The following is a 72089-nucleotide window of genomic DNA, read 5'->3' as shown; positions in this document are numbered from 1 at the left end:
ACTCAATTTTTTCTCTTCAATAATTGTATTGTTTTGTCTGTCATTTATATTGTATCTAAGAGGACTGCCTAGCATGCCAAGGCCCTAGGTTTGATTCCCAGCACCACAAATTTTAAAAATAAATAAAATTAATAATAAATAAGTAAATAAAATTAGCTTCAGTATTGGGGACTTGGCTCAAGTGGTAGAGTACTTGCCTATCAAGTATGAGGCCTTGAGTTCAAACTCCAGTACAAAGAGAAGTTAAGTAGCTTCAAAGTCATGTATCCTTATCTACAAAAGCAGCATCCTAACTAACTATGGTTACTAAGGAAACTGTTTACTTAATTTTGGTGTAAATAGCTATTGAGTATGTATCACTGCACTTTAAATACTTGCACAGTTGCCAACCACTAAAGCTCCAAAATACCAAGTACATTTACTCTTACTGCAGACTGCAGCCAAAACCATAGCTGATATTTAAAAAGTGTTTTCCAAATCAATTATTCTAACACAAACTGAAAAGGCTTTAGAGGTAGGTAAATGAATGAAGCAAGGTAGGTACACAAAACATCTTTTTTGCCAGGGGTGGTGGCACACACCTGTAATCCCAGCTATTCGGGAGTCAGAGAAAGGAGGGCAGTGGTTTGAGAACAGCCTTGGGAAGAAGTGAGAACTTATCTCAAAAACAAGCCAAGTGTGGTGGTACATTCCTGTGGACCCAGCTACCAGGAGGCATACGTAGGAGGATTTACAGTCCAATGCTAGCCTGGGCAAGTCTTTCCTCTGAAAAAGTGGAAGAGCACCTGCCTAGCAAGTGCAAGGCTATGAGTTCAATCTCATACCACAAAAAGAAAAAAGAAAAATGGAAGAGAAGGAAAGAAAAAGAACATTTTTCTTGAAATCTACCTGTTCTGACCTTTCATTTCTAAACTTTCTGGGGGCTGGGGGTGCTGCTAAGGAATAAACCTGGGGCCTTACTCATGCTAAATTAAGTACATACTTGATCATCAAAGAACACCATCTCTAAACTTTTATTTTTTGAAGACAGTGTCTTGTTACATTGCCTAGTCTCATCTCAAACTCCAGTTTTGGTATGAAACAAGATCTCACTGTGTAGCTTAGTCTGGTCTTAAACTCTTTATTCTCCTGCCTCAGCCTACCCAAAAAACTGTAGAACCAAAATGAACAAAAGCAGCTGGCACTTCATCCCACTGCTGACAGTGGTTCACACTGAGGGGAAAGGAAACTAACAACTTAATGCCTATTTAACCTTCTGGATTTTTACTAACATATGAAATGATTACATTTAATTTTTTTTTCTGGTACTCAAGGCCACCTTGAGCCACTCTGCCAGCCCTTTTTGTGATGGGTATTTTCAAGACAGGGTCTAGAGAACTATGTGCCCAGGACAGTTTTGAACCATGATCCTCCTGATCTTTGCTTCCTAAGTAGCTAGGATTACAGGTGTGAGCCACCAGTTCCTGGCCAATTAAACTTAAGTTTAACAAACTTTCAAGAGATATACTATCTTCCCTTCTTACTACAAAGACAAAATATTTTTGGCTTTAGGGGCTTTAATGTCCCTGTCCCAAAGACTTAACTAGTTGTTGCAGCTGAAAGCAACCAAAAGCAGTATGTAAGTCAATGAGAGGGGCTACTTCAATATAACTTTATTTAAAAAAAAAAAAAACAGGTCACATGTACCAATCTCTGCTTTGGACTGCCTTTTGTTGAGACAGGATTTTGCTATATGCCCAAGCAGCCTCAAACTCAAGATCCTCCCCCCTCACCCTTCCAAATGCTGGAATTACTGGCGTGGGCCATAGGCTCTTGAGACTATTTCTTTTCTGAATGAAATGCTGTCAGTGAGTTAACATACATACTTACTGTATTTGCTAGGAAAATGTTTTCCCTTCAGATCACAAAAACAAGGAAAACCACAAGCTTGAAATTCTTGAAAGTTAAACTAAACTTACTCTTAGTTAACCTTATCTATGCATATTCTACTTTTCTTCTTGACTTAACTATTCTAACATCTCTTACCTAATCAAACAACTGCTTTCCCAAATTCCTGATGGTTCAGTTGACTTAGAAACAGTTTTTCCTTGTGAGAGTAACCATCAAGGTTCCAAAACACAAACACAACAGGAAAAAGACATCTCTCCATCAGATAATCTGTTAAATAAAATCTATAATAAAAAAGGTTACTGCAGATTCAAAAATAATTAGCTGGATGCATGCAAGCACCTGTTATTCTAGCTGACTGGGGCAGGAGGAAAGCTGGAGCTCAGGAATTCTAGACCACCCTGGGTAACATACCAAGACCCCCAACTCAAAAAAAAAAAATTTAAAACTACTACTGGCTGAGCATGTAAAACTCACCTGTAAAACTCAGCACTCAGGAGGTTGAGGTAGAATCACAAGTTTGAGGCCAACCTGGGAAACACAGTGAGACCTTGTCTCAAAAACAAAAACAAATTAATACTACTACTTGTAATGAGATAATGAGACTAAAAAACAGTATCTATATACATCTGAAAAACAGAAGATGGAGTTGAGGATATAGCTCAGTGGTAGAGTGCTTACTTAGCATGGGCAAGGTCCTGGTTTTGATCCACAGCATCACAAAAAAAAAAAAAAAAAGTAATTTCAGAAACACTGAAAAACACAGGATGTGTGCAAGACAATGTTTGTATAAAGATATTTACTGAGTATGTGTATTCATTAGAGAAGTCAAGGACTAGAGAGACTGGGAAATCACTGCTACATATCCCAAATTCCTAGTATCAGGTGCTTCAAATTAATAGGAAAATCCTGTATTTTAAAGTTGACCATGAAAACATACTTCACAGTGGAAAAAGCCAACTATTATTATGAATTAAGTGGGAGCTATGCAACCATGATAAATGAAATTCAGGTTCTAATAAAATGCAATACACTGACATAAAAACTATGGATATTCTTGCTCCTTTTTCTGTCTTGAGCTGTAGTCAGTGTTTTTAATTGATTTCCACGCATGATGACAGAGAATGCCAACAAAAGAAAAAGGTTAGGATGATGTACCCAGGGTGAGATCCTTTCTTCCACTGTTTACCCACTATTGGGAGACAAAGTGCTATTTATTTTTACATGTGAAGACTTCCTATAAAAGTCATGAATTTATAAACTGAGATGATCTGACAAAAAAATTCTGCTTTTAATATATATTGTCTAGGAAACCTAAGTTTTTAAGGTTCTACTTAGTTCACCACAAAAAGTTTTAAAGCCAACATTTTGTTATTATGTGAGCATCAGGATGAAATCAATCTGTAACCTATAAAGACCTACACAACTCAAAAATCTGAAACAACTGTAGAAAATTATTTAAATAGGTTTTCCTTTTTTAAATAAAGTGACTACAAAATCTTTGTAGCGCTAACCTTATTTTTCATTTCACCTGGGTTCTATCCCATCACTGCATTAAAACATATTTAAAAAAAGAAGTTTAAGCCCTCAGGCTGCTGAAGATTCAAAATATGCCTGAAAGTTTATCTACAAAGGAAATTTACATGACGCAAGTACTTCTGTGACGTTCAGTGATAATAGCATCAATGAATGTTTTTACAGATTCTAAATAATTGATATTAAAGAGTAAAGAACCAAGAGTAGTCTTGAGAAGACTGATGTCAATGCAGAAAAATTAAATTGAGAGCCATGATGGTAGCAGCCATTAAACCAGCCTTTCTTCATTTCAATGAGATAGGCTTCTCCTTTGGGAGGACAAAATATGGGTGCCAGACACAGTTTACTTTCAAGTTATCAAAACAACCCTGACAGTTGAAAATGTTTAGAATAGACTATTTGGTCTTTAGATTGTCAAATGCTATACAAACAATTTTCTGGAGTTATGACAAACACCTTGCCTATTGAAGAATTTGTCAAGTTTGATGAATTTCAGCATAGCTTTCCCTACTCTAACCAAATTCAGTGCTTAGATTTATTCCCCTGCACTCTTTCCAAAACTAAAAGGATCATATGGCTAAATCAGCTCATCCTAAATAAATTCACTGAAAGCTTCTGTAATAGGTTATGATTAATAAGTTACCTCACTTTTAAGAAATTAAATAAGAACCTGAGATAACAGCCATGTAGAATAATTATGAGAGTGTAGTATGCCCTTCAGCTCTGCAGTATCTAAGAAAGCTAGGGAAAGGTAGGCCCCAACCTTTTCACTGGGATTTCATTTTCCCAAGTCACCGATTTCTTCAATCACAACAGTAGAAAACACTTCTTAGCTATTTAAACACTCACGTAACGAGGTTATGAGGGGCACAGCCACTTAATAATTACAACTAATGAACTTTTCTTAAAAAAATAAATAAATAAATACATAGCCCTGGGCTATAATCTTAGCACTCCAGAGGGAGAGGCAGGACAGTGCGTTCAGGCTAGCTTGGGCTACATAGTGAGACTCCTCCTCAAAAAACCAAGGGCTGGAAATACAGCTCATTGTTAACAGTGTTTGCCTAGCATGTGCAAGGACCTGGGTTTGATCCCCAGTACTGCAAAAAATAAAAATTGTATGATAGTAAACTCTTAGAAGCCCCTGTTTAACATAAAATTTGCTTCAAGTCACAATTTTTTAGAAGTATGTGACTCGAGTAAAGGAAGAAGTTATCATTAAATGATATTTTCTCCAAATCTCCTACAAAGACTCTAAAGCACTGAAAATTTCTGACAAAGAACCAGAGCACTCTTCATATACCTAAAACATCAAATGAACTCAACTTGCCATTCTGAGTACCCAAAATTATTTAAACATCAGTTGGTCTATTCAAACTCTGGAAGACTGGAAAGACTGAGATAAAATAAAGGTCTCTGGAATTTTCATTCACATATTTTATGACAGCAAGACCAATCCCTTTTCCAGGCCCCAACTGTCTCAAGAATGTGAGCAAAGAGAAAAAAAACCAACTATTATCTAAAGAAATGTGCAAAATCTGGAAAAACCAAGATATCTTTTCACTTTAAAACCTTCAGTCACCCAAGCATGTTGATACACTCCTGTAATCCCAACTCTCACGGAGTCAGGCAGGATTTCCAGGCCAGCCTAGGCTACACAATGACATAACAACAACCACTGCGTACCAGCTTCTAGAAATTTACCAAACACCTTGAAACACATTCAAAATTCAAGGTTTAGATATTATAGCACAGTCACTATTTCCATTAGCTCAGGAGAAAGAAAAAACTATGGAGTGCGTACTTAACTAGTAAAATACCTCTACTCCCTCCCATGTCCTTACGATCCCTGTGGAAAAAAGTAAACAGATCTCAGGGTGATGCTTTTTATGGGAACAAACAGGGAAAAAGCGTTACAGCACTTATCAATTCCTACAAAGCTGTGTGCAGAAGAAACGCTGCGAAAACGTGTGGACTACACAGCGTGCTGAGCGGAAACGGCGTTCCACAGGATCGCCTCCTGAGGATTTCACGCCCTAATCTAAAGAGCCTCAAAAAAAGCACTCCACCAACCAAAGATCAGAACACAAACGTAAACTTAACATTCATTACCAGGAGATGAAAGAACAGCAAAATCCCAAATCACCGAGACTGCAAAACTGACTTTTCAATTTACTTTAGATCAGGGTGAAAAAAAAAGTCCTCCACCAATCGTGAAACTGATGTGTTCATTTACAACTGATTTGAAGTCCCTAGTACGCAAATTAGGGCAAAAATCCACATCTCAGAGGGAAGCAGCAGCAAACCTGCTAGCTGGTTGCCTCGCTTCAACCACGAACTACAATTTCATCCAGAGCCCAGCGCTGATAGGGTGTTTCTCAACGTCTTCCCGAGCGAGCCAGACGTACAGCTTCGCCTATAAACAACACGTGACCAGTGCTACCCTTCGCTTCTTTAAGACCGACAGGCGGTCACAAAAACACACCCTTTTAAAGTTCACTGTAGGTTTCGAATTCTTTTCATTTTCTGTTCAAGAGGCCATCGTGGAAGCAGGCAATTCTAGAGACCTGCAGTCCCCGGAATGGCGATTCCTCTCCCTCCCTTTAAGATAGCTATAACAAGATCACAGATTGCTAAACCAGAAAATGAGATTCAACACACGGCCCCGCAGTCAGCTGAGCCACTCTCCTAACTCACGGCCTTGCACTGAGCTGACGACTTCGACAGGAAGCAAAACACGTCCATGCACTGGTCCCGCTTCCCTTTCTCGAGTGCCGAGGAACCACCGCAGGCCTTTGCTGACCTGCACCTCTCCCGGCCACTACCGATGCACAGGGAAGAACGCCGGGCCCGCCGGGCCGCCCTGCGAGTCGCGCAGAGGGACAGTTTTATCTCGGCGAGGACGGGCGCCAGCAGAAGCCCGGGCTCCCGGCGGCCGGAAACGCCCCCACGAGCCCGCCGGAGCCGCGCATCCCCGCTCCCCGCCGGCCCCGCCGCACCAGGGCCGCGCCCCTCCCCCGCTCGCAGCGGAAGCGCCTCGAGTTTGAAAGATGCCGCAGCCGCCGCCCGCCCGACAAGCCACAAAAAGGCCGAGCCCCCGCCCGCCGGTCCTCCTTCCCCAATCCCTCCACGGATCGCCGCGGGCTCCCCGTTCCCAACCCGCGCGGGCGACGCCGGCTCACCCGCGTCCCTCGGTCCCGGGGTGGGATCCGGTCCGGCCGGCAGTCCCGATCACACTGGGCCGCTCGGGCGCGGCGCGGGGGGCGTGGCCCTCCCGTGGCGGCCGGGGCCGAGGTCTCGCCTCCACCGCCTGCGGAGGAAAGCTGGCGCCACCGCCTCTTCCTTCCGGTTTCCGCTGCACCCTCCTTCGGTGGGTCAGTCCGGCGCAACGCGGGATGCACGTCCTCCGCGGCCGCCGCACGCTCTTCAAGGCCCGACCTGAGGAACCGCCAAACTCCTCCCCCGGGAGCCGCGCCGCAAGACGCCCACGCCCCGCCCCCGCGGCCTGGACGCGAGCCGTCAGCCGACCGTTGGCTGCCCGCCGGCGCGCCCGCCCCTCGCCGAGCTCCCTTTCCCTCCACTCATGCTCCGCTCCACACGAGCGGTAGTTTTGCAGTTTCCCGGGTTCTCCAGACGGCCCCTACCCCGCCCTCATCTAGTTTACCCCGCCCTCTTCCTTTGCTGGGTCCCACCGGAAAGCCAAAACAATTGGGGCCGCGCACGCGCGAAAGGGGAAACGGAAAGAGCAGGAAGGGCGGGGGCGACGCGAGGTGACGGCAGCGTAAGTGCCGGGGGTTCCCGGGGAAGCTGGGGAGAGCCCGCGACGGGTGCGTGCGCCGCGTGCGGAGGAGCGCGCGGCCGGGGCGTCTGTGCTGGGAAATCTAGGCAGCGAAACACCGAGCTTTAGTCGATATCGTAGTGGGGTTCCCCCTGCCCCTGAAGTATAGATACCTGCAGGTTGGGTCGGGGCGTGGGAAGGGGGTAAACAGGTCCGGAACCCGAGGAGGAGAAAGTATGGGGGCAGTGTACGGACAGCCAAGTGGCCTTTGTGTCCTCAGCGCCTGCTCTCCCAAACTCTCCCGCCCTTCCCTCTGTGCCTTCCGTGTCCCCAGGCCAAGGGAGAAGGCGAAGCAACGCCGCAGCCACCGTGTCTGGGCGGGGAAGGAGTGTCTGTGCGGTGTAGACGAAGTCTCCCTTGGCTTTTGCTGCAATGCGGCGCCCACCCCACCCCAAGCAGGGCCCAGGCAGCAAATGGCTGTGGCTGGCCAGTGGTTGGGTTTACTTGCCAAAGCCTGTTAGTAAGCAGAAAGTGATACCGCATGAGGCATGAGGGGCTTCCCTGAACACCCCAGGTTCCACGCAAACATCGCTGGAAACAGAACCACATGGAAAGAGGCATTTCGACAAGGAGTCTCACAAGGTGGAAGTTTTAGCAAGAGTTTATTTTAGTGTAAGAGGATAAAATGGGGACAAGTGGGAGAGGAAGAAATTTTCTCTGTACCCTACGCAGCAGTCTAGTCTTTGTGTTTTGTGAGTTGGAGGGATACACGTGCCCATGTTGTCTAGCAACCCCTAATCATTAGACAGTGGTTCTGGGTGGCCAAGATGGGTGCTGTTTGTTTTTAAACACGGAGATAAGATGTAAACTTCCCAAGCCCCAGGGACAATGTTTTAGGATTTCCTTTTGCCATACAAGCCTTTATGGAGGGGAGAAGGGGATGGAGCGGGGAACCTCTACCAGTTCAAGGAGCTTTGCAGTTACTTTAACATTTTAAAGAGAAAGGCAGAAGCAGATAGCCCCTTTGTCTCCCTGTTTTTGTAACTTAATATCTAAAACGAGATTGGGAGGGGGCTAGCTGCTCTAGCTTTTCAGTTTTCCTCATTCTAATGTCTGAGTCTGGCCCTTCTAATATTTGTTAATAATGTAATTACCCTGTGACTTTATCCTGCCTCAAAAGTTTGTAGGTACACTGTCTCATTGCCAGGAGTTATTCATGGATGAAACGGTCACAAATGCCTACACAGACTGCCTACCTTCCTAACTTCCACTCTTGACACAAGCCCTATCTGGAGAGTAAAGATGTAAGATTAAAAGCACATGCATTATGGAAAGGAGCCTCATCTCCATGGCTAGGCTAGATCAACTGAATGCACACCAATATGTGTTATCTGGGAATACTGATAAAGGACTTGTTTTGTAGTACAATTAAGAAACTAGATTCATCCAAGAAACCCTTATTGAGTTGCCAGTATGCTCTCGTTTTGTGTAGTCTGATTAAATGTTTAAGTAGTTTGAATACAGTAAGAAGCCATACAAAAGATTTAGTCATTTAGACAGGGGAGAGCATGTGCTCAGAATGTGCAAGGCCCTCCTTTGATCTCCAGCTCTTAAGAAAAAAGTCACTTAACACTTGAATTCCTACTATACTGATGATGGCAACAACAGTAAACAACATGTAATTAGAAAGCACAGTAGATGCTGAGCTGGAAGTGTGGATACAAGTTAGGAAGCTGTTAAAATAGTCCAGACAGGACTTGGAGATAGTGTCAGTGAGAATGGTAAGGAGAAATGGGTTTTAAAACTGATAAACAAAGTTACCAAGAATATCAGGAAATTAGTCAAGGATAGCTGGGTTTTTCTCTTTGGGGCAATAAGATAGTGATATCAATGACTAGGAGAAATGAAGAATTGTGAGCATAGCAGGTACTTCTGAAAGTTTCCAGGCGTGGTCCTAATACTGCAGTCACCTTGGAGCCCAGGAACAGCGGAGTCTTGTAGACAAATCACTCCAAGCAGGAACAATCATCTATTGGGAACTGAATTGTCCCCTCAAGCAATAAGGACTTCTTCAAACCACGTGGCAGAATCAAAACTGCAATAATGATCAACCAGACCACATTGCCTAGAGCTGCTGAATTATGCAACACCTCTTGCCCTGGCACGAATTCTTCCTCTGTTTAAACCTAAAGCTAATGTCAGTACCCCAGAGATGAGCTGGGATGCTTATTCTCATTTGTCTCTCCAGCATAGCTATGTTGATTAAAATCCATTCCTGCCTTTTCACTATTAGTTTTGACTACTTTTTCTGGTGCAAGTGCCTGGACCTGGTGTGTTGGACATGGACTTGGAACTCTGGGTGCATGAGGATAAAAGAAAGAACTAAAGAGGTGTTATTTTAATGGCTGTACAGTTAGGAATGCATTTGAGTGCAAGTAAAATAAAAGGTTCCATGCACTGGCTTAAACAGGGGTCTATTTGGTTATGTGATGTCTGCTGGTAGGCAGACATTGTTAGCAAATCCTGAACCACAGGGCCATTGTGTCTGATTCTCTTGACATTTAAGACAGGGAGATGGTGTAACTGTATCGTCCAGGAAAGTAAAAACTTTTCTTAAGATAGGATCTCATCCCCTGGATTCAGCAGACTTCCCCATATTTCTCATTGTCTAGAACTATGACTACCTGTAGCTACAAAGAGTGTTTCTAAGCTGTAGCACCAGGCTACAAGGGAGAAAAGCAATATTGAAAATAAATATTGGGTCAGACCAATAGTAGTCTATTGGTTAATATTTAAGGCATCTCTTAATGCTTAAAACACTGAGGGCTTGCAGGAGGGGTTAATGTTTCTACAGTTTCAAAGAAGTCAGTCTCTTTGGTATGTCATCTTAACTAGGAAAAGAACAGGTTGAACATTATCCTCAAATATTTCTACTTGCTTGCCATCCCTTATCTCAAGGTTCCCATCCCCTAAAAAAAAAAAGTCTCAAGAGGGGAAAGGAGCAATGAGGAAGAAAGGACCAGTGTAGAGAAGTTGACTTTGTGGTCATCATTCTTTTTGCAATTGCCGTCACAGAACAGTGATGAGATGTCTGATGTGAGCTTGAGGGTCTACCTAAAACACCTTGATTACCTTATACATCTCGCCTCTCAACTTTAAAAGTTTGAACAGTCACAGCTAGTTAGACTGTCGGCCTTAGGAAGATCATAAATCCGTGTTATCTAACAGTTACACTTTTTTTTAATCTACAGCACCTCCCTTATGATCCATGTCCCAAATAAGGCACATGACATTATTTCAAGCCTTTTCAGCTAACAAGGCATCTTTTAATTAAGTGCAGTGACCATGAGGCAATATCATCCTAAGACTAATTTTTAAACATTGTCACAATTCTAGAACAGAAAGAAGACAAGTGATTCCTGAAAAAAAATTGTAAAATCAAGTGTTTTAAAACATTTCTGAGTGTTATACATCATAATCATTTAAGATATTAAAAATGATCTCAGAGCCAGGTGCCTGTGTTTATGCCTGTAATCCTAGCTACTTGGGAGGCTGAGACTGGGAGATTGTGGTTCAAGGCCATCTCAGGCAAAAAGTTTGTGAGATGCCATCTCAACCAATAGCTGAGTGTGGTGGTGCCCATCTGTCATCCCAGCTACAGCAGAAAGCTTAAAATAGGAAGATCAAGGTCCAGGCTGACCTAGCTTAAAAGCAAGACACTATCTGAAAAATGACCAGAGCAAAAAGGGCTGGAGGAGTGGAACAAGTTGGTAGAGCACCTGCCTAGGAAGCATGAAGCCCTGAACATAAACCCAAGTACCACCAAAAAATAAATGATATAAGATAACTATATCTAGTGGCACATACCTGTAATACCAGCACTCAGGAGGCAGAGGCAGGAGAATTGTGGGTTCAAGGCTAATTTGGGCTGCATAATGAGATCCTGTCTCAAAAAAAAACAAGGACAAAAAGGGGGGCAGGGTGTAGATTAGTGGTAAAGTACTTACCTTAGCTTGAGCAAGGCCCTGGGTTTGATTTTCAGCACCACATATACACACAAATCTAAGACAACCTTAATATTATTAAAATAAATGTGGCCTTAGCATGTCTCCTACTTGGAGTCCCTATGTAAATAACTTCAACCTAACTTAATACACTGAAACTGAAAGCCTAACTGGAAGGCTAAGGAGTTCTCTGAACCTCATCTGATTCTGATTCTGATTGCTGCCCACTCCTGAACTGTCAATTAAACTTGGCAAATTTGGAGCTGAAGATATAGCTCAGTGGTGCAGTGTGTTCTTAGCAAGTGTGAGGCTCTGGGTTCAGTCTCCAACATCCAAAAATAAATACTGAAGATTAAACTCTAGTAAATTTAATTTGTCAGCAGTTTTTATTTTAATCTATTTAAAAATCTTGGGTTTGAGGAATGAAGTTAACAGGGCCATCTGTTAGGGGCTACACCTTCCGGAGCTCCTGCACAATATATTCTCTCCACCTTGCTGCTTCCCTATGGTGATACAGAGAAAAGTCTGGTTAAAATGTCTTGCGTCCCGCACAAACTTGTCCTATAAACCTAACTGAGGGCAATGGGAGGTGCAGAAAAAGACAACAGACAGAAGATCAAACATACGCAAAGCTGGGGCCAGGTAGGCTGGGCGCTCAGATGGAGACACACCAGCCCTCTACCTCCAGCAAGTTTATTACATACAGTGGCAACATGAGGTGGAGAGGCAGTTCTCAGGAGAGGGGGCGTGATATTGTAATCCTCAGGAACAGGAGAAACCTGTGACAGCTTCTCTCTGAACGTAAACATCTTAGGAAAAAACTGCTGTACTGCATCTTGTCCACTTCTGCAGCTGAGGCTGTGCCAACTCGAGCATGCAATTTATTGGGCATAACTATGCTTGCTCCCTTCTGTGGTTTGGGGCTGTGCCAAACTCAAACCTGCAGCTTATTTGATCCACTCTCCACAAAAATGGACATCATTCTGAATGGGGCAAATGGGGAGCACAAGGAAGTTCTTTGTGGTAAGAAAACAGTTCTATGTCTTGATTGTGTGTATGTATAATCATAAATCACAAATTATTCATATAATTAGATGTAATAGAACATAGAAAAAAGACTTTTCAGAAGAAAGTGGAATAAGGTGAATTAGAAGAGTATCAACACTCATATCAGGATGCATGGAAATGCTTTGGGTTTGGTTTGATTTGGGGTTGTGTGTTTTGCTTTTATTTTTTTTGTATGTTTTGAGATGGTCTGACTATGTAGTCCATGCTGGCCTGTAACTCAATCCTACCTCTTCCCCCACAGGCTGGGAATAAAGCTATTTGCCACCACACCTGTCTAATAGCAGTTTAAAGTGCTCTGGTAGATTTCATTACCATACAGTACTTTTATTTCATTGCCTGTACGATGGGCATCATTAAATATTTATAATGAAAGCTGTCTGAAGGCAGAAATGAGTTTCTTGTGGTTGACTCTCCAGTTTTGCACAGTTCCTGTCTAGGTACTGTTTATTGAGTGAATAAGGTCATTGGCTATGACTGGAATGACAGGATAGTTGGAGAGAATGACTACAGAGTGATACAGATCATGAAAGACCTCATCTGTTAAATTTGCACTCTGTCCCAAAGGTATTAGAGAACCATCAGAGGACCATAATCAGTTTTGTATTTGGGGATAAAAAATATGAAGAATAACATTGAAGAAGCAAAATGCAGCAATGTGCCAAAAAGTTAAAATGCAATCTGAGTATGTGTGTCAGGGAAAAGCAAGCTAGTCTATCAGTAGTCACAGGTCCCACTCCAGGGATTGTATGTCTACCAGCAAGTTGAGTTCCTAGGACTTTGTTTTGCACTAATAATAATAATATTGGCGAGTGCGTTGGCTCAGATCTGTAATCCTAACTTCTCAGAAGGCAGAGATGTGGAAGATCACAGTTTGAAATCCCATCTCAACCAATGGCCAGACATAGTTGTGTACACCTGTTATCCCAGTTATGTTGGGAAGCACAGATAGGAAGATCACAATCCAGGATGGCTCAGGCATCAAGCAAAACCCTATCTCAAAAATAACCAACACAAAAAGGGCTGGCAGAGTGGGTCAAATGATAGAGTGCCTGCCTAGCAAGCAAAAGGTTTTGTATTCAACACCTCATACTGCCAAAATAATAGCTTATTCTATTATCCCCCACTTCACAGTTGAGGTGACTCAGGTACCAAGAAGTTAAGTAACTCACTGCTAGTAAGTCATCAGACTCAATGTTAGAATCTAGGCTGTCTGGCTTGAGTTGATGATCTTAACCACTGCTTTATAGCCTTCTTTTCTCTTAGCTGATTGCCTCCCAGCATCACTCTTGGGAACTATTGTGTTATCTCCACAATGTGCTTGATGTACTATGGGTGGGAGAAAAATGTAATGATTTTTTTTCTTCTCCTTTCTCATTGTTCATCAGATTGAAAAACTATCTGCCAAGTTTTCTTAGCCAGGGAACTGAGATTGTTGGAATTGGTCTCTAATCGTTAGTCAGGGGAGAGAAGAAAGAGACCATCTTTTCTGAGTTCATTGAGTTGCTTTATCTGAACAAAATCTTGGTTCTTTCAGTAAGGAAGAAATGGATGACACCACCAACCACTGCCACAAAGACAATCAAACCATGAGACCAGCATAGCAGAGTACACAAGCACTGAATGGAGTTCCATCTGCAATCTACCATTTAGTAGCTGTTACTTGACCTCTTTCTGTTATTCAACCTTTCTGAGCCTAGGGAGATTGGAAGGAAGGAAAGAAAGAAGAAAGGAAGGAAGACAAGAGAAGGAATGGTGGTCTACTCATGTGCAGAATAGATAGGTGGATGAGCCAAACTTTATTTAAATCTCAAGGCATAATATGACCCCAGCTGGGTGTTTTTATATTTAGTGCTAAATGCCTTGTGGTGTGACAACCCAGGGATCATTAATCAGTATACAGGAGAGAACATTGGAACAAGACTTGGGAAATGTGAGAGCTGAAACTATAGCTCCGTGGTTAATGCTAGCCTAGCATACACAAGGCACTGGGTTCAGTCCCCAGATCCACAAAATAATGACCACCACAAAAGAGTTAGGAGATGTGGATCAACTATTAACTAGAGTGCAAAATACTCTGTGGTCTCATGTTCCCAATTTGTAAAGTGAGATGACCACTGAGAAACAAATTATAGTCTATGCTATTTCTAGATAATAATTCCTTCCAAAGTTCTAAGGCTAGTTATGGTACCTAGCTTTAAAAATGGTCCCATGGGTAAATACTTGCTGCTTTGGGGATATTAAAAAGAAATAAGAAAATAAAACTGGTCCCAAGTGAATCTCACCTCCTGGTACTTACACTCTTGTTTAGTCCCTTCCATTATTGTCTAATTTGGTAATGTGTGACCAACAGAATAGAGCAGAAGTGATGGTACATTAGGTAATTAAAAACTATGGCTTCCATTTTGAGAGCATTCTCTGTCTGTCTCTCTCCTCCCCATATACTACCTCACACCTCTCATCACTAGTGCTTGGCAAAGATAGCAACTATGACATGAGGACACTCCTACAGTTTTTTGAGAGGTTGTGGCAAGAAACAAAAACCTCTGTTCAATAGCTGATGATGACATAAGGCCTTGCCAACAACACTAGTATGCACAGAAGCAGATTACCTAGCCCAGTCAAGCCTCAGAAGATTACAGTTGTGACGGACCCTGAGCTAGGAGTGCCCTGGTGATCCGGTCTTCCATTCCTACCTCTTAGAAAATATTAAACAGTAAATGCTGATTTAAACTGCTAAATTTGGGAACTTCAAAGATACTTCAAACTTGGTTAAATGTATTAGTGATTGGCACTATTCTACAAATTCGCAATAACCTTTGGTTGAACTCAATGAATATTTACTGAGTTTCTGTCTCTTCCTACCACAGACTTATTATATTTAAGTTACAGCTCTGATATTTTTCTGGCCTTGAATTATGGAGATCTACTTAAAATCTTGGTATTCACACTTGTAGCTGGGAGAATTTGACTAAGTTTCTTAATATCTGTGTGTCTATTATTGCAGGTATAAAACAGAGGTAGTACAGTATACATTAAGCATATCTAACCTGGAAACTAAATCTAAAATGTTTCAAAATACAAAACTTTTTCAGCAAAGACATGATACCACAAGTGGAAAAATTCCACACCTGACATGAAAAGTGGCAGTGAAAATGAAAGCACTAAAAATATTGTATAAAATTACCTTCAGGGTTCATGTATAAGGTGTGCTTGTATGTGTACATATTAATTGTACAAAGGGTTTCATTGTGATATTTCCATACATGCATATAATATAGTTTGATCAAATTTACCCCCACTATTACTTTATTTCCCCCTCCCCACTTAAAACAATTTCAATGAGTTTCATCATGCTATTTTAGACGTGCATATGAAATACTTTGATTGTATTCACCTTCTTCCTTTACCCTCTCCTTTTGCCCTCTCTCCTCATACTGGTTCCCACCCCCAAGCAAACAGTCCACCCCACATCTGTTTTACAGTCATGTGTTTCTTTTTTTCTTTCTTTTTTTTTTTTTTTAGGTCTAGATTCTGCATATGAAAGAGAACGTGCTATTTGCCTTTCTCAGTCTGGCTTATTTGGGGTAACATGATTTCCAGTTCAATTCATTTTCCTGCAAACTATATAATTTCAATTTCCTTTAAGGCTGAATAATACCCTGTTAGGTAAATATAACATACTTCTTTTTTCTTTTTTGTTCTTTCCTTTTGGCAATATTGGGGGTTGAAGTCAGGGACTTGCACTTGCTAAGCAGGTGCTCTTCCCCTTGAGAGCCATGCCAGAAGCCCCATACCACATCTTCTTTATCCATTCCTCAGATGAAGGACACCTAGGCTGATTCTACAGCTTGGCTGTTGTGAATATTTCCAGATTTTCTATTCTATTCCATTAGTACATACATCTGTTTTTATGCCAGTACCAAGCTGTTTTTGTTACTATGATGCTGTAATATAAATTAAAGTCAGGTATTGCTCTTTTTGCCTAGTATTGCTTTGGCTATTAAGGGTCTCTTATGTTTCCATAAGAATTTTAGGATTGATTTTTTTATTTCTAAACAATGACATTGGAAATTTATGGATATTGCATTGAATCTGTACTTTACTTTTGGCAATGTAATCATTTTCACAATATTAACTCTGCTGATCCATGAACATGGAAGGTCTTTCCATCTTCTAGTGCCTTCTTCAATTTCTTATTTTCTTCTTTTTCAATTTCTTTCTTCAAGGTTTTATAATTTTCATTGCAGAGTTCTTTTACCTCCATCATTAGGTCTATTCCTACATATTTAATTTTTTGAGGCTATTGTGAATAGAATTGTTTTCCTGATTTCTTTCTCAGCCTGTTTGTTATTGATATATAGAAAATCTACTGAATTGATATGTTGATTTTGTATCCTGCTATTATGCTGAAAGTGTTTATCAGATATGAGGTTTTTTGGTGGGCTCTTAATAGGGTCTTTTAATTATAGGAACATGTCATCTGCAAATAGGGAGAATTTGAGTTCTTCATTTCCTATTCATATCCCTTTTATTTCTATCTCTTGCCTTATTAATAAGAATTCAAGCATTATATTGAGTGGAGAGAGTATTAACAGGTATTAAACTTCACATTTCTCAGCCAGGCACCATAGCACATACCCGTAGTCTCAGCTGTGTGGAGGCTGAGGCAGGGAGATCACTTGAGCCCACAAGTTTGAGACCTGCCTTAGTCAACATAGTAAGATTCTGTCTCAACAAAACAAAACATGTTGGGTCAAGGTGGCTTACACCTGTAATCTTTGCTGCTTGGGAGGCAGAGATCAAGGGGATCACACTTCAAGGTTAGTCCGGCAAATAGTTAGACACTATCTGGTAAATACCCAACACAAAAAATAGGTCTAGCAGAATGGCTGAAGTGGTAGAACACCTGCCTAGCAAGTATGAGGCCCTGAGTTCAAACCCCATTACTGCCAAAAACAAAATCAAAACAAACAAAACAAAAAAAACAAACTTTAAGTGTGTTTCTCAGACTATAAACAGAACCAAAACAAACAAAAAACAACAACAACAAACCTTAAAGTGTGTTGCTCAGACTATAAACAGAACCATTCCTAGAAGGTTCTGATCTTTAGCTAAATAAACGTAGCAATTAAACAGGGTTAGCTAGGTTGTTGGTTTGTTTGTTTTGGGTGAGCTGGAATCATGAACTCAGGGCTTTGCACTGCAAAGCAGGCACTTTGCACTTGAGCCACTGCTCTGGTCCGTCTTCCTCTGCTTATTTTGGAAATGAAGTTTCACAAACTATTTGCCCTGCTGGCCTCAAATCACAATCCTCCTGATCTCAGCTAACCAAGTAGCTAGGATAACAAGGGTGAGCCAGCAGTGCCCGGCTTTGCTAGGTTTTTAATAAATCCAGTTCCTCTTCTATTGATATTAAATTTGCTGTTTATTGTCAATCTTTAGTTTCTGCATGAAACTGCAAATATTTGCTTTTAAAATTTTTTTAGGGAGTTGGGGGGAGAGGGAGGAGGCAGGGGGGAGAAATGGCCCAAACAATGTGCACATATGAATAAATAAACATAAATTAATCAATTAATTAATTAAATTTTTTTTATCATGCTGGGGATTGAACCTAGGGTCTTGAACACACTATGTACATACCCCATTACTGAACTCATCCTGGCATATTTTTGCTTTTGTTTCCTATGTTTCGAGGGATTGTTATGATTTGAATATGAAATGTCTCTCACAAGCTCATGTAGACTTGATCCCTAGCTGGTGGTGTTACTTTGGTAGGCACTAGAAACTTTAGGAGGTGGAGCCCAGGTAGAGGAAGTAGGTCACTTGGGGTGTTTCCTTTGGACCTATGTCTTGCCCTGGTCCTTTTCTGTATCTCCCTTTCTCTCTCTCATATCTGGCTAATATGACGTGAGTAACTTCTCCGCCAGATACTCCTGCCACCACAGTGTTCAGCCTCACCTGAGCCCTAACCCGAGAGCGCCAAGGAACCAGACTGAAATGGTTGAAAATGTGACCCAAAATAAATCCTCCTCCTTTGTTTTTATCACGTATTTCATCACAGCAATGAAAAACTGGCTAACACAAAGATCTTGTGCAAAGAAAGCTCACGAGAAAAATCTCACATCCAAGACCAAGGTTTAATGATAGGCACGAGCCACCAGGCTGATCGGGGAAATATGGCGCAGCACAGACTCTGGGCTAGGCATGGCTTGTATAGAAAAGAGAGGTTAAGGAAGTTAGTGCATGCACCAGAGTCTCTGGTAGGGGTGGAGCTTGTCTTAGAGCACGGGAATTTCTGTTTAAGGGTGAGCTCCCTGGCGGAGGGCTCCTTTCTCAAGTGGGGCCTGAGGATAAAATGGCCACCAATTTACAAAATAGTAACATTATTGTTCTATCATTTCCCCATTTTTTTCTTTAATAATGATGAGGGTAGGGACTGAGGTTTGGGAGTTGGGGTGAAGCATTGGTCTCTTAGCTGATTCCTGCTGGCAGGGGGCATTGTGTGGGGCAGGATCCTCAGGCTCCTGTGGCGTCCTGGATGGGGCCCTCACAGTGGTTCTCCATGCGGTTTTGGAGAGGTTGGTATCCCTGGAGGTACAACTGGTTAAACTTTTGATTAGCAATAGCAGACATACGGTCTAAAAGAAATCTTTGTACTGTTTTTATGATGCAAGAGAGGAAGCTTAAGAATAGGAGAGCAAGAACATAGGCATTAGGATGGGCATTGGCCAGGAGAACCACTGTGAGATGTTGTTCCCTAGAGGACTCCAAGAGTCCTCCAACCCCCTTCTCCATTTTTCTAATTGCCCCTGGAGTTGTCTAATTTTATTTTTTACTACCCCCGACTGGTTAACATAGAAGCAGCATTCTTCTTGTAAAAACAGGCAGAGACCACCCTTCTCAGGTGGTCAAGGCTTCATTGGTTTTGGAGTACAACTGAGGCTAGGGAGTCAAGTTGTTTCTGTAGGGTTAGGATAGACTCACCCGCCATTTGAAGGTCACTTACCAATTGATTAGAGAGTTTTGTGTAGTAGTGGACAGAGGTTCCTACTCCTACAGCTCTGGTTCCCATGGCAGCCGTTATTCCCAGGGTAGCTAATGAGATTGCCCTTTTAGATCAAAGGCATGTGGTGAGGGGAATGGGGAGGTCCTGATCTTCTGTAATTATATCCATGTCAGGAACCAAAACTACCAGAGTACAGATGCCCTTCCAGGCTTGGGGAAAGCAGGAGTATACACTCTGACTGCATAGAAAGAGAGTCCCGGGAATGGGGGGGAAACAGATATTGTTTCCGGTTTTGTTGGCCATCCTAGTGGTGTGGCATTTTTTGACCACTAGGGAGCTTACCTCAATTGTCCCCAAGGAACTCTGCAGGCAAAGAGGGGCTGGCTGGAAGAGGGGAACTGGGGAAAGAGTGGAGGCAGTGATCATTTTGGTGAAGGAACAGTTTAAGGTAAGGGGTGTGAACACACACAGGAAATTAATGTGAGTCAACTCCCTGTATAGCTATCCTTATCTCAACCAGCAAAAACCCTTGTTCCTTCCTATTATTGCTTATATTCTCTCTACAACAAAATTAGAGATAAGGGCAAAATAGTTTCTGCCAGGTAGTGAGGGGGTGGGGGGGAGAGGGAGGGGGTGGAGTGGGTGGTAAGGGAGGGGGTGGGGGCAGGGGGAGAAATGACCCAAGCCTTGTATGCACATATGAATAATAAAACAATAAAAAAAAGGGGTGTGGAAACACTTATGGGGCTGGCAATGACCTGAGAAGGGCCAGTCTGCTGACACATCCAACAACCACGGGCTAGAGTAGGATTGGTGTGGTTGAGTAGTTGATGGGTGGTATTTATGACCTGGAGGAGAAGGGTTTCAGAAAGGGACAGTGTTTGTAAAGGAATTTTGAGAGGCTTTCTGGTGGGAAAGAATAGGTTGTCAAGAACCTAAGGTACCTGGGTGCGGAGGACCTTCTTGTATGCCTGATCCTGGACTCCTCCTCCATCAGACATACCGTAATGTGTAAGCTCAGGCCAGCACTCTGTTGCCTGTGATTCCCAAAGCAAGTATAACCCGCATTGCTGCCTTTACTCCTTGCAGTCCAGTGCGGTTTGCCCCACATTGTACATGGGGTAGCTATATCATAGCAAGCCCTATGCTGGTAGGAATAGGATGAGATGCACGGACGGGGGCAAGTTTGGGGCTCACAAGGGTACAGGTCATAAGAAAGAAGAGAGCACAATGAATAAAGCACACTGGGTGAGGTACCCAAAACAGAGAGCTGCACAATGGGGCCATCTCCACTCAGAGGGAGAAGTTGCCCACAGGCTGATACTCAGGAGAGAGGGGACGAGGACAAGAATTACCCACAGAAAGGGATGGAGTGAAAGCATAGGTGGTGTGGTTTACAATAAGGCAAAGAGAATGTTGGAAAATGAATAAATTTCTTCAGGAGTAAAGTCTGAGAGAGTACCATGGAGGTGAAGGTCAGCTATCCAATCTATGAAGCAGGGGTAAAGAAGGTGTGAGAAAGGAGGGAGGCTGATTGTGTCGGGAGGTGAGAAGAGTAAAATCTCAGAATAGAGGGTATATAGGAAAGAGTAAAAACGTGGGCAGGCACTGACAGGAAAGAATGGGAGGGGGAAGTATAAAGAGTGAGTAGGCGAGATGCCAGGTCCCTAGGCATAGAGCTCCTGCCTATATCCTGGGAGTCTCCATGGGTGTGTCTCTGTCTTCTAGGATCTTGGGGAGGCAGGAGATCTTTATTTTTGTTGGTCCTGTAAGAAGAGATTGGTAGAAAGACCAAAAATCATATGTTCTCCCTCATATGCCGACATTAGATCAAAGGTAAACACAAGGGGATTGGACTTTGATCACATGATAAAGTGAGAGCACACAAGGGAGATATGAGGATAGGTAAGACACCCAAAAAACTAGATAGCACTTGTTGCCCACAACACAGAGAAACTAAAGCAGATACTTTAAAGTGACAGAGGCCAATAGGAGAAGGGGACCAGGAATTAGAGAAAAGGTTAGTTCAAGAAGAATTAACTCAGAAGGTAACACACATGTACAGAAAAGCAATGTGAGTCAACTCCCTGTATAGCTATCCTTATCTCAACTAGCAAAAACCCTTGGTCCTTCCTATTATTGTTTATACTCTCTCTTCAACAAAATTAAAGATAAGGGCAAAATAGGTTCTGCCTGGTAGCAGGGGTTATGGGGGAAGGGGGGGCTGGGGGGTAAGGGAAGGGGCAGGGGTAAGGGGGGAGAAATTACCCAAACATTGTATGCACATATGAATAAAATAAAATAAGAGATTGGTAGGTCTTTTGTGGGGCTGCTAGTTTTAGGTTTTTGTACCCAGGAGGGAAATCCTGCTAGTTTAGCAGCCATGGGGGTGGTGAGGATGACCTTAAATGGGCCGCTCCACTTTTCCTGCAGGTGGCTGGGTGTGGCTGCATTTTTTTAGATAAACCAGATCTCCCATTTGGAGGGAGGGAGTTATTTCGGTGGTGCCAGAGGGCTGTGGCAATTGACCATGAGCATGACACCAAAGGAGAGAGTGAAGAAAAGTGAGGAGAGGATTGAGGAGAGCAGGGGGAATGTTAGGAGGTTTTGGCTGAACTGTGATAAGGAGGAGCAGATGGCCATAGAGGAGTTCAAAGGGGCTGAGCATGAGTAGTCTTTTTGGAAGGGCCCAGAGCCAGAGAAGGACTAGGGGTAGGAGCTTTGTCCAGTCTAGGTGAGCTCAAGGGAGAGTTTGGTGAGAGTATTTTTTAGTGTGTGATTGACACATTCAACTTTACCTGAAGATTAGGGGTGATAGGGAATGTGAAACCTCCAGGGAATATTTAAGGCTTGTGCCAATTTTTGGGAAATAGAGGAAACAAAGTCAGGCCCATTGTCTGACTGGATGGAGGCTGGGAGATCAAACCATGGGATGATTTCTGTGACCAAAATTGATGTCACTGTGGAGGCCTTCTTATTGGTTGCAGGGAAGGCTTCCACCCATCCTGTGAAGGTGTCTACCAATACCAGGAGGTACTTAATCCTCTTCACCAGAGGCATATGTGTGAAGTCCACCTGCCAATCCATGGCAGGGAAGCATCCCCTGGCTTGGTGGGTAGGAAAGGGAGGGGGTCTGATATTGGAGTTGGGGTTTGTGCACTGGCAAATTGAGCAGGATTGGGTAATCTGTTTAAGGTATGTATGTCTCCTGGAGATAGGGAAAGGGATTGGCGGAGAAAGGTGTAAAGAGCATGAAGATTAGGAAGAAAAAGCATATGTAAATAGGAGAGAAGAGTTTTAACTTCAGAAGGGGGGAGAGAAAATTTAGTGAGAGGAGGGGAGGAAGCTGGGGTCAGGGGGTACATGGCCAATTGGGGTGCAGTTTGGAGGGCTGCTTGCTTGGCCTCTGTATCTGCTCAGTTATTTCCTCTGGTAATTATGGAGGAGTCAGTCTGGTGGGCTTTGCAATGAGTAATGCCCACCCGGGAAGGGAGGCGCGAAGCCTCTAAGACCTGGGCTATTAAGGCAGCATTGATAATGGGAGTTCCTCTTGTAGTTAGGAATCCCCTTTCCTTCCAGATAGCGGAGTGGGACAGTAAAGTGTGAAATGCATACTTAGAGTCAGTGTAAATGTTGACAGTTTTGCCTTTTGCCAGGGTCAGAGCTCTGGCCAGGGCAGTCAATTCTGCCTTTTGGGAAGTAGTGCCCAAAGGGAAAGGGCATGCCTCAATGATGGCAGAATCAGATACAATGGCATATCCAGCTCTTCGCTGTCCATTGTGAATGAAGCTGCTGCCATCAATGAACCAAGTGTAGTCAGCCTGAGAAAGGGTGCCCTCCTGAATGTGGTCTGGGCAGGGGAGGAGCTCCTCAAGGGTCTCGGGGCAGGAGTGAATGAGGGGTGTTGAAGAGAGAAGAAGAAGAGTGGTTGGGTTAAGTGTGGGACACGAGATGAAAGTTAGGGTGGGATCCTCTACCAAAGCCACCTGGAGGGATAGGACACGCGAGGGGGGCATAGATTAAAGTCCCTTATATGTGAGGTGTTCCAAGAGGCTATGGGGGGAATAGACAGTAAAGAGGGACCCAAAGGTAAGTTTTTTGCTTTCCTGGATCAAGAGAGAGGTGGCTGCCAGGGCCCTAAGGCATGGGGCCCATCCCCTGGTTGTGGGGTCTAACTGTTTGAAGAGGTATGCTACTGGAGCAAAGGAGGGCCCTATGTTGTGTCCCAGAACTTCTAGGGCAAACCCCTGCCTCTCAGAACATAAAGGAAGAAGGGACGAGTGAGGTCCGGCAGGTGAAGTGCCAGGGCTTGTAACAGGGCCTGTAAGAGGGCTTTAAAATGACCTGACACAGGCCAAGAGGGGTCCAAGGGCTCTTGGATGGGACCCCTGGATGCCTCATATAGAGGCTTAGCCATCAGAATGAAGTTGGGCACCCAGGCTCTAAGATAGCCAGCTAGGCCAAGGAAGGAGAGAATTTTGGCCTTGGTGGTGGGAGCAGGGAGAGCGGCTAACAGGTCCTTGCAATCTAGGGTGATATTCTTATGAGTAGGGGAGATAGATAGACCCAGGTAAGTCACCTTGGTAAGAGATAGTTGAGCCTTGTTAGGGGACACCCAGTATCCCTTTTTCCCCAGAAAATTTCAAGCAGGAGGGCAGTGTGTTGTTGGCTATCCTCGAGAGAGGGGCTGCAGAGCAGGAGATCATCTACATACTGGAGGAGTTTACTCAGGGAGAGATGGAGGGTAAGGAGGTCCCTAGCCAGAGCCTGGCCAAAGCGGTGAGGACTGTCCCGGAACCCCTGAGGTAAGACAGTCCAAGTCATGACTGGGAAGTAGGAGTATCTGGGTCAGTCCAGGTGAAGGCAAAAAGGTTTTGGGTGGACAGGGATAGTGAAGAAAGCATCTTTTAGGTCCAGGACTGTGAAATGGGTGGTGGTACCAGGGATGAGAGATAGGAGAGTGTAGGGGTTGGGTACCACCGGGTGTATAGGAGTCACTGCCACATTGATTAAGTGGAGGTCCTGCACCATTGGGCCATTTTACAGGCAGAATAGAGGTGTTACAGGGGGGAGAGGGTTGGGCGAAACAAGCCCTTAATGAGAGGTTCTGAGATGACAGGCTTTAACCCCTGTAAGTGGATTACAGAAATGTGATATTGAGGTTGGTTTGGGAAAACAGAGGGGTCCTTGAAAGTAATAACAATTGGCTCATGGTGTGTAGTGACTGCAGGGTTCTGGAGGTCCTACACAATGGGATCCACCAGTGCAGTGGGTAAGGGCAAGGGGTCAGGAGGGGCTTATGGAAGCAGGGCACAAATAACAGCAAGGAGGGGCCGTGAGGATGGAGACAAGGGGTTAATGGATTGCAGCTTAACAGGGGGTTTGTGTAAGGTGAGCGTGGCCTGGAATTTTGACAAAATGTCCCTTCCCAAGAGAGGGGTGGGGCAATTAGGGAGGACTAGGAAGGTTTGAGTAAAAAGTGTATCTCCCAGTGTGCAGGTTAAAGGAAAAGTCATTAAGGGCTGAATAGGAGTTCCCTCCACCCCGACTATGAGGATAAAGAAGGCTTGGTAGGTCCCCAGAACTCCGGCAAGGCGGAAAAAGTGGCATCAGTGTCTATGAGGAAAGACATAAGCCTACCTTCGATGAGGGCAGTTACCCTGGGCTCCTGTGGAGTTATGGTTGTTGGGCCTGGGAGTCCTGGGCTCCATCAGTCATCAGCCATAGTCGCCAGTCCTAAAAAATCAGTTAGGGAGAGGGATGGTGGAGGTCATAGACCCTCCGCCTTGAGGAGTGGAGGGGCAGTCCCTCACCCAGTGGCCCTCCTGTTTGCATTTAGGAAATGGCCCTGGCAGGCAGCATGGTTTAGGACATGCACAGGCCCAGTGTCCTTCAAGGCCACACCGAAAACATGGGCCAGGAGGTGTTTGGGATTTTTCCTGGCCTCGGGAGTTAGAGGTTGGAGGCTTTTGTTGAAGGGCTTGTGCCAACATCTGGAATTTAGCTTTATCACTCCTCTCCTTATCAGCCCTTTGTTGTTCTTCTCTGTAATTATAGACCTTGAAGCCCATGTTTACAATTTCAGCCTGCAGAGTCTGAGGACCATTTTCCAGCCTTTTAAGTTTCTTTCTTATATCTGGGGCTGACTGGGAGATAAAAATGGGTCATAAGAATGATTGTCCCATTCCAAGTTTCAGGGTCAACTTTTGTATAGCGTCGTAGCACCTCTGTGAGTTGGGACAAAAAACTAGCCAGATTTTCCTCCTTCTCTTGTTGAATTTCTCTGAGTTTATCAGAATTAACAACCTTCTGGGCCACCTTTTTTAGTCCTGCCACGAAGCAAGTAACCATCTGATCCCTAAGCGTTCTACCACTGGTTTGATAGTCCCAATTAGGCTCCTCAGTAGGGATCGCTGTAGCCCCTACAGGATGGGCGGGGGTGGTGCGATGGACCTCATCTGCATGTGCCCTAGCCACGTCCAGACCCTGCATCTCTCCTCTGGAAGGAGGGTGGAGGAAAGAATGAGATAGATGTCATGCCAAGTAAGGTCACAGGATTGAGCCAAGTATTGGAACTCTTTAACATAAGAATCTGGGTCAGTGGTGAAAGAGCCAAGGCACTTTTCTATCTGAGAGAGGTCAGTGAGGGAGAAGGGACATGGACCCTCACAGCGCCTTCTGCTCTGGCCACTTCCCAGAGAGGGTAGATGGAAACTGGCTGATTGGGGGGGGGGTCTGTGAGAGCGAGTGTGGGGGGGCTCATGGGGTCCTGTGGTGCTGGGAGAAGGCAGAGGGAGGGGCAGAAGGAGGGGCAGAGGAAAGGGCAGAAAGAAGGGCAGAAGGGCCTGGGGGGGGGGCCAATGGTTGAGCAGTGGGAACCTGTCACTGATAAGGTGGAGGCTCATTAGTGGGGTCGAAAGAGGGGGAAAGTTTCAGAGTCAGGAGGGGGTTTGGAAGGGGATTTGGCTGGTTTTGAGACTGGTTTAGAGGCTAATAGAACCTGCACAGGGGAACAGGAAGTACAGAGGGAGGGTTTGGTGTGGAGATAAGAAAAGGATTGGACGTAGAGAAGTTCCTTCCATTTACCAGTGCGCTCACAGAAAGTGTACAAATCCCTTAAAATATTGGAATCAAAAGTGCCATTAAGTGGCCATTTGGAGGCATTGTCTAATGGATATTGGGGCCAGGCCTGATTACAGAGAAAAATGAGCTTTCGGGGCTTAAGATCAGGTGTGAGGCAGAGGCCCAAGGTTGGCCAGGAGCCATCCCAATAAGGAGTCTGAAGGAATTTTGGATGGTCCAACTCCCATGGTGAGGCCTCAAATGAGGAGAGGATATGATGGGCATCCCCAAAATAATGATTCTTCAGGAATCAATAAATGTAGAGGTGGAACTCCTGGAAGGGACATCTCCATCACTGGGGGCCCACAGTCCTAGGGGACCTGGTCCCCAGGAACAAGAGAGAGAACTGAGACCTAGCACTAGGATTTCGAGGAAATGAGAAAGTGAAATCACAATTCTGCATGCAAGGAGGACTCACCAAGAGAGGACCTTGAGGGAGGATTGGCTGGTGGTGGATGGCAATTGGAGGCGTGCTGGGGCGGAGGAAATTTCCTGTGAGCAGTGAAGGCGACTTCTAGGATCGGGGGTCCCGGCTAAGCAGCTCAAGTCCCGGAGGAAGGGAATGGGGAGTTTAGAGAGTGAGAGAGAGAGAGAGAGAGAGAGAGGAGAGAGAGGGTGGGATGGGGGGAGAGGGGCTGGGAGTGCTGGGGGCTCACCCGATCTGAGTCATGGCACCAAATGTTAGGAAAAACACCGCCTGCAAAGAAAGCTCATGAGAAAAATTTCACATCCGAGACCAAGGTTTAATGACAGGCATGAGCCACCAACCTGACCAGGGAAATATGGCACAGCACAGACTCTGGGCTAGGCATGTCTTTTATAGAAGAGGGAGATTAAGGAAGTTAGTGCATGCATGGGAGTCTCTGGTAGGGGTGGAGCTTGTCTTAGAGCACGGGAATTTCTGTTTAAGGGTGGAGCTGTCTGGCAGAGGGCTCCATTTCTCAAGTGAGGCCTGAGGATAAAATGGCCACCAATTTACAAAATGGTGACATAATTGTTCTATCACCCATTCCAATGTTCTGAAGCATTTCCCCTATGTTTTCTTTTAAAACGTTTTGTCTTACATTTAAATCTTTAACTCATGTTCAGTTATTTTTTTTTACAATTAATGATAGGAGTCTAGTTTCATTCTTCTACATGTGTATTTCCAATTTTCCCAGCACTATTTATTGAAAAGACTACTTTGTCCAATGTATGTTCTTAGCAGTTTTGCCAAAAAAAAAAAAAAATCAGTTGGCTGCAGATGCATGGTTTATTTCTTAGGTCCTCTATTCTGCCTGTTTCATTGGTCTTTTTTTTTTCTGTATATATGTGAAAAACATACTGTTTTGATTACTACAGCTTTGTAGTAGTTTTTGAAGTAAGGGGTATAATGTCTTCTGCTTTGTTCTTCTTGCTCAAAATGGCCCTGGCTTTTTAGGGGTTTTTTGTTTTTTGTTTTAATAAGGATTGCACTGAATCTATAGATCACTTTGGGTAATACATAATACAGACATTTAAAAATATTGATTCTTCCAATCTGTGAACATGGTATGTCTTTCAATTATTTTGTGTCCTCTTTAACTTCTGTCATCAGTGTTTTATAATTTTCATTATAGAACTCTTTTACCCCTTCAGTTAGATTTATTCTTAGGGTTTGTTGTTTTTTGTTTTTTGGGTTTTTTTTCTGTTGTTTGGGGTTTCTTTTTGTTGTTTTGAGACAGGCTTTTGCTATATAGTCCTGTCTGACCTTGAACTTGCTTGTAGTCCAGGGTGGTCTTGAACTTGCAATATTCCTGCCTCATCTTTCAGATGCTGTGATTGCACATGTGTATTGCCATGACTGGCCATTCCTAGGTATTTTATTTATTTGGCTGTACTGGAGTTACAGCTCAAGGCCTTGCACTTGTTTAGACAGGCATTCTACCACATGAACCACATCCCCAGCCCTAGGTATTTTTTTGTTTTTTATCTGCTGTAAGTGGGATTTCTTTCTTATTATCTACTTCAGAAAACATGATATTGACATAGCAATGCTACCAACTTGTGTATGTTGATTTTCTATCCTGAAACATTGCTGAATTTGTTTATTAGTCATCATGGAGTTTTTGGTGGCATCTTTGATTTATATATATAATTATATATATATTATATATACATATAATTTTATGTTAAAAGTACAAAATATCAATAAAATAAAGAGCTCCTTCATAAAGACAAAGACTAAGAAAAAGAGAGGACTCAAAATCAGAAATGAAAAAGGATACATTACAGCTTTCCCACATTCAGTATGTTAGCTGTTGGACTATTAACAATGCCTTTATTATGTTGAGGCATGGTTCTTCTATACCTAATTTGTTTAGCATTTTCATCATGAGGGGATGTTGAATTTTATCAAATGCCTTTTCTGCATTTATTGAGATGATCATATATTTTTTGTCCTTCACTCTGCTAATGTAGTATATCACATTTATTAATTTGGGTATATTAAACCAAACTTGCATCTCTGGAATGACTCTCACATGACCTTTTTTAATAATCTTTTAAATGTGTTTATTACATTTGGTGTGACATTATTTTATTGAGGATTTTTACACCTGTTTTCATCAGGGGTACTGGCCTGTAGGATTTTTGTTTTGGTGTGTGTATGTCTTCATCTGGTTTGGGTATCAGGGTATGCTGGCCTTGTAAATGTGTTTAGGAAAATTCTTTCCCCTTCTATGTTTTAGAATAATATAGGGATAATTGATACCAGTTCCTCTTCAAATATTTGCTAGAATTCAGCAGTAAAGCCATCTAGTCCTGGACTTTTCTTTGGTGGGAAACTTTATTGCTGATTCAATCTCATTACTTGTTGGTCTGTTCAGGTTTTCTATTTTTTTCATGATTCATTCTTAAGATGTCTGTGTCCAGCAGTTTGTCCACTTCTTACTTATGAAATTTGTTGGTATATTACTGTTCATAAAAATCTCTAACAGTCCTTTGTACTTTTGTGGTGTCAATTGTATTGTCTCTTCAACTCTGATTTTGAGTCCTCTCTTTTTCTTAGTCAAGGATCTCTTTATTTGATTGATGTTTTGTATTATTTTTACTTTGTTTCATTTATTTCTTCTGATATTTATTATTTCTTTCTTTATAACTAATATTGGATTCGATTAGTTCTTATTTTTCTGGTTCATTGAGATGTAGCAATAGGTTGTTTATTTGAGCTCTTTTTGTTTGTCTTTTTTTGGGGGTGGGGATTGGTGGTACTGAGGTTTGAACTCAGGGACTCATACACTGGCTAGGTGCTAGGTGCTCTATCACTTCAGCCATGCCCCTAGACCTTTGTGCTTTAGTCATTTTTCAAATAGCACCTTGCATTTTTGCTTATTCTAGACCTGACTTTGATCCTCCTATTTATGCCTCCCACACAGCAGAAGTAACAGGCACATACCACTGTACCAGCTTACTGGTTGAGACAGGGTCTTACCAACCTTTCACCCGGGTGGCCTCAAACTGCCATCCTTTTGATCTCTGCCTCCCCAGTTGCTAGGTTTACAGCCATGAGTCACTGTGCCTGCCCTATTGGGTTTTTTTTGTTTTTTAATGTAGGCATTGATTGACATAATCTTCTTACTACTGCTTTTGCTGAATCCCTTTCTTGATTTCTTCCTTGATCTATTAATTATTCAAAACTAAGTTGTTTAATTTCCATGTACCTATATAGTTTCTAGGGGAGTTTTTGTTTGTTGGTTGTCAGGGATGGAATCCAGGAACTAGTGCATGCAAGGCAAGTGCTCTAACACTGAGCTACATGCCTGGCCATCAGAGTTTTTGTTATTGATTTTGCATGGTAGACAAGCAGTCTACTACTGAGCTATATCCTCAGCAATTGTAATTTTTTCTGGTTTAATTTTGCTTCCTTTTTTTTTTAATCACTCATGTAGTCTTCCTTTGTGGTTAAGTGATTTGTTCTAGTAGTGTTTTGATTTCTTATTTTTGATTGGTCTGTAATGGACTTTTGCTTTATGCTTACCATGAGACTTATAAAAACATCCTTGATTATAACAAATTACTTTGAAATGATAGTAACTTAACATGTTTGGAAAGATAAGAACAGACATCCTAAAAAAGGGAGAAAATAAAGTAAGAAAACTCTAGGAGAGAGAAGGAATAAGAAAGAGTATAGGAGGGTGAATTTGATCAAAGTATGTCATATGCATATATGGATACATCACAATGAAACACTTTGTACAAGCAATGTACACCAATAAAAAACATCTGTACTCTAGTTCCTTCCTTATTTTAAATTTTGATATATTAAACATATTTCTATATTATCTCAACATATTAGTTATTTTTATTTTTAGTTTTCATATTAATGATACATGTTGTTTATATACTCTGTTTACAATACTCAAGTATTCTTAAGTTTTCTGTATAATTATTTTTTTGAGCCAGCCAAGTAGGCTGGCTTCAACAACCTACCTGCCTCAGCTTCTTGAATGCTGGGATTCTAGACCTGAGCCACAACAGCCAGCCTGTGTAATTACTTTTATCAGTGAGTCTCATGCCTTCCCATGCTTTCTTCTTACTAACTAGGGCCTCTTTCTTTCTGTTTGGAAAATTCTCCTTAGCATTTCTTGTAGAACAAGTCTGGTGGAGATATATTTTCTCAACTTTTGTCAGGGAATGTCTTTATCTTTCCTTCATTTTTAAAGGATAGCTTTGCTGGTCACAATATTCATGATTGGCAGACTTTTTTACTTCCGTACTGCGAAAATCTCATGTCATTCTCCTTTCCTGTAAGATTTTTGCTGAAATTTGATCAGGCAAATTGGGATACCCTTAGTGTTGTTTCTTTTCTTTTCTTTCTTTTTTTTTGGTGGGACTGGGGTTTAAACTCGGGGCTTTGAGCTTGTAAAGCAGGAATTCTGTCACTTGAGCCACACCTCCAGTCCATTTTGCTCTGGTTATTTTGGAGATTGGGTCTCTCAAACTATTTGCCCAGGCTGGCCTCAAACCTTGATCCTCCTGATCTCAGCCTCCCAAGTAGCAAGGATTACAGGAATGAGCCACCAGCAATGCTTTAGTGTTGTTTCTTTTTCTCTTGCTTCCTTAAGGATCTTCTCTTTGTCTTTCACCTTGAAGAGCTTGATTGTAATGTTGTGGGGTAGAACTGGTTGAGTTCCATCTGACTGATATGAACTTTGGGTATTTGTGTTTTTCTCTGGGTTTGGAAAGTTTTTGGCTATTATGTCTTTGAATGAGCTTTCTACCCCTTAGTTATTGTCGTTTCTCTTCAACCTCACTGACCAGAATATTTGCTTATTATTAACTTTGGTTTTTTGAGACAGGATCTGTGTACCTTAGATTGGCCTGGAACTCACTATGTAGACCAGACTAGCTCCAACAAGCAACCCTCCTACCTCAGACTCCTGAGTGCTGGGATTATAGGTGTGAACCCCACAAACAGTTTGTTCTTTTATACTGTTGTATTTTTGTAAAGTTTATTATTTTTTCTCCCCTGTGGATTTTTGTTTTTTACAGTGCTGGGGATTAAACTCAGGGCCTTGTATGTTAGACAAGCTCTGTATCACTGAGCTATATCCTGGTCCTGATTTTTTTTTAAATTTTTCTAAGTTTCTCTGTTGAGTACTAAATCATTTCTCATGTATTCTTGAAGCTGAGTTTCTTTAAAACAGCTGATTTAAATCCTCCCATACTAATTATGATCTAGTCAGTTATTGGCACCTTATTTTGACTTTTAGGTAAGGTCATGGTTTCTTGAAAGTTCTTGATGCTTGTTGGTGTATGATGTTATCTGAGAATTGAAGGATTAGATGTTTATTCCAGTCTTCCTAATCTGGCTTTGTTTGAGCACACCTTTCCAGTAATTATAACCGGCTGCTATTTTCTGAGCCTGTAGGCACTTGTACTATTTCAGCACTGGGCTGTGTTCAAGTCCTGGATTGTTATGTCTGGTATTAGTGTGCTGTCACTGTTTCAACACTAGAGGGTGATCCAAGCCCAGATTTGTTCCCAAACTAGAATGAACCAGAATACCTAGAAAGAGTAGTCTGTCCTTGTAAGCCTCTGCCTAGCAAACTGAATGGTGCATATTCATCTGGTACCTGAGATATACCCATTTTAGGTGGGAAGGAAAAATGTTTAATGAATCCCATACACATGCAATTTCATTTATTTGCTGTTTTAAATCTCCCAATTCAAAATGTTTTACTTTTTTGTTTGTTATCATACTGGATTTGTTTGTTCTAATGGAGAAAGATGTTCTTTCCCATCATGACATATTCATTAGTAAACTCTTCCTAATAGGTGGAACTCAGACTAGGGAATAATGAAAAACAAAGCATTCTACCACTGAGCTATAGCCCCAGCAAACAGCTTCTTCATACAAAGAACCTAGGCCCACACCAATGTCATTCAGAGCTGCAGTCATGAGGTCTCACTCTAACCACTACCTAAGGACTGGTTCACATGCTCCAGGAAACCAACTCTGTTATCCCTACCTATGCTGCATTATAGGATCCTGCTATGTGTTGCCGCAACACCTGTGCTACCACTCCCAAAGACTATTTCGTGACATGACTCCTGGTGGCAAAATAGGAGGAAGAGTTTGTGATATGAGTGAAATGAGATACAGAAAAGGGAAAGAGCCCCAAAGTAGAAACAAATGATGCCAAAAGCAGAAGTAGGAGCAGTGCCATTCATTTAGCAACTCAAACGTGCCCAACTCTGGTCTAGATGCTTTGCAAGTATCAAGCAACTTCATTCTTGACCACAACACTAAGAGTTAACTATTAGTCGAGGAAACGAAGGCACAGACGGTCAAGCAAGTTGCCCTCTCTTACAGCTAGCCAGTCTGGTTAGCTGTAAGTAAGTCATTGCATTCTGTTGCTGCTGATAGTCAGGGTCCAGAGCTCAGGGAAGGATAGGCCTGACAGGAGGGAAATCTAATGAATGCTGTGTTAGTTTTCTAATGCTCCATGCCAACTCCCCACAAACTTAAAGGCTTAAAACAACCACCAGTTATTATCCCATAGGCTGGCTCAACTGGGTTTTCTACTAGCATCTCTTAGGACCAAGCTGCCAGCAGGGTTGAGTTCTTACCTGGGGAAGAATGCACATCCCAGGTCACTGGAGTTGGCAGAACTTCGTTTCTTTTGGCTGCATGACAGAGATCTCCATTTCTTAGCCAGCTGATTGCCAGAACCTACAATTAGTCTGTGCACTTGTTCTTTTGACCCTTCACTTTTTCTTCAAGGACTGTATGGCACATAGAACCTTTCACAGGCTTGCAATCTCTGAATTCCTCTTTGGTTACCAACCAGAGAAAACTCTAGTTTTTCAAGGGTTCTTGTGGTTTGGTTAGGAACACTCACCTCCCTCCTGTCTTGTAACAATCTAATCACAGGAGTGATTTTCACTCCATTAGCAGTCAAGAAGATGAAGGGGAGAGAAGAGTGAGTATGAGTTGAAGGGGAGAGAAGAGTGAGTATGAGTTGAAGGGGAGAGAAGAGTGAGTATGAGTAAGTAGCATAATGAAACCCATTAAAATTGTTTAGGAAAGAGGGTATAGAAGGGAGATAATTCTGCAGGGTATTGAGGGGGTGGGGGGGAGAGGGAGGGGGCAGAGTGGGTGGTAAGGGAGGGGGTGGGGGCAGGGGGGAGAAATGACCCAAGCCTTGTATGCACATATGAATAATAAAACAATTTTAAAAAAAGGGTAATAGAGAGGTGGAATGTGATCAAACTATCTTAGCATGTGTGGAAATACCACAATGAACCCCCCAACTTATACTAATAAAGAGGAAAAAAGATGAATGGGAAAGATCATGGTGCCATCTTAGAATTTTGCATACCACAACCAGGAGGAAGTGTCTGAGGGCTGACGATATCTCCTGAAGAACAGTGGAAAACACAGTTTCTAGAGATGCAAGAGTGAGAAAGGGTTGAATAGACAACTAGCAAACTTTGCTAGCTGGCTTTATGTGCTCAACTCTCAGATGAATTTAGAGGTGATGAATGTGTAGGGGCATATGTGTAGGGGAATCAATCTACATGGTGTAGTTTTCTTACCCCCACCCATTGCTGGAAATTGAACCTAGGACCTACCTCTGACATACTAGGCAAGTTCTCTACCACTGAACAATCTTTTCGACCATGTGATTCTTACCTAGCAGTCTGGGTAAAGGAGCTGAAGAATGATAATAATAAATGGAAGGCATAGTTTGACTGAGCTGGCTTTTTGTTTTCCATAAATAACAAGTCCTAGGGGTTGGGGGTTGGGATGTTCAGCATCCAAAATTCCCAGGTTCAACTCTCAGCAACAAACAGAAGAAAGAGAAAGAGAGAGAAAGGAAAAGAAAGGGAAGGGAGGAATGAAGAAAGAGAAAACAAGGCTGGGCATGGCGGCACGTAATCCTAGCTACTTGGGAGGCTGAGATTGAGGTTTGAAGCCAGCCTGGGCAAATTGTTCCCAAGACCCCCATCTCCAAATAAACCAGAACAAAATGGACTGGAGGTGTGGCTCAAATGGTAGAGCACCTACTTTGCAAGCACAAAGCCCCAAGTTCAAATTTCAGTCCCACCAAAAACAAAACAAAAATAACCAATGCTGGGCTGATGGAGTGGCTTGAATGGTAGGGTGCCTGCCTGGAAAGAACAAGACCCTGAGTTCAACCCCCAGTACCACCAAAATTAAATAAATAATCAGCACAACAAGGACTGATGGAGGGGCTCAAGTAATAGAGCCCCTGCCTGCCTCATAAGGGTGAGGCTGAGTTCAACCCTAGTACTGTCAAAAAAGAAAGAAAGAAAAGGAAAGAAAAAGCAAGTCCTGGCTATTCCAGTCTGAACTGCTTATGTTCCTGAGGTAGTATTCCAAGGCCATAAACGGGAGGATTGACTGAGAATTAAAGGAGGGACTGTAAAGGGGAGGTAATGAGATTAGTGAGTTTCTGGGACAGTAAATGAGTAAAATAGCAATAATCTATACTGCATAAGGACAAACACACTGTAGATCCAGCTGCACTTTGGCCTGGCAAAGAAAAGGCCTTCTCTTGCTACAGGCACCACTTGACTTTTGTTGCTGTGAAGTCTAATCTATGAGATCAGAGGTGGGCTGTGCTCAGGTAGAAGGTAGAAGCAGGAAGTCAGTGATATAATCTGGGACTTGGGTAGCCAACACAGTCAGTCCACTACTTCACCTATGTTCTTTTCATTCTGCGGTACTGGAGCTTGAACTCAGGGCCTCACATTTGCTAGGCAGGTACTCTATCAACTTGAGCCACTCTGACAGCCTTTTTATGTTGGGTATTTTGGAGACAGGGTCTCTCAAACTACCTACCCAGGCTGGCTTCAAACAGTGATCCTCCTATCTCTGCCCCTGGACAGCTAGGATTACTATAGGCATGACCCATCAGTGCCTGGTCCCTATATTCTTAAACTATTTCTCAGTCAATTATCTGTGAAAATCTTAGGACTCTGGCAGTTAGGCCCAAGCAAGTTAAATACAAGGCAGTCAAACAAGATTTTTCACTGTTTTTATAGGAAAACACTCCCCACAAGCCAAAAATTGTCAGGTCAATATAAATGTGCACTTTATAAAGGGCAGCAAGTTCATATGTGCTGGACATAATGATGATCCCTCTCCTACTATTAAATTTAAAAAGCATATAGAGCTTTTATATAAAAAGTCCTATGTGTTTTTGATACAGGAGGTATTCTGTGACACTTCACTATAAACTAGTAAGATTAGTAGCCACTGGGGAAGGAACTAGGGTAGAAAGGAAACAGGATTCATGATTAAATATTATATTTATACTAGGCATGGTGGTACATACCAGTAATCCCAGCACTGAGGAGGCTGAGGTAGGAGGATCTTGAATTTGAGGCCAGGCTGGGCTGCATATTGAGAACCTGTTTCAAAAAATAAATATTATGTTTCTATACCCCTTTTAATTTGGGCCTCATGCCCACGTTACTCATGAATAAATAACTACATTTTAAAATAATGAACTTTTATTATCCTCATCGACAGAAAAGGCTCCAACCTGAGGTCCATGAGAAGTGAGCCACCCCACCACAGAGTGCAAAAGCTGTGGCACTGCCAGTCAGTGCCTCCTCAGAGTCCCTTCAGCCACCTCCCTGAAGGAGGCCTTTCTAAGGAATCAGACTCAAGTGACCAGCAGGGAGGAGGACACTGAAGAAGCTCCCCTGCCTGGAATCAGCCACATCCCCTGCTAGCACCTGGGAAGGAAGACACAACCCTCTGCTGTGGGCTGGCTCCAATGGAAGGTGGGGAGGATGCACAGCTGTGACGACAGATGTCCTCCTCTGGTCTGTGTCCTGTTACTTTCTGATAGCAGCTCCCTCTTTTCTTTGGCCACAGCGTTTGATTTCTGAGAACAAACTGAACTGTTGAGAACTGTTGAACAAGTCAAGTCCATGTCATTGTGAGTCTGAACTCTCACTTGACTTGGAAGATTTATGCTTCCGTTTTTTCTTCTTTTTCTTTTCTTTCTTCCTTTTCTTATGCTTTTCTTTCTTCTTCTTTTTCTTGTGTTTCTCTCTACATTCTGAAGAACTAGAGCTGCTCCCATCCTCATCTGAGGTGGAATCTTCCAGTAACCGTTTTAATTGCTGTATCCTAAACAGAGAAGACTGGTTAAAGAACTGCGATTTTAAACTTAAAACAGTGTGTTTCAATAGGCACGTGATTTAAAAACAGCATGGGGCAGGGGGAGGAAGTCACGAATAACTACCTCACCAAAGACAACACGTATTTTTCCATTGTCCTAAATATTTCTGCATGTTCCTACAGTCCTTATAATTTCTTGAAGAAATTTATGAACCATTCACTCACTGCTCAATTTCACTGTTATTTACCTCAACAACTACAGTGCAACCAATGTTTACCCTCTCTTTATGTCTAAGAATAAATTTTAACAAAAGCTCAGATCCTTAATGATACTGGAGAATAAAAAAACTAAATCATACAGGAGTTAATTGTACATTACAAGCAGACACCACACTGAGTTGCCAACACCACTTCCACTGGTGTGTGCTGGGCCCCACCCACTTGCTTTTACGCTATCATCAGTAGACGGCTGGCCTGCTCATTCCCCTGACAGTCACTGTTTAAGAAACCATTCCCCTGATTATTATACAGTGACGGTTTTCAACTCTATTTAAGACTTTAAGAGGATGTTGGTACCATCAGGACAACCTCACCTCACATCCTTCTCATGTCTTTTATTCTCTCGAATGATGTCATACATGGGATCTTCATGTGCCTTAAGAGTCGGAGAAGGTTAACATTTGGTTAGGCTTCACAGACTGCTAGTTAAATAAAAATTAAATCCCTACATTACTGAAACCAGTTTTTTATTGTTTGGTATAGCTTTATGTTTAACATGTCCTCATCTTTTTAAAAAGTCATATCACTGTAAACTTATTGGGGCTAATTCAGAAAAATTTTCTGAATTAGAAAAACAGAGGAAATAAAATATTCTTCATTAGCAAATAACTGTATTGTCCTATTATAAAACAGTACTAAAGTTGAGAAATAGAGGTAATCCTCTTTGATCTATTTGGAGAGATGAGCAAGAGATAGTATTAAGTGAAACAAGTGAGTTGTATTAGAATGATCCATTTATAAATACATAAAAATGTATTTATATGTTACATATCTCAAACAAGTATGTAAATATATTCAACTAATTCCTAGTTGGTATGCCAACTAGGCATACCATATGGAGGTATGCCTTAAGTGGTAGAATACCTGCCTTGTGGGCACAAGGCCCTCAGTTCAAATCTCAATACCAAAAAACCTGCGAATTCCTAGAGACCTACTCTGGGGAGAGAAGCAAGATTGGACTTGGTGGTATAAATTCTATTGTGAGGTGCCCAATTTCTTTAATCGGACAAATGAATTTTATTATTTAGGTAATATGTTTTATTTGCTTTGTCTGCAGGGCTCGGGAATCAAACCTAGGGCCTCAAACACAGTAGGCAAGTTCTCTACCTCTAAGTTACACCCCCAGTCCTTCATTTAGATAATCTAAATTTGCTTCAAACACTTAAACACATGTATGCAACTCTTGTCTTATACTTACATTTTTATGAACATTTCTCATAACATTAAAACAATTCCTAATTTCTAATTTGTTTACTGCCGTAATTTTGTGGATATGTTTAACTTTAAAGTTGTTTTCTGTTTTAGTTTAGTTTTTATTTTATTTACTTAATCATATCTATAATTATTGACATTATACTTGTAACAGTTGTGTACACAACAAAAGAGAAGTAGGAAAAAGCAAACAAAAAGAGCTGTGTATACATAGGTGTTCTGTTATAGCCGTGTGATAAATTCTCAGAAGTTGGGTCACTGAGTTAAAAAAAAATATGAGTATGTTTAAGGTTTCTGAGATTTAGCATTAAAAACTATGTCTTATGGTATCTGTAGAAACTGACATCTCAGGACTGGAGATGTGGCTCAAATTACCGGTAGAGTGCCTGCTTTGCAAGTGCAGACCCTTGAGTTCAAATCCCAGTCCTACTAAAAAAAGGAAAAGAAAGAGGGGATAACAGAAATTGACATTTCACTTTCATTCTTCTTGGTCCAAAATAATTTTTCTCAGATAAAAATGAAAATGCAAAACTTGAAATGTCTTACAACATCCAAAGGATGTCTACTGACCCATTTTGATCTGTATTCAACCCCAGTACATTCAATCACAGCACACCCCACTTGGCAGGAGCAGTAACTGAACAGTGGATTAGCACCTCTGCAGAGGGATTCCGTTAAAATAAAATGAGGAAATATTAAAATATTAAGCCATGTAAACTGCTGATAAAAACCCTGGTTTTAGTTATGAAACATGACTTTTTATATAATTTTTTAAATGGGGGTATTGAATAGATAACAATGACTGCTTCAGAAAAGTGTCACTGTTCCAAAGGTATAAGCAAAATCTTTTTTTTTTTTTTTTTGAGATAGGGTCTTGCTATATGGACCAGGATGGCCTCAAACATGCAATCCTCCTGTTTTGACTTCCCAAGTGCTGTTATTCCAGGCATTTACCACCATGCCCGGGTAGCAAGTAACATTTTGGGTTTTCTGCAGTGCTGGGAATCAAACCCAGTGTATGCTAGGCAAGTGTCCAACTACTGAGCTATATCCCTATCCCTTCAATGTTTTTTATTAGTAGCTTTTTGTTAAAGAACTATTCTGGGCTGGGCTCAGTGACTCACACCTGGAATCCCAGCTACTCGGGAGGCAGAGATTGGGAGGATCACAGTTTAAAGCCAGTCTGGGCAAAAAGTTAGCAAGACCTCTATCTCAACTAATAAAATGCTGGGTGTAGCAGCAAGTGCTTGTCATCCCAGCTTTGTGGGCAGTATAAGCAGGAAGATCTGATAATGAAAGCAAAAAAAGCTGGAGCCATGACTCAAGTGGTGGAGCACTTGCCTAGCACGTGCAAGGTTGAATCCCCACCACAGAAAAACTAATCTGTCACATAAATGCGTAACAGAGGTGTAGTTAACATCTGATACTGGGACCAAAAGACTTCTGGGGAATTTGTTTATAGAACATTCATTTCACTGGTGATTCCCGGACTCACTGATATGTACCACCTCTGATACATGTAATTTGACACTGCAGATTTTACTTACTACTCTGAACTGTTCTAACTTTTGGTTGCCTTTGATAAAGAAAGGGCATTCTTTGTCTCCTGTTCGGTGACCATACCGTTTGCAACGCCAACCTAAAAACAAAGAAAAAAGGAAATATTTCTGTAAGATAACATGGCTCACCTTGATGAGAAGGTTTCAAGAGATTAAAGTTTTTCTTCATTACAGTTCAATTCTAAAAGGAACCAGTGTGTAAACCATGAATGTGAGAGCAGAGAAGATAGAGGTGATCTAATTGCTTTCAAGTACCTTTGCATCTTGTAGTTTTAGGAATAAATATTCCATCATCAAGCACTGATGAATTAATCCATTGCAAAAGTACTGCAAAAGGTAGATTTGTTTTTATGTCTCACTACTTTTGAGAGTAAATCTTTTCCATTCATCATGTGGCTATAATTCTCATTTATAAACTTAGGCACAAGAACAAGTAACTTCTTTCTCAGGTTGAATCAACTACTGTACAAATCCCTCACAAAATCACAAGTTCTCTTAACATGTAAATGCCATCTGTGATGGCATTTACCCTAGTATAACTTTACCCACAGAACAGGGACATTGCCCTGCTTAAAGATGTTTATTAGAAGTAGCAGAAGGACCTGATGATGAGACATAACAAAGAAATATATGTACGAGTCAACAAAAGGGATACAATTTCAAAGAATTTCAATGATTATGGACTTGATATCACGTGTTGAGAACTGAGGAAAAGGAAATGGTTACTGAAGAAGGAATGGATGTAATTTCTCTCATCTCTTTTCATCCTCTCAGACCCATCTGGATTAGAAACAAATCAGATTATATGGGGATGGTGAGTTAAGTGAGAGTCTGCAATTGGGTACTGACTAGGGAGGTCAGGAAGAGATTACAGGTAAGATTAGCCAAGTGGTCTGTGCTAGCAACTATAGAAAGCATGTCATGAAAGGCATGGAGGGTTGGATGCAGGAAAGGCAATGAAAATGATGTTTGGAAACTCCTTATGGATGGTTTATGAGCTGTCTTTGTCCTTAACTCCTCTGCACTTTAACGTCTGGGAAAGAAGGACAGCATTCCTTTACATGAATGTCTGGGCACACAGCAGAAGTGAGGCTGTGAGGCTGGCCACCACATCCTTAGCTGAGCTATTTAGGAGGCTGAGACCTGGTAGACTGCAGTTGGAGGCCAGCCCAGGCAAATAGTCAAGCGACCCCATCGTGAGGCCAGCACCAGTAGTTCATGCCTGCAATCCTAGCTACTCAGGAGGAAGAGATCAAGAGGATCACGGTTTGAAGCCAGCCTGGGCAAACAGTTCATGAGATCTTATCTCGAAAATACCCAACACAAAAAAGGGCTGGTGAAGTGGTTCAAGGTGCAGGACCTGAGTTCAAACCCCAGTGCCACCAAAAAAAAAAAAGAGAGACTCCTATCTCCAAAATAACCAGACCAAAATAGACTGGAAGTGTGGCTCAAGTGGTAGAGAAAAGTCGGAAGTTCAAACCCAGTCCCATCAAAAAAAAAAAAAAAAAGTGAAGGATGTGAAATACTATAGGACGTGGGATACCATCTCTGCCGAAAATTCTCTTAGGACTAAAGGAAAGGGGATTCTTGCAATCCAAGTGTGGTCCACAGCAAAACTGCAACACAAAAGAGGCTGCTAGTAATGTAGACTATCAGGCCTCCCTCAGAAACACTGACAAATAAGGTGAATTTAAAATATTCACTGGGGGCTCAAGATATAGCTCCAGGTATCCCAAAGGGGCTTTCACAAGTCCTGACCAATCCTAGGCATTCAGAAGGCTGTGTGCAAACACAGTAAAGGCTTGAGAAAGCCAAATTCCCTCACTTCTGGCTGACCCTGAGGCCTAGGAAAGCAGGCAGTAAAGCAGAAAACAGTTGTGAACTAAATGAGCTCTGATGACGGACTCCAACATATGTAATTTCATGGACTGTGGAACTGAAGGAAACCATTGATAAATTATTAGCTGACTACTAAGCTAACTTAGAATTAGCAGCCATTTCAGCAGCCATACTATACAGGGAAAACAGACCTACAAAAGTACTCCAGGCAAGTTACTAAAAAGGCAGCTGGGTGCCAATGGCTCATGAATGTAATCCTAGCTACTCAGGAGGCAGAGATCAGGAGGATCACAGCTCAAAGCCAGCCTAGGCAAATAGTTCGTGAGACCTTATTTTGAAAAATACCCAACACACACACACACAAGAATGGTGGAGTGGCTCAAGTAGTAAAGCATCTGCCTAGCAAGCCTAAGCCCCTGAATTCAAACTCCAGTACCATCAAAAAAAAAAAAAAACAAAAAACAAGTAACATCATCAACACCTTTAGATAGGAAGAAGGCATCTGATTTCCAGAGTTACCACATTACATTATCCAAAACATCTACTTTTCAACAAAACTTTTCCAGATGCTGGACATAACAGGACAGACTTTATAGCAGCTGCTATACATTCAAAGAAATGAAAGAAAGCATGCCTAAATAAATGAAAGCATAGAAATGCTGTGTCATGAAATAGCAATTATCCATAGAAAAATAAACATTGGGGCTGGAGGCATGGCTCAAGTGGTATAGTGCTTGCCTAGCAAGTGCAAGAGCTTGAGTTCAAGAAAAAATAGGAAAAAATAAATTCAGGATGTGAAAAGTACATCAGGCGATCTGAGATGGTAAAAGACAGAATCCATAAACATCAACTCTGAAAAACAGAAAAAAGAACAAAGAAAAGTGCTTAAGAGTCCCACACACCAGGGGGATACCATCAAATTTAACAGCATACACATAATGAGAATATTAAGGGCTGGGGATGTAGCTTAGTGGTAGGGTGCTTGCCTAGCATGCCTAAGGCCCTGGGTTTGATTCCCACACTGCCCCTTTCCCCCCAAAAAAGAGAATACCAGAAAGAAAGAAGTGAGAGAAAGGGTAGAAAGAATATCTGAAAAAATAACCCAAAACTTCTCATTTTGGTGAAAAATACAAAGCAAAGAAGCTCAACAAACTCAAAAGTAGGATAAATTCAAAGAGATTCACACATATACATTATAGACAAACGGTTAAAGGCCAAGCATCAAAAGAGAATGCACATGTGGAGAGAAAGAAGTTTATTGCTGGTTAAGAGTCCACAAGAAAATCAACAGCAGACTTCTCATTAGAAACTGGAGGCAAGCTATTACAAAGGCAAGCTGAGCCTAGTGGCTCACACCAGTGATCTCCAGCACTAAGTAGATCTTAAGTTCAAAGCCAGACCAGGCTACATAGTGAGATGCTGTCTCAAAACAACAACAAGCACACAAAATACACAGAGATACAGACAAAAAGGGAAATATATATTGCTAAAAGTGTCAATCCATCAATAAGATAAAACATTTAGAAACATACATGTACCTAGGAACAGAGTACCAAAGAGATGAAACAAAAACTGAACTGAAGGGAAAATCAGAACAATGCAAGGTACTCCACATTCAGGCATGGATGTAATAACCAAATCAGCAATGAACCCCAAGACTTGAACAATGTAAACCAGCTGAACCAAACACACCTAAAGAATACTTCTCCTCCCAAAGACAGAATAAACATGGGAAATCAAAATATTTGGATGTGAATGAAAATTAAAGCACAATATAACAAAATGTATTACAACGCAGATAAAATGTGCTTATAAGAAAGTTTATAATTTTAAATGTTTATATTAGTTCTCAAATCAATAACCTAGGCTTTCACTTTTAAAAATCTAGAAAAAGAATAACCCAAAAAAAGAAGAGTAACCCAAACCAAAGATGAAATAATAATGAACTACTGGCATTTCCTATGCTGTGAATTAACATCAGAAACACTATGTTAAATGAAGAGTCAAAAATGAGAGCCCACAAACAATTTATATATGTCCAGAAAAGCCAAGTTTATAAAGACAGTGGATGAATGGCTGCCAGAGGCTACAAATGTGGATTAACTGTAAATGGATATGAGGGATTTTAATGGGGGATAAAAATGTTCTAACACTTATTTAGGGTGATAACTGCACTTAATTGTTACTAAAAAATGATTGAATTGCATACTTGAAATCAGTGAATTTCATCATTTACAAAACAAACCACAATAAAACTTTGGAAGAAACTATAAACTCAAATTCTGACAGTGAATTTGCAAGAGTCAAATGCAAAAAAATTGAACATAGAACTGGAAGCATGGCTTAAGTAGTAGAATGCTTGCCCAGCAAGTATGAGGCACTGAATTCAAAACCCTAGTACCACTAATGCAGGTAGATGATTTCTAGGTGAATTCTAGACCCCTGCAAAACAGAACTAAGGCAGCAGAGGAGATGCTATAGCTTATGTTAAGGGCTGGTGGTATGGCTCAAGTGGCAGAGCACCTGGCTGGCAAGCATAAGGCCCTGAGTTCAAACCCAGTATTGCCAAAAAGACACCCCAAAAAATGAGTTTCAATGTTGAATGTCCCCCAAAGGTTCATGTGTTGCAGGTTTGGTCCCAAGAATAGCACTACTGGGAGGTGCTACAGACCTTTAAGAGGTGGGGCCTTATCGACTACCCTTAGGTCACTGGGGGCACGCCCTTAAAGTGATTATGAGCCCCCAGCCCATCCACATTCTCTTTTTTTGTCTGCTGGCTCATGGTGTGAGCAGTGTACCACACATGCCCCACTGTTGCCATCTAGCACCCCACCAGAGGTCTAAAGTATGGGTCTACCCATACTTTATTTTGAGCCAAAATAAGCCCTTTTAAGTTGCCTCAGGTACTCTGTACAGTGACAGAACTCTGACTAATATGGGGGAGAACTAAAAATATACTTAATTTCTATTTGTAGAAGCTCCAAAAGTTCAGGAATTGGCAGCACCAGATACCTCTGGAAATAAAGGTGACGGGGTAGTTAAAATAAGGAGGACGTTGTAAGAGTCCATAGACAACTTTCTTCTGAAGGCTGTAATATCTACAAAAGGTTAAAGCCTAGGGTTTCTGGCCATAAATACAGAGGAGTATATGACCAAATAAAAAGGAGAGGGAGGGATTTCCCAGTCTTCTTGCTCTACTTAGCTCCTGAACACCAGCAATGTGGCTTCCACCTTCCCCAGAAGAACCTTCTTCTCTGGGAATATATAACCCACTCAAAGAGAAAAACCTACAGCTATTGACTTCAGATGTTCTCCCAACTGACCGCCTACAAAAAGATCATCTATAATGAGACCCAACAAGTCTGACTCACACACGGAGGGATTCTGATCAACTTCTTGCCTCATAGGCAAGAATAGGAATGATAGCCAGTCTCCAATTGGTCCCAATAATACCTGACTCCTAGAAAGCATATCCTTTGATGTATTTTGGATCCAGAATGTCTCCTAAAAGCTTATGTATTATAGGTTTGACCTCAGCATGGTGCTCCAGGAAGGTGGCAAGGCCTAGTAAAAGGTCTTTAGGTTATTAATGGCATGCCTTTGAAGGGAACTCTGGGATGCCTATCTTTCTCATTTCCCAGTGCCATGAGGTGAACAGCATTTCTATTCTAGAAAGAAGAGTAACAGGTATAAGGGACAAAAACAGGAGATAAAAGTAAGAAAATAAAATTAAGGAAATCAGTACAGGGGCTGAGGGGATAGCTCCAGTGGTAAAGTGCTTGCTTAGCACGTGTGAGGCCCTGGGTTCAATCCCCAGCACTACAAAGTAACAAGCAAATAAAAATGGAGACACACATTTCCAGATTAAAAAGATCTGCTAATTATTGAATACAATGATTGAACACAGATGCATACCAAGCATGTCATTGTGAAACTTCAGAACAGTGGGAATAAGGAAAAGACACTATTAAAGCTTACAGAGAAAAAAAGTTAAAAACAAAACAACACAAAATCCATATCCTGGCGTATAAAAATTCTATAAAACAAAGTTATTTTTAGAAAAGTAAGGCCTTAAAATTTCTACCCCTTAAGCTGGGTGTGTTGGTGCATGCCTATAAACCGTGTATTTGGGAGGTTGAACTGCAAGTTTAAATCCAGCCTGGTCTACAAAGTGAGACACTGCCTCAAAAAAATAAAATAAGATTCTATCACCTAAGGCCCATTTTGAACGAAACTGTCAGAAGAATCACTCAACCATGAGAAGAGAACATAAAACAAAGAAGAACCAGAATATAGGAAAACACAAGACCTAACATAGGAGAGAGGCTAAGGAAAACTATAGAATGATGGTGTCTTAGCTCAGGCTGCTATTAACAAAATGCCACAGACTGTATAGTGTGGTTTAAAAAACAGAAATCAATTTTCTCAGTTCCAGAGGCTGAATTTCTGAGATCAAGATGACAGCAAGGTTGGTTTCTGTTGAGGGCTTTCTTCTTGGCTTTCTGATGACTGCCTCTTTGTCTTCACATGGCAAACAGAAAGAGAGAAAGGGAGGAGGGGGAAGAGACTCTATGACTCTTTTAAAGACTACTAGTCACATCATGGGGGTATATGACCTCATCTAACCCTAATTAGCTCTAAAAAGCCCCATTATCTCAAAGTATCATTTTATAATAGAGATTAGGGCTTCAGCACATAAATTTTGGAAAGACACAAATACTTACTCTGTAAGAAGTAGCAAAAGCAGACACCTGGAAGGTAAGCATGGGAGCAGCCATCTCTAGAAAGATGAAACTGCCAGAACGCCTCAAGTTTCTCAATTGAAGTCTTAGGATTCAAGGTTGGAAGAATTTGGGGTTGAATTAGAAAACAGTACTGGAAAACAAAAATAAAACAAAACTGAAAAACAGTAACAAAAAAGAAGATAAACATTAATTTTGGAAGGAGGAAACTATGTAGGATGCGAGAAAGGAAAAGGAATAACTTTATGCACCTCTGAATATAATAAATACCAAAGACTTATCTACTGAAAATTATGACATAATTATTACTGGAAAATGAGACATAATGAGATTACATGTGTGTTCTAAGAGTAAGAGTGAAAGCTACATTCTCATCTTCCATTGCATGATGTCAAAAAGTAATGTCTAAATCTAAAAAAAAAAAATCAAGGAACAATTCAAGCATAATCTTTTTTTTCTTTTTTAAATTGCATAAATACATACAATGTACTTTAAAAAATAAATAAATAAAAAAAATAAATTACTTAAGAGTGCTTTTTTTTTTTCTTTTTTTTTTTACAGTACTGGGGTTTGAACTCAGGGCCTACACCTTGAGCCACTTCGCCATTCCTTTTCTGTGCTGGGTTTTTTCAAGACAGAGTCTTGTGAACTATTTCCCCAGGCTGGCTGCTTCAAATTGTGATCCTCCTGATCTCTGCCTCCTGAGTAGTAGGTGCCCAGCAAGTGCTGCTTTTTTAACTTTTTGTTTGTTTGGTTGGGTTTTTTTTGATGATACTGGGGCCTCTTGATTGCTAGGCATGTGCTCCACAACTTGAGCCATGACCCCAGCCCTTTTTTGCTCTAGTTATTTTTCAGATAAGATCTTTTGTATTTGCCCAGAGCCAGTTTTGAACCATGATCCTCCTACCTATGCCTACTGCACAGTTGGCATTACAGACATAAGCCACCATGCCTGGCTTGTTGGCTGAGATGCAGTTTCACTAACTTTTTTGCTTGGGCTAGCCTCAAATGGCAATCCTCCTCCTGATTCCCACTTCCCAAGTAGCTGGGATTTCAGACATACACCATCCACACCCAGCTCTTTTTTAAACTTAGCTTTTTGTTTGGTTGATTTTTTTGGTGTGTGTTTGTGGGGGGTGGGCGTTGAACTCAAGGCCTCATGTCTGCTATACAGGTGCTCTGCCACTTAAGCCACCTCCCAGCCATAAATTTAGCTTTCTGGCTCAACACTTTCACAATGAATTTTTCTTCCTCAATAAGGCAAGCATGCTTTATGCTGTCACAGACATATTTTGTACACATGGAACCACCACATACCCTGATGACTTATTTTTTCATTTCAGACAATTTCATAAGAACTTTAGGTCTCAGAGCGTGAACCCCTCAAAGTCGGCCTAGGTACATGCCACATGCAGATCTTGGTGCTTTTCTGACACTGTTAGTATAAAGGAAAGCAATCCTATTTCCAGGAACTTGGGACTGCCTACTTCTGTTAGGAGTGTCTGTAGGAAGGCCTATGACAGTATACCAAATGCAGGACCATTCTGAGTTCCTCAAGACACTGTCGCCAGAAGAGAGCTACAAGCGTGACCTTAAGATGTGACAATAAATGTTAAAACCAATTCAAAAGGCTTACTCTTTTGAGAAGTGTATAAATGCTCTTAAAGGTAGATGAGGGACATGCATGGAGAGATCTGCCTGTGCAGAACTCTGGCCTGCAGCCTGTCCTCGCTCCTCTGGTGTTTCTCGGAGATGTCACTTGGCACCTCTGATAGAGAGTGACCCAGAACAGCAAGTCTCAAGAAGACCTCCTCTCCAGTGCCTCCCTCACTCCCACAGAACATCTATTATGGAATGGGATGTCCCTTTTGTTATGGGAGTATCACTGAAGAGCCTACTCCCAAGGCAGTCATAGTCCTGAGGAAAGACTGGTGGAATTGGAGTTAGAAGCCCCTTCCACTGGACCACTTACTAACATAAGCAAGTCTGCTTTCTTCTCTAGAAATGGAGAATATGCCATGATTCTAAGAGGAATGGGCTGAGAACAAATTACAGAAATGAGCACACTTGCGCATTTTTGTATGCAAATTCCTTATAACAGGGGTGTTACTGAAATTCTTCCACACTCACATTGCATAACTTTGACTTCTTTCCCCAGTGGCATCCATAGTCCTTTAGTTGGTGCATGAGCCAGAAATTCCCTGGCATGCTCATTGCCTGGTACATCTGGTATACAGTCTTCTGGCTTAGTCTCATCTTCCTACACAAAGGAAACAGAGTATGAATCACATAGCAAAAATCACTGGAATTCTCTCCTTCCTGCTGAGGAACCCACATAGCCTGGGTTTCTCCTGCACTGTGGACACAAGGCCACCTTCAGCCACCCCCACAAACTGGAGAGAAAGAAATTACATTAGTGAGCAAGAAGAGAAGGATGCCTGAAAACCAATGCAGCTGCAACCGCAGGAAAGGCACTGGTTAAACACAAGTCTGTCTTCACACAGGCATGGTCTGTGAGTGCCACATTCTGACTATTACACTCTACGACCAAAAAAAGGTTTCACTATCTTAAGGACATGGTCATGGTCAATCACAGAGGTGCTGTGTCTCTGAAAGGCATTTCACCACTGACTCACTGTATTTACAATTAAAGTGTTTCTTCACTTTCTTATTACTTAAAAGCTTTTACGAATATTACGTTTATACCAGAAGAGTGAGTTTTAAGTCTTTTTAAATTGAAAGTTACCAAACAGCAAGTCTTTTGCCCTTTGCCTGCTGCTCTCAGGCAGTGACACTCTGAGACTGGGTGGCTAGAAAGCTGGGCAGCGGACCCAGTTCAGGAGGTCTGAGGGGAGGAGCTCTAGGTCTCCTTCAAGGATGCTCTGAGTTGAGGACACTCAAGACCCGAGTCCGGGGTACCGAGGAGCTGGCTGGGTGACGCAGACAAGGCAAACAGGGCGGCAGACCTTTGAGAACATGCGGCCAGTGAGGGAACCACAGCTGAGGAACCCACATGTGCCTGCCCTGGTTCCTTGGGGAAAGGAAACATGACTAATTCAGATTTCTCAAAGCCACAGGCTTGTAACAAAGCCCATCTGACATCTGCAGGGAAGAATCATTGCTTTCATAAAAAGATGTTTGAAACCTATGCAACCATTTTTCTAACAAGTTACTGAGTCTCCAAGTATGTCCAGTGAAATAATCATAAGTATGAACCTCACACTTACCTTGATTAGCCCAGGAGGAGGTTTTTCATAACTAGAAAATAAAAAACAAAAAGTAAAACCTTGGCAAGCATGTTAATAGAAACATAGCACACTTTTTAATGAACCAGAGGAAGCTGCCAAGTCATTCTAATAAGGAGGACATTCTTAGTAAAACTTAATACTACATTGTATCTGTACCAGTTTATAAAATATGCACTATACTCAGTATCTGAAGTAAATAAACAGATGCTATACCACATTCTGCAGAGATGTAGAACTCAAATTCACTAAAATACTAACTTACTGTCCCCACAGAAGGATTTTATTTAAGAAGGGAAGGCAAGAGATTGTAGGGAAAATGTGAGATTAAGAAGACCAAGGGCCAATCTAGTTCTAGAACATCACAGTGGTTTTTCAGGTTGTTCACCAACCACAGTGTCCATGTACTCAACAATGAACAGGCTGGGGGCGGGGATGGGAGCCTTATGTTCCAAAGCAGCTGGGGAGCAAAGGGGAAGGCAGAACTCCAGGAAGGCCTCTGTTCACAGACCCCCTCTCCCATGGTCTCCACTCACCCTGCCATGGAGCCAGCAAAGCATGCTCCTCAGCTCTGACTCTCCTCCCTCCACACCTGTCCTGACTATACAACCTTAGCACATAGGACCCCTGCTTGGTGTCCAGTCCAGGGGAGTCAGTATCAATTGCGCTAGTTTCAGTACACAAAAAGACTGTGGGAATCTTCTTTCCGTTTTACTAACAATCTCTCAAACTCCCAGAGTCTTGAAGATACAAACTGGGCCTGTGCTGCTGGTTCATTTCCACCTTCTCCCACTCTGCTGAAATAGCCAGAAAAAGGTACTGAATTCCAAGTTTGGAAAATCAGGACCAGATGCTCATGTTCATTTTTAAGTATCAACATATAAACACATGCTATCACACACAATGTGGGTATTTGGCTTTTAGTCATGAATGCCTAAAGGACAAAAAGAAAGTGAAGGAAGGATGCACACTGAACTGCTATACAGATGGTAGGAGCAGGGATGAGTATTTTCTGTAACAGAAATATTATCATCAGAAAAACATTAATAAATGTTAAAAGAGTAAACATGGCACTACATAATCTCAGCTATTCAGGAGGTGGAGGTAGGAGGACTGAGGTCTGAGGCTAGCCAGCCTGAACAAAATACTACCTGAAAAATAACTAAAGCAAAAAGGGCTGGGGGCATGACTCAAGTGGTAGAGCACTTGCCTAGTAAGCCCAAGTTCCTGAGGTCAAGCCCCGTGCCACCAAAGGAAAACCAAACAAGTTAGACATTGATATGGGACAAGTAGTAACAGTTTAGTCTAGGGTTGGGCATGGTGGCACACGTGTAATCCCAGCACCCGGGAGGCTGAGGCAGGTGGATTGCAAGTTCAAAGCCAGCCTGAGCCACATAGTAAGACATTCTCAAAACAACCATGATTATGATGATGATGATAACTCATGTCTAAAAAAGGGAGAAAAAACAGTGTATCTGTCATGTTTCTATTTGTGTATACAGGAAATGAGATGCTCTTTATGTTTATGAACACACACATCTTTATAGACACAGAATTTCTGGAAGGAAACCTAAGAAACAGGTTACAAAACTACCCTGGTGGAGCACTGAGGGTCACTGACAGGGAGGCCTTTATCTTTCATTCTATTCACATGTACCTGTCCCATGAGCTTCTCACAGACATCAGCTACCGGGCCTGCAAACTTTCTGAGCCATGTTGTTTAGAGAACTACATTTCTCATCTGGCTTCAGGGAACTTAAAACTACCTTGTTAAAGCCAGCATTTTGGTGCACACTTGTAATCTCAGCACTCAGGAGGCAGAGGCAGGAAGATCACAAGTTTGAGGCCAGCCTGGGCTACACAGCAAGACCCTGTGTTATAAAACAAAAAACCTAGTTAGAGCCTCAGGACAAGTGGAGAGCAGAGCATGGACTTTGACCCTCAGTTTCCTAGTTGTGAGTCCAAGCTACAACCTAAGGTAGAACTGGGACAATTAGCATGACATCTAGAATTCTGTTAAAATGAATTTGGCCTAATCTACCTCTGTACCTAGTAAATCCATATCCCAACTTAGTATGTAAGCAAACTACAGCCTAACTTGGAAGTGTATTCTTATAACAAGCTGCAGTCTCAGCCAATCAAAGCATCTCAGCCTTCAGCCAATGACAGGCTGCAATCTGCCAAAATACGTCCATTTAAGGCAAAGGCAAACTTGTAACCAATCAAACAGTTTCCTCTTTACCTCACTTTGTTCTGTCTATAAATACTGCCTGCCCACATTAGTGGGTAGAGATCGCTCAACCTTTACTGTTTCAGTGCAATTTAGGAGTTGTTTCTTCGCTCAAATAAAGTTTTCCAAGTTTAATTTTTCTCCAGAAAAATTTAACAGGTTTATGTATAATTGCTATAAACTTGAACTGCTGAAAACGTGTTCACTGAAGCATCTGACGTGCATTGATAATTTACATCCCCTCATTTATATTAAAAATTCACACAAAAACTGCCAATACCTGATTTCTGTCCCCTATTTTTCCACTTGGAATCATATACTAGGTATCTTTTGATCCCATGGGAAAAAAAAATCCAAGAATATCTAAAAATTTGTCTAAAGTTTTTAACAGTTCTTTCACTGAGTTGCAACCACCATTCTAGGTCAGCAATCATTCTCTGTATTAACAGTAGAATGAAGTAACTTGTGCAAAGGTACAGGGCCAGAGTAAAGCAGCTGGGGTGGTGCCAGGCTGTTGTCCAGTTACCCACATGCCAGCGTCCAAAGCCAACAGGTACCTTGCAGGACTGTTATTTGATGTATAGCTGGAATCCAGGAATAATCATTCTAGTACCTTGTTTGACAACAGGAATAGTTTACAGAGCTTGAGTATAGTATAATTTGGTTTGGCCAAAGGTATACTGAATAAGGTTTCCCTAACTTTGCTTTACCCCAAACATTACTCATTTTATCAGTTTTTTAAAATGAGATGTAGGAACTGGAGAATATCATCTTAAGTGAAGTTAGTTAGGCTCAGAAGGCCAAAAGAAACATGAATCCCTCATATGTGGATTATAGACCTAAAACAAATTCAGCAATATTATGGGACATGGGTCACACTAGGGGAAGGCCGTGCACTGGAGGGATAGGACAAGGAAAGGAACCAAAATCTCGAATATGGTTGATATGCTCATGGTATAGAACAAATACAGAAATCTTAAACTGGCCAAGGCCATCATGGGAAGGGGACTAGAGAGGAGTGAAGAGAACTGGTAGAGATAACCAATCGGGGTTGTACTACATATATGCATAGGAACAACACAATGAAACTGCTGTGTAGCTATCTTTATCTCAAACTAGCAAAAACGCCAAGTTTCCTTTTTTTTAATCTTCTATGTTTTTTTCTTCTACAAAATCTGAGTACAGGTTCTAGGGGGGAGGGTGGTAATGGTGGGAAGGAAGAGGTGGCAAGGAAAGGGGTAGGATGATGAATATGGTGCAAATAATGTATACACATGTATGTAAATGCAAAAATACCTGCTGAAACTGTTCCAGGAATCAGGGGAGGGGGGATGAAAGAGAGCAGTGGAGGGGGTGAATTCAAGTATTATATCTGATACACTATAAGAACTTCTGTAAATGCTACAACATACCTCCACACAGCACAATAAAATAATTTAAATTAAATAAAATAAAAAAATTAAAATGAGATGTAGGGCTGATGGAGTGGCTCAAGTGGTAGAACGCCTGCCTAGCAAATGTGAGGCCAAGTTCAAACCCCAGTACCACAAAAATAAGTAAGTAAAATAAAATAAAAATGACATGTAATTCTCCTCCTTCCTAGATTTGACATCAGCTCACCCAAAGGAAAACACTATGAAGTTGGGAGGAGTCAGCAAGGATGATGATGGCTTCCTGCTATCTCCAAAGCAACAACTGGTACAAATATTAAAGGCATACACACATGTTTGTTGATGTTGTATCATCCATGTGGTAAGTAGATAATTAATTCTAGGGAGACTATGTGGGAAAATGTCCATCTAGGGGCATCTAGCCACACTCCAACATTATAGGGTTTATTTTTATTTTGTTTGTTTATTTTGTGGTACTGGGGTTTGGTTGGGTTTTTTTTTTTTTTTTCTTTCTTTCTTTTTTTAAGTCACAGGTTTCAGCAATGAAAGGTTTTCTTCATGTGATTTGCAAATACTGGGACTTTGGGCATACCACCCAAAACTATGACTGCAAGAGCCCTGAGTAAATATCATTGGCATATTGACTATTTCAAGCTGGTAATGTTGATATACTGCAGACACAAGAATAGTTCTGAAAAGAAATTTACATCTGTGAAGGAAATTTCCACTGGTAATAAATACCATTTGAAAAGAGCTGCTCCTAGATAATCTTTATTATCTGAGAGGCTTTTATATACATAGTAAGGCAGCTCTTCCTCACTATATATTTTCTCCCGTTGTCCCCTCCTACAATTTGCCTCCACCACTCCTGTGTCCTCAAGCTCCTAAGTCCTTCTGTATCTTGGGATGCAATACAAGGTCCAATCATCTGGGCCTTCTTTGAGTCTCGGATTTTTGAGGGTGGAGGGAAGCCAATTCTCCTTACCCTACAGAGAAATAATCTGGGAAAAGCAGAGAGCTGCTGCCCACCCAGCTGCACCCAGCCATCAGACACTGACCAGGAGGACTGAACCCAACACTCAGAAGGCTAGGCCCACAAGTTTTCAGATAGGAAGCAATCAGAATGGATGGCCATTCTACTGGCCAATGCCTGTGCTCTCAAAGAGCGACGATCTGTCTCTTAGAATTTGCTTATGTGCTTTCACACATAAACATTTCTAGCTCAGATCTGTGCCTTATTCCCTAACCTCCAAGAAAGCACCCTTTTCAATAGTTCAGAATAGGTACATGTATAGAAGAACAATGATTTAATGTTTTCTTCATCATGACCCATAGTTTAGTCCATTTGTGTTGCTATAACAGAGAACTGCAGGCTAGATCATTTATAAGGAAAGAAAATTTTTTTCATTCAATTCTATAGACTAGAAGTCTAAGACTGGGGCAAAAGGTTGGATGGGGGAGAGAACACATCTGGAGAGGGCCTTCACACTGTCATCCCATGGCAAAAAGGCAAAAGAACACACATGAAAGAGAACAAGAAAAGACCACTGAACTTTTCTAACTATCCCATTCTCAAGATAATGACATTAATCCATTCATAAAGATAGAGTCTTCATGACCTAATACTGTATTAGATTCCATCTCCCTACACTGTTGCACTGAGAATGAAGTTTTCAGTGCATGAACTGTGGGGGGACATATTAAAATCATATCATATCATCTACTTCCTATGAATTTTCTTATTGGTCAAATTTTTTTAAATTGCTTTTTATTGGAACAAGGTCTTCCCTATTGCTACAATAGGGTGGATTCCAACTTAAGATCCTTCTGCCTCAGCCTCCCAAGTACGGGGATTACAAGTATGTACCACCACATCCAGCTTTATGCATGGACTTTAAACATCCTTTTGAATAGAGTAAATACTGGGGGTGATTAGAGAAAAATGATTAAGAGAAAAGTGCTCATCTTCGAGGTGTCGGAGAAAAGAACTTTGCCAGGTGATGGATGAGAAAGGACATGAATCACTACAGCAAGGCTTCCCTTTGACTTCATCCGTGGACCCTTCCAAAGGATTGCTCAAACCCTCCCCATGACTAATCCAGAGTTTTTCTAAGGGACAGAGAAGGACTTACCGTTGAAGCCTGGTACTCAACTGGTATAAGAATTAACTTTTTATACTCTGGAGTTAGTAGGTATAGGTAAGAACTTTCTCAACGAAACCCCAGCAGCACAGCAACTAAGAGATAGCATAGATAAATGGGACCTCATAAAGCTAAAAAGCTTCTGTTCATCAAAAGAAATGGTCTCGAAACTGAAGAGACCACCCACAGAGTGGGAGAAAATATTTGCCAGCTACACATCAGACAAAGGACTGATAACCAGAATATACAGGGAACTTAAAAAACTAAATTCTCCCAAAACTAATGAACCAATAAAGAAATGGGCAAGTGAACTAAACAGAACTTTCTCAAAAGAAGAAATTCAAATGGCCGAAAAACACATGAAAAAATGCTCACCATCTCTAGCAATAAAGGAAATGCAAATTAAAACCACACTAAGATTCCACCTCACCCCTTTAGAATAGCCATCATTAAAACACCACCAACAACAGGTGCTGGCGAGGATGTGGGGAAAAAGGAACCCTCTTACACTGTTGGTGGGAATGTAAACTAGTACAACCACTCTGGAAAAAAATTTGGAGGCTACTTAAAAAGCTAAACATAGATCTACCATTTGATCCAGCAATACCACTCTTGGGGATATACCCAAAAGACTGTGTGACACAGGTTACTCCAGAGGCACCTGCACACCCATGTTTATTGCAGCACTATTCACAATAGCCAAGTTATGGAAACAGCCAAGATGCCCCACCAATGATGAATGGATTAAGAAAATGTGGTATCTATACACAATGGAATTTTATGTAGCCATGAAGAAGAACGAAATGTTATCATTCGCTGGTAAATGGATGGAATTGGAAAAAATCATTCTGAGTGAGGTTAGCCTGGCCCAAAAGACCAAAAATCGTATGTTCTCCCTCATATGTGGACATTAGATCAAGGACAAACACAACAAGGGGATTGGACTTTGATCACATGATAAAAGCGAGAGCACACAAGGGAGGGGTGAGGATAGGTAAGACACCTAAAAAACTAGGTAGCGTTTGTTGCCCTTAATGCAGAGAAACTAAAGCAGATACCTTAAAAGCAACTGAGGCCAATAGGAAAAGGGGAACAGGTACTAGAGAAAAGGTTAGATCAAAAAGAATTAACCTAGAAGGTAACACCCATGCACAGGAAATCAATGTGAGTCAACTCCCTGTATAGCTATCCTTATCTCAACCAGCAAAAACCCTTGTCCCTTCCTGTTATTGCTTATACTCTCTCTACAACAAAATTAGAAATAAGGGCAAAATAGTTTCTGCTGGGTATTGGGGGGGGGGAGAGGGAGGGGGTGGAGTGGGTGGTAAGGGAGGGGGTGGGGGCAGGGGGGAGAAATGACCCAAGCCTTGTATGCACATATGAATAATAAAAGAAAAAGGAAAAAAAAAAAAAGAATTAACCTAGAAGGTAACACACATGCACAGGAAATTAATGTGAGTCAACTCCCTGTGTAGCTATCCTTATCTCAACCAGCAAAAACCCTTGTCCCTTCCTGTTATTGCTTATACTCTCTCTACAACAAAATTAGAGATAAGGGCAAAATAGTTTCTGCTGGGTATTGAGGGGGTCGGGGAGAGAGGGAGGGGGCGGAGTGGGTGGTAAGGGAGGGGGTGGGGGCAGGGGGGAAAAATGACCCAAGCCTTGTATGCACATATAAATAATAAAATAATAATTAAAAAATAAATAAATAAATAAAAATAAGGCCAGGGAATACTGATAACATAAAAAAAAAGAATTAACTTTTTAGGGATAGAAGTACTTAGAGTATTTAAGTGAGTACTTAAAGTATTTTCTAATAGAAAATCATGGTCATATCATAGGCAAGAACAGAAATCTGCACAACTTGGGAAATGATACAGCCCGTCCATAGGCACTCATCAGAAATATTAATACTTGGACTGGGGGCATGGCTCAAGCCCATGAGGACTTGCCTAGCAAGTTACAAGGCCCTGAGTTTAAACCCCAGTTCTGCCAAAAATTTTTTTTTAGTACCATTATGCACAGGGGCCTAAGACAATTTGGAAGGAAGGTAGTAAAGTCTATGGAAATATCCAATAATGCAACAATATATTATTTTTAACCCAGGAGTTGTACAAACAACATATGGCTAAACAAAGTGAGTTCCAAATTCCTGAAAAATATGTCAATGTTTTTGCACTGATGACGGGAATGTAATGGAAATGCACATTTTGAGTTCTATTATTATTAGCAATGATATCCCTTTGAAGTACATTTTACAACTGTGTGCACCAGTTTAGAAGAAGGAGGCTGATACTTTTTCCCTAAGGCCAAACAACTCCTTACTTTATGAGCATGTTTTAAAAAGGCATTTCTTGGCCTGGTACAGTGGTTCACATCTATATTCCCAGCTACTCAAAAGATGGAAATAAAAGGATCCCCTGAGCCCAGGAGCTCAAGGCCACACTGAACTACACAGTGGTGTGGTGGGAAGAAGGTATTTCTCAAAAGTTTAAAATAATAGTTAACACTAAGTATATCATATTTGGAAATGAGAATGGGAGTATGTTTATTGTGCAGCTTGGCTTCTGACTGTAACAGGAAGAATTCTTCATTATCTTTGTGGTCAATTCTTAAAAAATAAAGGTTGGAGGTCTGTTATTTTTAATTTGTGAAGACACTTTGCTGTGAAATCAATTCAGATTGTAGTAAATTGCTGTAAGTGGTAGGAAGATTAAATTTAAATAAGAGGAGGTAAACATATTCTTCCCAAGTTGGTATGTGGCAAGAAATCTTTATTTTGCCAAGTATTTAAAAACACTTTGTTTTTTGAAAGACAGGGTATGATTTCTTTTAGAAGGATCTTCCCTGTGAACACATTTGGTTCCATCCTGCAACTGTCCACTATGGGGCTGAAAGGAAGATAGGGAGCTACCCACACACACCCAGAATCACCATTCTTCTCTGCCCAATAGAGAGCTAAATTATGGGTGACTCAGGTGCGGAATGGGGCCTGGCACGTACAGCCAAAACGTAAGAAAAGTTCAGATCAAAAGTAAGAAATTGGCTAGAGGAGAGGGAGGAGACAAAAGAAGGCACATGGGGGAGGGAGGGATTTGATTTGTAAAAATCTACTCTAAGATTTCCCACTTAACATGGCAGTGACCAACTTGCTTACCTGCCTTCCCATCCACCCCCTCCATCCTGCCCCTACAAAGAAATGCAAAGGAAACTAACAAGGAAGGTCTGGTAAGACCAGGGTAAGTGGAAGGAAGTGGTAACTGACTCCTTTACTACACCCTTTAGGAAATGGGAATATGGAAAGGAGACTCCAATGTTCTCCTTCCCCAGAGACCCAAAAAACTCTGCCTGCCCAACCCTGGAAAAATACTGCAGTCTGAGTCCCCTGTGAAACTTAAGCGGAGAGGCCTAGCTACCTGGAAATAACTGGAGATCCAAGGATGAGCTGGGCACTAGGGGTCTTGGTCTGATCTCTGCAGTGCTCTGCTCCTTCTTATCTCAATTCAGAACACTGCAGCCTTGAACATCTCTGGCACTCAGGCTTAAGATTGTTGTTTCTTCTTTGGATAGACTGAATGGAATCCAGAAAAAAAAAAAAAAAACTTACTGATATGCAAGGGTCTCCCTTCAGGGAAACTGACTAGGTAAAAATCCAGAACCTTTGTACTCTAGACTCTCTTCTACTCAACAGCTTCCTTCAAAATAGCATTATAGAGCCTCACTCTAAAATATGAGGGAAACCCGAGTATCCCTATGTATTAGGGGAAAAAAACTCTACATAAAAAAGATTCAAATAAAAGGCAAATAAGAAATAGACAATAGAGGGAGAAAAGAAAAAAAAAAACCTACTGGGTATCCCCAAAGATGCAGGAAGATATGTTATTGACAAAATAAGACAAGATGCTCAGGAAAGATTATTCAAGTGCAGTGGAATGTGCTTGTAGTCACAACTGTTGTGGAGGCTGAGGCGAGGATGGCTTGAGGCCAGGAGTAAAGCCCAAGAGCAACATACGGCAACACCAATTCAAAAAAAAACCAAAGAATTGTTACCAGTGGACGGGGTATCTAAGATTAAGATGATGCCCGAAGGCCTACAAAAAGTAGGACGATAACATGGAAAGAGAGGCAGGTTATTTGGATAAGGATTCACTGTCAAAGATGTCAGAGCTTGGAGTTTTATTATTCAATAGGGTGGAATTACTAGGTTGTGTGAAATTAGGGCCCTCCTCCCCTTGTGGACCTGCCCAAACGGTTTGGCATCTGTACAGTGGCTGTCTGGGTGTAGGAAGTCACATATCTATATGCTTGAGAAGATGAGGGCAGGTGTCTGTGCATTTGATCCTTTTTGGCCTTCCCAATTTAGGGTTGCCAATGGAAGGTGACATAGCAGTTATGATGCCCCTTGAGGTGCTTGATACGGGAATTTCACTAGATAGGAAAATAGAAGGCTGATGTTAGCTGTAGCTCCAGGGTGTGGGTCATCTGGTGTTTATGATTCCCACTTCATGCAAGGGAAATCTTGTGACCAGGGGCATCCTCCCAAACCCCATGTCTACCTAACTGCTTTTGCTAATGGAATTCTTCAGCTGGGATAGAACTCAGTACTTCACAAATGCTAGGCAAGTGCTCTACCACAGAGCTACAGCCAACCCAGAATTTTTGAAATTTAAAAATATAACAGAGGGCTAGGCATGGTAGCACATACCTATAATCCTAGCTACTGGGAGGCAGAGACAGGAAGGGTCATAGTTAAGAGGCCAGCCCAGCCAAAAGTTAGTGAGCCTATCTCAAAGACACACTAAAAGCAAAATGACTGCACTTGTGGATCAAGTGATTGATAAGAAACATCATCATGAAACCGCAGAACATCAGGGCTAAAAGTTCTCTAAAGATACTAAAGGCAGGAAGAAGTAAGAGGAGGAACTTATTAAAAACAAAGGGAATAAGGGACGCATCAGACTACCAGAGCCAAAAAGTGATGGTACATACCTTTGAAACTGAGTGAAAATATGTTTTCACCTAAAATTATATTCCTAGCCAAACTACATATAATGTTTAAAAGTAAAGACATTTTCAGGTGTGCAAGTACTCCAAAACGATCCCTAGTTGCACTCATCCACAGAAATTACAGAATGTGCTTCAGCAAGGTGAGGGAAAGACAGAGGATCCAGAAAATGGAATTCAAGACAGAAGAATGGTGTAAGAAGTTTCGGGACAATATTTACATATCAAGCCTAGAAAGTAAACAGAGTGCACTGGAGAAGAGATGGAAGACTCTAGTTTGAAAAATGAAGTGACAGATCGCTCAATGTACAAGAGCACAGAAAACTTTTGGGACCTCTTTTGGGGGAAAAAAATAGCAGCAAGAAACAGAAAATTAAGCAAATGAAAAAACTGACCATCTTATTAACTACTTGCAAAACAACACTAGAAAGCAAAAGAAATCACAGAACACTATTTGGCCCTGAAGGAACAACACTGCATAAGAACAATGTTAATAATATTTATTTAGGAAAAAAAATACATACATACACACACACACACACATATATAATGTATGTACGTACATACATACACATAATGTAGCTGTAGCAGTGTCAGCCCCTTTAAGAACTGTCCTGATACCTGTAATCCTAGCTACTTGGGAGGCTGGGACCTGGAGGACCACAGTTCAAGATCAGCCTGAGCAAACAGTTCTCAAGACCCCATCTCCAAAATAACCAGAACAAAATGGATTAGAGGTATGGCCAAAGAGGGAAAGTGACTGTTTTGCAAGCTTGAAGTCCTGAGTTCAAACCCCAGTCCCACAAAAAAAAAAAGAAAGAAAATTGTTGACTTCCCCTCCCATTCCCAGTTCAAAATTCTAAAGAAAAGCTGTACCTAAATAACTTAAGAGGTTTACTGCTAAATAATCTTTCTTTAGGCTTACAGAATCCAGAAGCTGGTGACCTTCAGATAATAACAGAATATGTAACATCCCTCCTTATTCAACTCTTTTACCCCAGCTAACACAAACTATGTAAATGCTGGGAGGTTTAACTTGCAGAAAAGAAATGTTTGTCAGAAGAATCACAGGAACTAGCCTCAGGAGGTCAAGGTCAACTGCCATGTTCAAACTGAAGAAAATAAAAGGGAATGCACACCCCAGTTTCCTTCCCACCAACTCTTATCTCTAAGTATTGCCTGTGGAGCAGTAAGCAGATGGACTTGGGTCAAGTAACTAGGCTACACTGGAAAGACCACTGGAGTAGGGAAAGAAAAGAACTAAATCCTTATCTACTATGTCCCCAAGTTTATAGGTATAAGAGAAAAGAATATGTTACTACAAAATATGATTGTGGGAGACTGGAATATGTCACCCTAAAACATGCCTTTGGGGGCCTAAGGATTATTTAAAAAAAATAGCAGATACTGGAGACAATCTGAAAACAGACTAGAAGTTACCTTTTATAAGGGCAATTTATGTCTATGAAGGAAATCTCCATCAGAGTGTCTCCCTCTATACCAGGAAGAAAAAAGACCCAATTATAAGACTCATCAAGAAAACACAGACATCTGTCTGCAGTACAAAACTTATCTTTATTTACTACATTTTCCTGCTCACCATCCCTTAACTCAATTCCCATACACCCTTCTTTCTTTGATTTAGCTAAAGATGATATTTAAGAATGAATTTTAAGCCACCCCTTTTGAGATTTTCTTATTCTGCTGGGTATCTTCATTGATATATGCAATACACATGTGAATAAATTTGTTTGTTCTTCTCTCAGCAACCTACCTTTCGTTACAGAGGCCCCAGACCTCACAAGAGTAGAGGGAAAATTATTTCGTCCTCCCTTACATAATTAAAGTCTACTGTGCAATTAAAAAAATAGTATAAGCAGATAATTTTGAAATAATCAGTTAAGTCCAAGATGAAAACAATTAGTAAGAGTTTCCTAGGGGTACAGGTAGTATGTGAAGTAAATACAGAATAGGGGCCTCAAACCACTATTGTTTGAAATTAGCCCTTCTGTACTACTAGATTTTTAATCTACATGAACATTACTATGGAATGATTAAAATTTGATGTAAATGCAAACAAACCCCTCAGCTAGCCAAAGGAAGCATGTCAACAGCCCAGCCAATTCTAATTCTCTGAAAATGGAAAAGACCACTGGTCTGGAACTCTGACACCTAAGGTATCTAGCTTTGGTACTGCTAGTTTATGGGCTGATGTGCCACATGAAGCTCCAATTTTCTCAACAGCGAAAGTAGATTATAAACTCTCTGGTGTTCGTGAGCTACAAAATAAATGGATGACATTGTTAAATAAAAATAGCAGGAGGCCTTTGTTGTTGACTAGGCTCCTGCACTGGGCTCCAGGAGACCAAGGGAGTCACCCATTCTAAAGTTCTAGCTCATCAAATCAACACTATGTTGTTACCTGACCTTCTAAGAACTCAAGGAGGAAGAATAACTGTCAATTTTTCCTTACACACACACACACACACACACACACACAAAAAACAAGGTAACCTGAAGTAATCAGTTTTATTCCATTCTTCTGCCTGCTGTTCCCATCTTACAAGGCAGGTAACTTTGAAAGGTCCTTTTTGTTCCTGGTTACTGTTTCCTCAAGTCTTTAAACCAAACTTCTAGTTTATCAGAACACTATTTTAATGGGATTATGACTGATCAATTTAGAATCAAAACCAAAACCAATACTAAACTAAGTTGCAGTTATTTTGCCCTTTGACAGTATCAACTACCACCTGGTACCCTACATTTGAAGGTTCAGAGAGCTAGACAGGGCCAGGCTAGGGGAAAAAAATCTTTGAATATCTAAGTTGCATAGGAGACGAAGACTTTCACCAAGTGGATTGAGACACCAGAACTAAACCTTCATGTAGATGCTAGAAATGCAAAGCCTGTATTCAGTTGATAAGTAGCAGTTAGAAATGAGTATGGAGACATGCAAAAGGAATCTAAAATAGAAAATCCTTGGTTCGGTGCATATGTGTTGACAGCCCACAAAGATCAGTGAGATGTCTTTGAGTCCACATAAGGATTAAAGAAAGGTTTTGTGTGACAGTGGTGCCTGGAACAATAAACTTGACAAAACAAAGACCCAAGTCGATAAACCATACCTTAGGGAGTCATTTGTACATTTTAATTCTGTAAATCTCCCCTAGCCTTATGACACTGTAATAAAAAAAAATACATGTGTCTTAATCATGAACTCAGCCCTGTAGGCTGAACCTGGGGCTAAGAACTTCTCATAGACAATCTCAATTAATACTCAGACCCTTACAGTCTATTTAAAGTGTGTTCTTTTCTTAATAAATTTTGTTTTGCTATCCCTCTATTTCTGTGTCATGCCTGAATTCTTCTAATGCTGTAGCACTGTAACCACTGCCCTGCCAGGTGAAGTCATTCAGCTAAAAAAAGCAGGCCAATCCCCAACAAGAAAAGGCATTTTGCATCAAAGGTCCCACTAGATCCAAGGAACTTTCCTTAATTACCTACCTAGGATGGTAACTAAAAGTGCCTGATAAAGAGATTGCTGAATGAGTGAACATTTAGAAAAATTTTACTTACACGACTAAATAGAGGATCATATACAAAAGTGAAAGTAATACTAATCTAACTTCCCTCCTGATGTTTGTGCTGGAGTCAGGACAGACCCCCAGTTGAACTGCAAGAGATTTTAATGCCTCACCCCAAAATATGCCACCCCACATAATGACTACTCTGAGCCAAAAGAAACTGAGTTCCAGCCAACACAGAGCACTGTCTTCGGAAGGGTTACTCTAAAGTAAGGTGTAAGACCCCTCCCTTTTCTACAGAGAACTTTGTACTAGGAAGGGGGTCACCATATGGAGGCAGCTGCCTGCAGTCCCCACGGGGGAGCTCGTTTTCAACCGGCCCCTCCCTCCCACGTGTCCCTCCGTCCCCCAGAAGCCACAGCCCCACGCCTGGTCCTGAGTCGCATGAGTTAAAGTGGCTTTTTTCTTCTCGGTCTGTCTTACGTCCACCTCGGGCTTCCTCCTATGTCAATTCAATCCGTGGCACTGTCCGTCCCCTGCGCTGGCTCCCCAAGTCGTGGAGACCCCGCGCTCCCGGACCGGGCCGGCGCCTCCTGTCGCCCGGAACCGAGGCCTGAGGCCCTGCTCACCCAGATTCCGGACCCGGCGACAGCGCCCGGGCCGCAGAGATCAAGGCCGGCGCCGCCGTCCGCTGCCCCCCCGGGGTCCCCGAGCGACCCCGACCGCGAGACCCGGGCTCTCCGCCGACGGCCTCGGCTCCCCCAGCGGCCAAAGCCAGAGCCGCGCCGCCGTCCCCGCGCCGAGCCCGGCCACCCGCGCCCCGCCGTCCTCGGGGATCCGAGGCCCGAGGCCCAGCCCGCGACGCCGCCCGCGCCCCGCGGACTCACAAGGACTCCAGGTGCTGGAGCTGCTGCAGCTGCTGCGCGTCGTGCCGCCGCCGCCTCTGCTCTCGGCGCCGCCGCCGCTCCTGCTCCGCCGACTCCCGCGGCCGCCGCGCGCCCCCCACCCCCGCGTCGTCGCGCTCCGGCCTGGACGACATCGCGGCACCGCGGCCGCCCGGACGGGGGCCGGTGTCCCAACCGAGGCCGCCCGGCCCCCGCCTTCCCGCGGCGGGCCCCCAAGCCCAAGTGTGGAGCCAAGCTGCCCGCAGTCAGGCCCGCGGGCGCCCCCTGGCGGCGTCGGGAGCGAGGCGGGGGCGAGGCGGGGGCGGAGCCTGCGATGACTTCCTGGTGCGCGGGGCCTTAAGCCACGCCCCCTCTGAGACCTGCTGCCCCTTGGTGGGCCCCAGCCTTGGGCAAATCACGTGTATATCATACTAGTGAGTAGACAGAACTGCTTGTTACAGGTTAGAAGGATTCATCCGTATTTGGAAGAAGGCAAGTTTAGCTGTATAAATGCTCCAGCATTCCACAGCACCTGGTTCAGGGGAAAAGCATGGACCATGCCTGTTGTACTTACCAAGGTTTGGGTGCTGAAAATGAGTCAAGTCCTTAATAACCATTGGTGTAAGTGGGGGTTGTGGTGACACAAAATGTAAATCCTAACTACAGACACCCCAACATCTCGGTTCAAGATTAACCTGGGGCAAGAAGTTAGTGAGACCATGTCTCAACTAATAAACTTGGAAGGGTGGTGCCTCTTGTGATCCCAGCTTTAGGGGAGGCCATGGAGGATGAAGACAAAAAAACCAAGACCCTATCTGAAAAATAATATAGTAAAAAAGGGCTGGGGCGTGGCTTAAGTGGTAGAATGCTTGCCTAGCAAGTGTAAGGCTCTGAGTTCAAATTCCAGAACTGCCGGGGGGGGGGGGGGGGGGGGGATTTTATTTTTTAATTTGATTACTTGTGGTACTGGGGATGGAACCCAGGGCATCACACATGCTAGGTAAGGGCTCTAGCCCTGAACTATATCCTCAGCCCCAGAATTCATTTAATCTTAAAAAACCTAACTGTTAATCATATCCTTAGTTTATGAATAAGGAGCCCCGGACAGTTAGTTACAAGCCCGGGTATGCAGAACTATTAAATCCTGGAGGCGGGGCTGGGAAGCTAGGAGGTTTAACTAGGATACATTTTGAAAAGGTATCTGATTTGTGGAGCTGTGATAGTTGTTGAACTGTGATGTGAAATAATCCACAAAGGTAATAAAAATAAAAGCACAGAAACATAATTGCCTTCAATGTGGTATTCAACGTGGTTAATATCTAAAATAACAAGAGAAGCTCTTTCTTTCTTTCTCCTTTTTTTTTGGCAGTACTGGGGATTAAATGCAGGAACTCCTGCTAGTGCTCTACCACCTGAGGCATACACACACTTCCAGTCCTTTTGCTGTTGATTTCGCTTTTCAGATAGTATCACTCCCTAACTTTGCCTAGGCCAGCCTTGAACCAAGATCCTCCTACTCTGCCTCCCCAGGAGCTTGTATTACAGATGTTGACACCACACCCTGCCCTGCTTTTTCTTTGCTTCTAGCCTTAAAGGAATTTTTTTGGCGGGGGTGGAGAGGGAGGCTCACTATGTGGAATGCATTTCTGGATTTCTGTCCGTGTAATTTGTTCTTGGCCATTGTCTTGCTATCTGTGTGTAGCTGCTCAAGCTCCAGGTGATACTGGTAGTAAGTTTTTAAATCAGAAAGTGTGATGCCTCAGGCTTTCTTTTTTTTCAAGATTGTTTTGGTTACTTGGGGTCCCTTGAGATTTCATATAAATTTCAGGATGAGCTTTCCTGTTTCTGCAAAAAGAAAAAATGTCATTGGAATTTTGATAGGAGTTGCATTGGATCTGTGGATTGCTTTGGGTAAATGCTGCCATCTTAACAATAATTAAACCTTCCAATCCATGAGTGAAGGACGTGTCTCCATTTATGTCTTCTTTAGTTTCAGGAATATTTTATAATTTTCATTGGTATAAGTCTTCTTAAGGTTATTCCTAAGTGTTTCATTCATTCTGATACTATTATAATTGTTTTTGTAATTTCCTTTTCAGATTGTTCACTGTAAGAGTATATAAACACAACTGCCTTTAGTGTATTACTTTTGTATTCCTCCAAGTTTTCTAAGTATTTTCTTCCTTTGTGGGAGAGGGGTACTGGGGTTTGAACTCAACTCAGGGCCTCCTACTTGCTAGACAGGAGCTCTACCACTCATACTTTTGCCCTGGGCAGGCCTCAGACTTTAATCCTCCTACCTACACCTTCCTAGTAGCTGGAATCACAGATGTGTACCACTGTATTCAACTTATTGGTTGAGATGAGGTCTTACTAACTTTTTCCCCTGGTTAGCATGAGATCTCAGCCTCTCGAGCAGGTGGGATTGCACATGTAAGCCACTGCACCTGGTCCTGTAAATACCTTCTAGCTTCCACTTTGATTCATTGGTTGGTTGTTTAACAGAGTGTTGTTTAAAGGACTGGGAATATAACTTAGTGGTAGAGTGTGCAAGACCCTGGTTTCAATCCCCAACACCACCAAAAAAAGAAGGAAAAAAAGTGTGCTGCTTAGTTTACATAAATTTGTGAATTTTTCAGTTTTACTTGTGTTATTGATTTCTTTTTTAAAATGTTTTATTATTCATTTATTCACATGTACGTACATTATTTGAGTCATTTCTCCCCCCCCCCCCGCCTCCCTTCCCCCTTTTTCCACTCCCCCCCTCGCTTCCAGGCAGAACCTCTTCTCTAATTTTGAAGAGAAGACATAAGCATAATAAGGAAGACAAAGCGTTTTTGCTAGTTGAGATAAGGATAGCTATACAGAGAGATTCCTAGCATTGCTTCCATGTGCAAATGTGTTATAACCCAAGTTGATTCATCTCTAACTGATCTTTACACTGGTTCCTGATCCTCGTCTCCTGTTGACCTCTGTCACTTTAAAATTTCTGTATTGGCTCCTCTGGAGTGGGGATATCAAATACTTTCATGTTTTGGATTTTCTACCTATTCCCATATCTCCCGTATGTGCTCTCCCCTTGTCATGTGACCCAAGCCCAACCACATTGCTGCATTTGCCCTAGATCTAATGTCCACATATGAGGGAGAACATATGATTTTTGGTCTTCTGAGCCTGGCTAACCTCACTCAGAATGATGTTCTCCAGTTCCATCCATTTACTTGCGAATGGTAAGAATTCATTCTTCTTCATGGCTGAGTAAAATTCCATTGTGTATAAATACCACATTTTCTTGATCCATTCATCAGTAGTGGGGATCTTGGTTGTTTCCATAACTTGGCTATTGTGAATAGTTATTGATTTCTAATTTATAAATATCTACACCATTATGGTAGGTGAAGAGACTTTGCCTGGCATTTATCTTCTTAAGTCTATTGAGACTTAATTTATGACCTAATCTGTGATGGAAAATGTCCCACATGCACTTGAGGTTAACGTCTGTGCTGTTGTTGAGTGGAGCGTTCTAGTTGGCTGTTGAATTATTTAGATCCTCTATTTCTCTATTTGCTGCATAGTTGTTCAATCCATTATTGACAGTGTTGCAAGAATCTCAAGCTGAGATACGGGACACTGAGGCAGTTTAGCAGGAAGCAACGTTTTATTGTGCAGACTTACATCCAAAGGCTGAGCCCCATAAACCAAGGGGTCTCACCTTATATACCCTTGCAAGCAGGTTACAGAAACAAAAAGCAAAGCTCAACCCGCATACGGCTGCATGTGACTTCATTGGCTATTTCATTCTCCCAGTGCTAGGTGACCTTCATGTTTCAGTTCTTTAAGTTTTATCTCTCTGCTTTGCCGTCTCTTCCCTCTGCCTCACTATCAGAACACAGCCTGCCTGTTTCTTTTCTGGCCCTCCTCCCTGCTACATCATTCCTCCCTTTGATGCTCAGATCCACCTAGGGTCAAAAAGCATCATCTTGATCTAGAGGTTTATATTTTTATAGTATCATTATATGCATGGCCATTTTCCTTTTTATAGTGGTCTCCATATGGTCTGATAGACCGCAGTACGAGGAGGACCAGGCAGGGTAATATTAAATATACTTCCAAGATAAGACCCATTGCACCACTTTTCATGATAAATGTAGTCTGTATTGTTTTCTTTACTTTGGGACTTTTAGTATCATTTATCAGTAACCTCATTAATCTGGGAGTATATGAGCCGATTTAACATCTGACCTGTTGGTGAGTGCATGATACAAAGTATGGCTGTGCAGAGGTCCCAACAATGGCTCTCTTACAACATTAGTACATGGGAAAAACCTTGTAAGGGCCAACCCAAAAGATGAGTCCAATTGTATAGAGGAGAGCAGGGGCGTGTCCCATGTTTGAGCGTCCTCCATGTGTAGACTAGTCAGCTTTTAGAGTGACTAGAGCAGGGCTGTCATCCCATTGTTTGTGGTCCCTTGTCTCCTGGGAAGTGGAGTCCTGCGAGGAAGAGCGCATATGTTCCGAACAGTGATCTTGGATGGTGAGGCTGAGTCAGGGATGCACTCCCACTCAGGAGAGGCTGGCTTTATTTGGCTGTGGCGGATCCAGGGAGCAATTTTTGTTACTTTAACTGTAGTGGAGATAGACAAGACAACAACAAAAAGGCCCCTCTAATGGGGTTTTAATGGTTGGACATTTTATTCGTTTATCCAGACAGTATCTTTTGGTTTTTTTTTTCTTTATATAAGTAAATTTGTCTCAACCCTCCTGTCAGTGCAGCAGTATTCCCTGTGCTCCTGCTTTTCTGTGTTTTTGTTGTTTTGATAAATTTGTGGATTAACCTGTAGCACCAAAAATTTTTGACAGTTATCTTGACAAAACAAAAAACATTTTTAAGACAGTTTTTGTAAATGTTATTAAGAACAATATTTTAAAGATAGTCTTGTTATAAGCTAAGAGAATTAAATTTTAGTTTAACATCAGTACATTAAATTTTGACCTTACAAAACCTTTAATGTAACTGGATTTTAATCAACTCAATCACTTACATAAGCATTTATAAGCTCCATCTTTTTATGACAACTTGCTCTGTAGCTTTATGATCACTTATTTTGTATCCCCTGGGGGAGCTTGTCTTTGTCTTTATCCTTTTTTTTATTTAAAAGTATAACCTTTTATTTTTAAAAACCATATCCTTAACTTGTTGAAAGTAACTCATAAAACCTTTTAACATAGAACCTTATGTTTGTATGGAAAAAAAACAGAAAAAAAGCAACCTTAAAATTATTTTTTGTATAAAACAATTTATAGAAAGTCCATGTTAATAGACCCATGTATTATAAGAGAGAATTAAATCCCAGATTTTATTTATGACAGACTGAAACAAGCTAAAGTCATTTTTAACTACCCAAATTTTAAGATTCCTATTGCAGGTTGTGCCTCCCTTTTTTTCTGTTTTACCTCCTCTGGTCTAAGTCAGAGTGTTAACCCCTGAATGCCTGCATCCTAGTGAGACCTGATTAAAATAAATTTGGAAACCTATTTTTAAAAAAATAACAATAGAACAGAGTAATAAGTTTTTACATTTACTTTATAATAAGAACCATCCTCAAAATGTTTACATATTTAAATGTAAACAGCTTAAGCAGTTTGTAACAGAGATCTTTAAAACAAACACCCTGTTTTGTTTTGTTTTGTTTTGTTACCTTGAATATCACATTAACCTTATAACAGCAGTTTAGGAACCATTTTGAAGATGCTTACATATACACACACATAAAAGTTTTGTAAATTAAGTATGCCAGGAAAAAATGTCAACTTGAGCGTGCATAAAATGAGCTGGGATCCCAGGAGCAAATTAAATTTTGCCCAGTGCTTTAAATAAATTCACACACACACACACATACACACACAATTAGACTGCACTCTCAAAAAAAGAAAAAATATTTAAATTACACCCAGAGGGCTATCCGGTGAATGGTGGATGATGCATCTGTTCTCTTGGGAGTTCCCACTTGAGAACTGAATTTTTTGTTATCCATCCCTTAACTTCAGTTGTGACTATTTCCCCGGAAAATTGCAAACTCCTGTTAACTCTTGTAGGTGTCTTACACACGTTTGCAAAGTACAATACTTCTGCCCTGCTCCCTGAACCTGAGAGACACGGCTTCACCCTAAAAGGTAGTTACTAGCAGTCTCTAGGAGATGATCCGCCTCCCCTTCTCCCTCCTGGGGCAGGCCTGAATTTGAACCCAGATTCTTATCAATCTGATAAGTGGTGCTTCCAAGTTGGTTCCTGCCACTCCGGGTTCCATTGGATATCCGAGGCCTTCACCCCCAACTCTCCTGGAGGACAAATCCCCCTCAGGATCAAGCTGTCTGTTGGTGTCTGGTGGGATTGTAGCAGGGAGGAGGACCGAAAAGAAACAGGCAGGCTGTGTTCTGATAGTGAGGTAAGGGGAAGAGATGGCAAAGCAGAGAGATAAAACTTAAAAGAACTGAAACATGAAGGTCACCTGGCACTGGGGGAATGAAATGCCAATGAAGTCACATGCAGCCATAGGTGGGTTGAGCTTTGCTTTTTGCTTCTGTAACCTGCTTGCAAGGGTATATAAGGTGAGACCCCCTTGTTCTCTGGGCTCAGCGAGTCCACTGGTGACAATACCACATTATTGGTATGAAGACATGTCTTACTCACATATTGAGTGTTTCCGATAGAGCAGGTCAGACACCTAAGATGGTTCAAAATGACTTCATCAAAGGAACGACGAGTGTCCCTGGGCTTTATCGTGGTTAAGAAGGGGGATCTGGATGAATGTTTCCACACAAAGGACAAGCTTTGTGTGGTTTGAGTTTCTCTTTGGTACCAAGGGAAGGAGTGTATGGGCTTTAAAAAAAACGTTTTTAATTAGCTTGCCCACCTGTGGGGCAGACCAGAAAGTGGAGGTGGAATGCAAAAGTTGTCAGTGGTTGAACATCAAAAATAGAGACATCTGATTGTGGTGGCATGCAGCTGTAGCC

The 72089-nt window shown here is 41.9% G+C and overlaps 2 protein-coding genes across 13 annotated transcripts in view; both read right to left on the bottom strand.

Annotated features, from left to right (window-relative positions):
- Positions 1-6739, bottom strand: part of Kbtbd2 (kelch repeat and BTB domain containing 2) — a 19968-nt gene extending 13229 nt beyond the window's left edge. For 2 of the 7 annotated variants that reach the window (XM_074065341.1, XM_074065340.1), the window contains exons 1-2: positions 2365-6102; positions 2026-2171 (exon numbers count right to left, since the gene is read on the bottom strand). The gene's annotated coding sequence lies outside the window, so the exon portion shown is untranslated. The other 5 variants (XM_074065343.1, XM_074065342.1, XM_074065339.1 and 2 more) reach the window with 5 other exon arrangements.
- A 29649-nt stretch (positions 6740-36388) lies between these two features.
- LOC109683979 (retinitis pigmentosa 9 protein) lies at positions 36389-65356 on the bottom strand. 6 transcript variants are annotated; one of them, XM_074065331.1, is made up of 6 exons: positions 65079-65340; positions 48787-48916; positions 46639-46789; positions 40064-40155; positions 37619-37680; positions 36389-37034 (listed from the first exon to the last, which is right to left on the bottom strand). In XM_074065331.1, exons 1-6 carry the CDS (start codon positions 65228-65230, stop codon positions 36836-36838), a joined length of 786 nt encoding a protein of 261 aa, XP_073921432.1. In that variant the 5' UTR covers positions 65231-65340; the 3' UTR covers positions 36389-36835. The 6 variants fall into 6 exon arrangements, with proteins under 6 accessions (XP_073921432.1, XP_020015672.1, XP_073921433.1 ...); XM_020160083.2 differs by lacking the exon at positions 46639-46789 and adding an exon at positions 49884-49914 and having other exon boundaries at positions 65079-65333; XM_074065332.1 differs by lacking the exons at positions 46639-46789; positions 65079-65340 and adding exons at positions 49884-49914; positions 62108-62163.
- Positions 65357-72089: the final 6733 nt, after the last annotated feature.

This window comes from Castor canadensis, chromosome 2 (genome assembly GCF_047511655.1).
Source record: "Castor canadensis chromosome 2, mCasCan1.hap1v2, whole genome shotgun sequence".
Lineage (NCBI taxonomy): Eukaryota > Metazoa > Chordata > Mammalia > Rodentia > Castoridae > Castor > Castor canadensis.
This window is presented reverse-complemented; position numbering and strand designations above follow the sequence as displayed.

Coding starts and splice junctions, on each gene's coding strand:
- LOC109683979 (XM_074065331.1), bottom strand. CDS start 65,230: ATGTCGTCCAGGCCGGAGCGCGACGACGCGGGGGTGGGGGGCGCGCGG. Junction 37,681..40,063: donor AGTTAGAACAGTTCAGAGTA/GTAAGTAAAATC, acceptor CCGACTCTTAAG/GCACATGAAGATCCCATGTA. Junction 37,035..37,618: donor AGACATGAGAAGGATGTGAG/GTGAGGTTGTCC, acceptor TTCTCTGTTTAG/GATACAGCAATTAAAACGGT.